Source organism: Nyctibius grandis, chromosome 1 (assembly GCF_013368605.1).
Source record: "Nyctibius grandis isolate bNycGra1 chromosome 1, bNycGra1.pri, whole genome shotgun sequence".
NCBI lineage: Eukaryota > Metazoa > Chordata > Aves > Nyctibiiformes > Nyctibiidae > Nyctibius > Nyctibius grandis.
In genome coordinates this window covers 102278655-102350743 of record NC_090658.1, presented here as the reverse complement: position 1 = coordinate 102350743, position 72089 = coordinate 102278655, and the positions used below count along the sequence as shown (strand labels likewise).

At 39.6% G+C, this 72089-nt stretch overlaps 3 protein-coding genes across 4 annotated transcripts in view; all 3 read left to right on the top strand.

Annotated features, from left to right (window-relative positions):
* Positions 1-27177: 27177 nt before the first annotated feature.
* On the top strand, positions 27178-35516 carry LOC137668568 (uncharacterized). Its single transcript, XM_068410194.1, has 2 exons — positions 27178-27401; positions 35421-35516. Exons 1-2 carry the CDS (start codon positions 27363-27365, stop codon positions 35514-35516), a joined length of 135 nt encoding a protein of 44 aa, XP_068266295.1. The 5' UTR covers positions 27178-27362.
* A 335-nt stretch (positions 35517-35851) lies between these two features.
* Positions 35852-42322, top strand: PTP4A1 (protein tyrosine phosphatase 4A1). The gene is made up of 5 exons (XM_068410182.1): positions 35852-35972; positions 37571-37663; positions 38041-38171; positions 39759-39833; positions 40715-42322. The coding sequence occupies exons 1-5, from the start codon at positions 35868-35870 to the stop codon at positions 40830-40832; spliced, it is 522 nt and encodes a 173-aa protein (XP_068266283.1). The 5' UTR covers positions 35852-35867; the 3' UTR covers positions 40833-42322.
* A 10987-nt stretch (positions 42323-53309) lies between these two features.
* PHF3 (PHD finger protein 3) overlaps positions 53310-72089 on the top strand; it is a 57969-nt gene continuing 39189 nt past the window's right edge. The window contains exons 1-2 of one of the 2 annotated variants that reach the window (XM_068405093.1): positions 53310-53507; positions 62536-62804. In XM_068405093.1, the coding sequence (XP_068261194.1) occupies positions 62561-62804 (244 nt within the window). In that variant the 5' untranslated portion in view covers positions 53310-53507; positions 62536-62560. The remainder of the gene's footprint in view (positions 53508-62535; positions 62805-72089) is intronic. The other variant, XM_068405172.1, reaches the window with a different exon arrangement.

Genomic DNA, 72089 nt, shown 5'->3' with positions numbered 1-72089 from the left:
TACATTTCATAGAAAAATCTGTGAGAAAGGTAATGATTCAGAGAAGGATTTAAATAGTGTGCAGTCAGCTGTAATGAATTAAGCAATATTTTAAATATATGCTTCTATATCATAATACATAAGCATTTGGATGCCAAATTCAGGTTGCAGAGGCATTTTTCATTCTGGCACTTGCAAACTTTTTAGTGCTTGGTTTCTCAACCCTACGCACATTTTTTATGTTGTGCATATGTCTATAGTCTTTAAAATACTGAATTTTGCTGCAGCAGCTCTTTAAGTCTGTAGTTAATGGCAAATTCTACAGCCTCTGAATAGAAAAGGACTTATTTATGACTGCCGCGATTGCTTCTCCTTAAAATTGTTATTAATTACTAGAGACTGTAGTTTGCTTTTACAGGCTGTTTTCTCACTGTATGCCCTGCCCTGCATGGTTGTAACTCTAGTGAGAGCTGAAGAGTCACTTCAGAGACTCTCGCCCTCATTGCTTTGCAACATGCTCACTGCTATGTGGTTGTGCAACCTTAGTACAGAGATATGTTTATAAACATTTCAATCTTTCAGTTGCTGACCATAATGAAAAATAAATTACTGATACAGTAATGGAGAAAGGATTCACTCCCCAATTTTTGCCTACAGGCTATGAAATCATATAAATGAACAGCAGAACAGAGAACAGTTTACCATTTCTTGTCCTGTTTCACCTCTAAGGGACATTTTTACTGACCAGTTTGTTTTAGCATCACTTGACTTTGAGGAAGGTTAGAAATTTCAGTCTGTGCTACATGTCAATACACTTAATTACATTTTTAACAGTTGCCAGATAAAATCAGCCATATAAATAAGTCCTTGATGTTAAACCTAGGGATGTGAAGGGGGTTAGCAGGAATATATTTTCTACTTTGCCTTGTCACTGGCTTACTTCTGCAGGTGTGGGTCTCAATAAAATCATAGATTTACTTGGTAAGAAAGTGCCATATTTACATAAATATTGTCCAAGGAAAGTCACAGCTTGATATTGTAACTAGAATGTGAATAAAGTGGGAATTGTAGTATTCAATAGCTTAGAGTTGATTGATAGAAAAGACAACATGCCTATACGTTCACTCCAATACCATGGTTAAAGCCAGCATGGAAACACACCAGGAGTAACAGATGCTGTGGCAAATTTTGCACATAATCAGAAAGAAGACTTGAACTGTTCCTTTATTTCTGTGCTGTTCAAGCAGGCAGATTTCTAGAAAGAGCCTTTTAAAAAAAGAGTATAGCCAAAAAGACTGAGTCTGGACATTGTGATAGCCAAGTAGGTCACCAAGAAAACAGCAACCCAAATAATGTAAAACAGAAATAATCCTGAAGATGAAACCTAGACCAAAAAAAATCAGGGATCCAGCTGAAACAATCATCTAAATCCTAAGAAAAAAACAGGCTATACAAAACAATTTCTCTAAGAGAGGTCACTACAAATCCAGATCAACAAAGATTAAAATAGCAGCATGAGAAATTCACTGTAGCAAATCAATTTTATAAAGTAAAAGTCCTTTATCTCAGTGATAAACTAGAGACAAACTAAAAGCACGCAGGGCAAAATTATACAAAAGAATAACTACAATCTTTGCTGTAATATATTGAACTTAAGTCTGGAATACCATCCATATTTTAGTAAGTTTAAAGATCATAAATGTAAAGAGAACATAAAACTTCTGATGAATCCTGAAATCAGGATAATTGGGTGTACCAAATATAGTATGTATGTTAGAAGCATCCCAAAACCCTAGTCAGAAACAGAATCCCATGTACAAAAAACATATGAAACAATGATCACCATTCTAAGCAGTGCAGTATGAACAAGATACAGACTGAACTTGTTTTATTCACTGGAGTTTCTACAAGATAAAAATGATGGATTTTTTTTATTACATTTGTTGCACTGCTGCAAGTTTATCGATAATGAAGGTTCTTCAAATTATGGGTGTTAGGATAGCATTCAAATACAAGTGTAGGTGTTAATTAGACACAGCAAGACACTAGGGACCAAATACAACATCACTGTTCCATACACATCACTTAAAAGAACAGCTTTTGAACATTACAGCCTAAACTTAATAAAAGTTAAAATGCACTGCATTGTAGTTCCCATGTTATATCAACAATGGCAATATGTTTTAAGCTTTCCTACAAAATACATAGAGACCAATTTGCATTGCAGTCAGGAGAAAGCTTGCATCTAACATTTCAAGCACCATAACAAAAATGTTATGTCTTGTGTCCTTCTAAATGTTTAATCAGAATTCCTAAAAGATAAAAAATACAGGAGCTTTTAAAAAATAGTGAAAGATAGCAGGACCATACAGTCAGCATTGTTCTCTATAAATTCACTGTAAATGCTAGATGCGCTGTTGCAGGCCTGATTTGATCCCATTTCTAATCTGCCTGTACTTTTCCAAACCTTCTGAACTGTTTCATTTTGTCACAGTATTATCCAAAAACTGTTCCTCCTGTACATTTTTCTATTCAATATCTGAATCAGATAATGATTGTGATTCCTTCAAGTAATTGTAATGTTTGCAACTCCAAACAGCTGCCATCAGTTTTACAAAATACTGAAAAACCCTAAGTAGACAGGATGGACATAAAGAATTCTGAAAGGTCAAGCTCTAAACCCAAGTTTTAGAGAACCTTTGTGTCATCTCTGCAGTTTTCAAAAGACAGTGAGAATGAAATTTGAGTATGCTTTGTCACATGCTTTCTTAACTTCTGATTTACATAATGAAAATACAAAATTTATTATAAATTGATGATGAGTTTCACTGAGATTACTCAAATTGATTGGGACTAAAGGACCTAATGCCAGCTATGTCTGTATATATGCATTAGTATTTATTTATTCTGTTTGTATATATGAAAGCAGGTAGTTCAGACTAAGACTTTTGAAGCATTGACACCATTTCCCTCTCACGACGAGTGACTTAGACTTGAAAAATAGAAAAGAGTTCTCATGACTTCACTAATCCTTTACTAAGAATACTGTATATTTCATTATGGGTTTTTGTTTATGTAAAACATCATTTGAGTTTGTATACATATCCATTTATCTACATAAGTTGTTCCCTATCAAAATTATCCTCAAATCCTGCTGCTTTCAAATCACATGATAAAAATTAATAAATTATCTAGAGATATGGAACAAGTCCATAACAAACAAGAAATTATTATAAGGTTTAGACCTGCTAAGGATTTGACTTCTTAAAATCGGTGATTCAGTCATAAAAGCAAGGATATTCAGAGACCGAAAAAAATGATGGGACAGACTCTTTTTGAACACTTTGAAAATCTGAGGTATGATCATTGAGCAGAGCAGCATTTATTTTTCTGTCATACATTAATTATTTAGCCAATCAGGTTAGAAGACAGAAACAACAGAAAAAAGCAAGAGTTTTAGTAACAACACACATTATCTTATGACTTTGATAATTCTAAGGTACTTAAACATAGTACAGAACTAACAGCAAGGTACATAAGTGAGAATGATTGTAAAGAGCATTGGACCTACTCAGCTCATGGGGTAATGTATACTTGTAGCATGTGCTTCTAAATCACAAACTTCAGAAACAGATTTCCTAAGAGATTCCTGCACCATTCTTCTCTTTTTCTATAATCATTGTCTATTTACATCTTACTGACTCAAATTATAAGGTCCTGTCTCAGTAAGCTCTGACCTCAAGAGAAAATCTTCAATAGATTACCTACACAAACTCTCCTTTGATTCTTCAAAATTAATTCAGGGACCTAACATGCACAGTCTACTCCTTCAGTTACTCAACAGTTTATTAAAATTATGCTGGTCTTAAAATATGTCAGTATTTGCTTTTCTCTCAGTATACAAATGATTCTTCCTCAGCTTTATCCAGAGGTGTGGAGACCTTATGTAGTAATAAGGAAGAGGAATACAACACATGTACAAGCACTGGTAGGTGAAAGCCAACTTTAAGCTAACTTGGGCAACAAGTTCATAAGCTGCCAGTACTTCACTTCAGTGCCCCTAAAGGCCAGTAGGAAGACTTGCATTTGACTATGGGCACTGGGTCCAATGTGCAGGTGGACTCTAGGCTTTTTTTGGATTCTAGGCTTTTTTTCCAGCCACTAACAAAAGTTGAGGAGGTCTTTGCTAGAGATCGCTGACCTACATTATTGTTTAAGCACGTCAACAGCATAAATACATGAAAAAATTGCTGAGCTGTTTAGAATACTTTCTGTATTTGTAGCTTCAGGATGTTAAATAATATACTAGATTACCAAGAAGAAAGATGCAGGTTAGTTTCAACAAGGCATTTTTCCACACATCGTAGACAGCTGTTTCTTTTAGTACAAACATAGGCGATCAAAAAATCATCATAAGAAAGTCAGCTAATTAATCTAGCCTTGTCACCAGTCAGTGACAAAAGGTGATCAGCAATTATTAACTCGAGTTGTCTGTCCTTGTTTTACATTTTAAAAGTGCTGTATAAGTTCCATTATTCTTAAACGTCCTTCTGCAGAAATTGAGAAGCTATCATTTTCTTAACTATATTTTCCTAGTCAAATCCATGGAAGTCTTAAAAACAGTAACAACTCTGGTGTTGACTCATTCCCCATTGCCTCCAAAGACATTTGTCTTGAATGAATATGAATAGTAGGTTTAAAAGGTATTTTATCCATGAAATGAGCAGTAATGCATTGGTTTTAATGCCACTTCCAGAAGGTTGTAAATCAAAACTGCAAACTCCTTTTCCATAATTTTAAGAAGGGAATCAAATATGTCCTACTGTTAATTTTTGATATGTTCAAACAAGAGGCAAGTATCTTGCCAAATTTGAAGAAGAGGTTTAACTGATTTACAAACCTTCTTCTTTAGAAAATCTAAAAATATATATCTTTTAATGTATATTTCTGTAACATCTATTTGTCGAAAGCAGGTGGTGCACTGGGTTGCAGGTTTCTGTTCTAGCAATAGAATCTAATAGTTTGGTGGGGACTCAAATTGACACGAAGTCAATTTGCTTCTAGCTAGTATTTCTACAGCATTTTATCCCAGCACATCCAAAGCAAGTGAAAAAAAGGTTTTATCTTTTTTTTTTCTTCTTAGAAGTCAGCATTTGCCAGGTAATAATTCCAGGCCAAATTCCTCCAAACGAAACACATAGGTCTTCGGGGCAAATGGGCTAGAGAAGAATTTTGTTCTATAAAGTTTTGGAATGATACCTCCTTTGCAAAGAGTAAGTAAGATTGGAAATTTGAGGTTCCCCTCTCCCTTGTACAGTGTCTTCTTTTTACCTAGAACAAAAGAAAGGAGAAAGAGAAAAATAATATCTTAGATGCTCATTTGCAGGCACATGCAGACCAGCTAGAACTGTACTGCATTTTCTACCGTGGCAAGATCTTTGGAAGACATGATTTTTCCCTTAATGCATCTACCTGTCCCACCCACATACCTACTCTCTCCTCAAAATAACTCAGTATTGTAGCAACCACCTTTGGCCTTCTCCAGTAAACTGCTTGCATTTACTGATGAACAGCCTGTCCTATTGACTAATTTCATACAGCTAAAATTAAAGGCCAAAAAGCTTTACTCAGCTTTGCTTTACTCAAAAAAAACAGCTTTTTAACATAACTTGGTTTATTTTTATATGTAAGAAGAGATAAACGACACAAAGCTGGTCCTGTGTCTGGGGGACTTCAGTCCCCAAAATATCAATACTATTACAATCATAAAAATAGGGCTTTGTAGAGGCCATCTCAATTTAGCTAAAGCATTGCTCTCCTGACATTGTCATTATATGAACACAAAGCTCTTCCTATTCTCAGCTCCCACTTGCAGCTTATAAATAGCTGTGGTGCTCTGTGCAAAAACAGGTTGCAAACTGGAAGGAGCCAGTATTGGGAAATAACCTACCTTTTTGTTTGTATTGCTGCAATGACCAGCGTCAAAGCACTTGAGTGCCCTGTGTACTTTAGAAATGAACTATGTCCTTTTCCTCTTCTTTGGGATTTTGTGGAAATTATTCATAAAACAATATTAAAGTGGAGTCCAGTAATGGTACATTGATCAACAGAATAGTTGAGATTAAAAATAATTTTCCTTATTTTTTTTCTGCTCTACCACTCCTTCACATTTCTTCAGGCAACATTTCTGCCTGGCACTGACATGGGAAAAGAAAGCTTGGTGGAATGAGGGCAAAGGAGCACATAATGTCACTACGGCAATTAGCAGGTACCCAATGCACTCAATGGCAGCAGTAGCAGAAAGAGGACCTACCAGTTCCAGCTGCTGGCCCATAGCTCACGTGATCTCGTCTGCCTGAAGAAAGGCGCTGCCAAATTAGACTTTGGCCAAGATCTGTAGGACAAAGAACAATTTGTACAGGAAGCAATGATCTTACAAATCCCAATAAAAAAAATGTTGGACTTCTGCCAAACAGCATATTGGGAGCTTTTGGAGCTTTTAAAGAGATGTTTCCCCCTGCAAGAGAATTGCCCTACACATGTACTCTTTTTCCTCTTTGACTTTTTTTAAGAGAGATGCTATTAACCTTGCAAAAAGGCAGCAAAATCCAGTAAGCCTATAGTCAGACAGTTCTTCCCTCAGAAAGCTCAACATAGTGTCTATCAGGTCTACTCCTAAAACTGAACAGCATCTGTCTTTCCAACACAGTCTGCTACCGGGCCCTCCCTGCCCCTGGTATTTTCAGCTGAAAACCCTTAGCCTTTTAGGATTACAGTTCTGTGAGAAGTTTTCACAGAGGCAGAACCAAGCAAAAACCAGCAAAGCCCCGCTGTCCAGCACCAGCTGTGCACCTCATTGCTATTTGGCGAGGCCCCACTGGTTTGTGGGGCAGACCCTGTCTGGGGCAAACAGCTTTCCTCCTGCACAGGAAGGAAAGGGAATCACCCATCTTCTGAAACACCAGAAATATTTCTTTGCCGTGCGAGCAGCCCAAGCTGACCCAAAGCAGAGACAAGTTAAAAGCAGCACAGCAGACAAACACAGCAGGAAGGTCCAGAGCCCAGGGCAACCCTCCAAGCGAACCGAAGAGCCCCTTGCAGTCCAGAGCAGCTAACACTCCCCCAGCTCAGGCAGGCTCCTTTGCTTTATGCTAGCGGCTTTGGCAAATCCTCCTTTAAGGTGGTGGGGCCAGGGTGGCAGGGAGCCACCCTGCTCAAGGCCACCACAGCCACCCACCCTGGTGGGTGGTGGCAGAGGGGGGAACCCTCCAGAGGGACGGTGGTGGGACCCTGCCGCTGACCCCGCAGTGTTTCAGGCAAGCCTGCTCCCTGCCCACGTCAGAGCAGCATCCTTTGCTGAAGAGAAGGGCAGAGGTGTGCAAGGTGGGCACCGAAATTCAAGGGGCCTTTACCCTTTAACCATGATCCAGGTTAAACACCCACCTCACATCCATCAACCACAAAACCAGTGGTCTTCAACCAACTAATTAACCAGCATATAGATACTGTTTCCTGAACAAAGGGCAGCAACTCACAGCAATCCAGCTCTTCCTAATACTAATACCATCATGTGATTTTCAACCCCATGGTTGTATTTGTGGTTTTAGGCTCTTGAAAATGCTGAGATCTTCCACGACTCGCTGTCAATAGCCAGCACTTAGAACCAGCTACAATCAAGTCAAGTCCATCAGCACTGACTTGACTTCATCCCGTTTAAAGTCTGATCTGTTTCGTTAAACAAACAAATAAAAATTTGGCATCAATTTTTCTGTTTCTGTTTACTCTGATGGATCACAGCCCTCACTTAGCCTAAAATCACATTGCATCCTCTGTTCAAAGAAGATCTGAAAAGAGACCAAATAAAAATACTTAAACACTTGGTCCCAGGAGTAGTTTTCAAAACCGAGGATTTGGCATCCATATGACATATATAGCACATAGCAGTATGTAAGTGACTTAGAATGACAACACAAAAATTTGACACCCTGCTGCCCAGACAATAACAAATCCCGAGGATAGTGACAGTCTGAAATCCATCCTCTCCAGAAATGTTGCATGTAATGCCAGACAACAGTAAGGGATTCCTGTCCACTCGTGATCCACAGTCATAAATTCTTGCTTGACAGTAGGCTGGATCTGGATTTATTCCTTTCCTTCTAGACTGCAATGGAATGGGGTCTGCATAACTGCCTTGAGGTTAACACACTGCTAAGGGAAGGACTGCCTTGGGTTTAAAATTTGTCTTCAACCTCAAACCCATGTTTCCTACTTTTTAGAGAATTTTCAAATTGACATGCTATCTGTAGGAGGTAAATAAGGTTCCAGAAAGAATTATAACACATCTTAAAAGGAGGCAGAGAGGGAATTAGGAACTTACGAACTAATCAGCCAACTGCAATTCTCAGAAAAATACTGCAATAAACAACCAAGCAATTTGAAGGTCTTTAAGGGACAGCCTAAGAGATTTGTAGGGAATCCCCTGCATTAAACCAATTTAATCTCCTTCTAAACCAGGCAATAGGCCTTGTGGACAGGAGAGAAGAAGAAAAGATCATATGTATTAACTTGCCAAAAGTTTTTTGATACTTCCATGAGACTTTATTTCAAGCAATCAGAGAAAAAGATCTCGATGAAACTAAAGTAAGATGGGTGCAAAAGCACTTGGGAAACTATCTATCTTAACTATTTTTTTAAGAAAATTTAAAATTAATAGTTCATTGTCCAAAGGGAGGGATGATTGAGTATAAAACCACAGAAATTTTCCTTACATCTGGTCCTACTTAATAATGTGTAATCAGTAAATTAGATCATCAAATAAAAAAGTAATTTATTACTGTTTTATTTTACATTAGGTTTTGGAGATTACACAAGCAGATTGAATGATAGAATAAGAATTTGGATGCTAGAACAAATTGGAGAAAAGATCAATGCAATAAAAAAAGAAGACAAGTTCAAAGTATTATTCTGTTTAGGACTTACCAAAAGTACAACTGCAAGATAACTAGGCAGAATTTCTTCAATAAAGAATCCAGGAGTCACTGTGGTTCATAAGATGATGTGAATCAACACTGTCTTACTATTGTGAAAAAATAAGCCATACTGGGATGCATAAACAACTGTGCTGCAGACAATGCAATATGAAGTAGTGTTTCTACTCCCACAGACAGAGATAGATGCTTGAATTGAGTACTGCATCCTGTTTTGAGCATCTAACTTCAAGAAAGGAGTTGGACCAACTGGAGCAGGGTAAGGGGCAAAATATGTACTCTAGAGAAAAAGACTGAAGGATCTGGGTTTGCTTAATTTCAGAAGAAACCTAAACCTAGAGAACTCCAGCAATGACTTAGGCAGACAGTCCATTAGTTGCTCTATAAAATGACCAAAGCTGTGTCTGAAGTGCTGCGAAGTATTAGGCTCCTTCCATTGGCCTCCTTCTGAGTGAGAAACCCCAAACTGAAAAGATTTGGTTTTGGCGGGCCATGTCATCCATATCTAAGACTGTAAGAAAATTATTGCTGCTGGATTTCCTCTTTGTTTTCCTACTTACCATGTCTGGCTTACTTTCATAAATAACTCCATTACTAGCAATGTGAAGTTGGCACAAAATGCACAGAACACAGAGCTGAAGCAGACATCCCAGATCTTGAAACAGTAAATGCAAATGAAAACAGGTCTGGAAAAAAAAAAAACTGAGTAAGTTTAAAATGAAATGTAAACTGCAAAAAAAATATTTAAAATATTTAACTATATTTGGAAATGTATTTTTAAAGATCAGTTTTAGCCCTTATAAGTTAGCGGAATATTCATTGAAAACCAAGGCACCTATGTAGCAAGCCTCTGTTTTTAACCAGATGACTAACTACTACCAACAGGAAGGAGGGCATTAGCAAAATCTTCATTATGCTGTTTAGTCCAGCAGAACTTTGACAAAGAGCCATTAAAAACATTACTCTAACCACTAATACTTAATTTAACTTTTAAAAACTATATTTCAAATTTAGAAAGGCCTTAATACAAAAATCAAAAGTTACCATATATTTTGTCCAGTGAGCAGAAAAACTGTTTACTTAAATAAACTTTATTTTGGATTATTGGACCTCCCTCTCAAATTGCAGGGAGATCTCAGACATGACTAATTAACAAACGTCATTTACTACAACCATCAAAATGTGTGGAAAATGGTGCTTCCTAAGGTCTGTATTTCATGTTAAAAGGCACAACAAATGTAAGCTCTTTCTTCAAAATTATACCTGAAATCTTTTATTTCAACACCATGCATGGTTGAAACCATATTTTTAAATGAATATTTAAAGACTGAGCTATTGCACCTTTTAGAGAAGAGGCAGAAGACAACGATTCAATTTGGCTGAATGCCCCCACCACAAGGCAGCAACCAGAATCCAAATTCCTCTTTTTGTGTCACACTAACTAAAGTTATGTTCATGGTTCAGGTCAAGTATATTCACAGCCCAGAGCTTCATTAATGCTACGGTCCATAGATTTGTCCCTTCTAAACTGACATTAATCTCATTGCCAGCCTTTTAGTTTTCAGTCTTGTATTATGTTGAATTGCTTAAAATATGTTTGAAATACACTATACGTCCTTGCTCTTTCAAATCCAGCAATAAGAAATAAATCACTAGTTGTTAATGCACTATCGTGGAATGTTTGAGACTTCCGTTTAAATCATTATCCAGAAACAAACAGACCTAACTTAAAACCCTGTTTCTTTAATCACTGGTCTATCCTGGACCATCCTGGACCCCCAATGATACTGTTCCACTCTGGATATAAAGCGTAAATAATCAGTGAGTCAGAGACCAAAAGAGTAAGTAGGTCAACATTTAACTAATAGGTATGGCACATGTGTTCCAGCAAAGGTTTTTACATCTTGTTAGAGAGTGGAAGAGTAACAGGAGATATCAAAAGGCCCTAGTCCTTCACTATATACTAGAGATGTGTTACAGTCTGAAGATTAAGGGAGTCTTCTGAGAGATGCGGGCTCAAATCCCAGAAGATGGGAGGACAGGATTAAGCTTAAGGTCTTGTAGTTCTCAACAAGTGCCCTGACCCTGCAGTATCAGACCAATAGCACAACATAGTTGTATTTGGAAACCATGTGAGACTCTTATTTTGTTTTTCTCAAAAGTGCATAAATCACTTCAGGTCAAATGTACCTTTTAATGCTGTAAATATGAAATTATGATGGTTTCTGTTCCTAATGGTTTCTAAATGCTTTCAAGCTATGGGTAACAAAGAACTAAAACAGATGTCTAAGAGGTTGTAGTATGCCAAATATTGGACCACAGTTGGGATAGTTTAGAAAAGCATCTGTCAGGATTGGCATGCACTGATCCATAACTCTTTGGGACAGGAAAATGGACTGGGTGACTTCCTGAGGTTCTTAGCTAGCTCTGTTTTTCTCTGATCCACTGCCCTTCAGAAGAGATCAGACTGGTTTTAACCTTAGCAAAAGCAGAAATTTCTCCCAGAGTCTTAAAGATTACAAGTTCATTTGAAATATAAGAAATTTAGATTCAACTGCATAATCTGAATTACAGACATATGTTCTTAGGGCTTGCAAGTACTCTACCTGTAACTTGATACACTAAACACAGTATCACTGTTTAACCTCAGGATGATGAGTTAAGAGAATGAATTGAAATCTTGCAGAAGAAAGATAGAAAATAATGTCCTGTGGAACAGTAGATGCATTGTGTCAACTGACTGATTATATTTATCTAAGTCATATTTGTTTGTGCTGCAAATCTATCAGTTCTCACATGCTAATTGGATTAAGGTCTATTTGGTATGTAGCACAACTCAAAGTAAAACATCAGACAAAGATGGGAACAGATACTGATGACTCAGAAGATATGCCTTCCTCTGACTCAGAACTAAGCCAGACACCTAGCATGGTTTTAGATATTGATGGGGTAATTTTTTCAGATGAGTGATATGCTAAAGCCATTGGTAAGGAGAGTCCATGTTACTCTAGATTGGCAAGAACTGGAGTATCACTTTTGGTATGACACCCAGCTGCACATAAATTCTACAGTTTCAACAGAACACAAAGGTGGTTTATTTTCTTCATATCATAAGTTGTTGGGGAGACTTATAATGCAAAGAAGCAGCTTCACATCAATACTGTTATTGTTTGCATATCACTATATTAAATGCTACAGGAGGGTAAGCATTAGATGCATTCAGGGTATTACAATGTAATTTTAGAATTTTCCCTTTACTTTTAGATTTATTTTTGCATGAGACATTATCTACTATTACAGTTAAAAGGGAAAAATCTTTTAATATTTATGGACACTAATTTAAAATGTTACACACAGTTTGACTCACTGAATGTGTACGCTTTAGCACGAATAAATACTAACACAAATCTAAGGAGTACTAAAAATAGGATTATAATTAGACAGATGTAGAAATACCAGAATTTAATATCAGAAGCTGTGTGCTGTTGAATAGTCTTGTATTTCTTGCCAATCCTGTAATTTCACCAATTTAAAAAATTAGGCATTTGAATACTAAGGCAGCATATGGAATGGAGGGAGACCAGCTCTTTAGGAAGGACAGGCTAGGAAGACAAGAGGGAGGAACTGCCCTTTACATGAGAGAGCAGCTGGAGTGCATGGAGCTCTGCCTGAGGATGGATGAGGAACTAACTGAGAGTTTAGGGATTAGAGCATCTCTTGTATGAGGACAGGCTGAGAGAGCTGAGGCTGTTCAGTCTGGAGAAGAGAAGGCTCAAGGGGATCTCATCAATATATATAAATACCTGAAGGGAGGGTGTAAAGAAAACATAGCCAGGCTCTTTTAAGTGCTGCCCAGTGACAGATCCAGAGGCAATGGGCACAAACTGAAACACAAGAGGTTCTGTCTGAACATCAGGAAACACTTTTTTACTGTGAGGGTGACTGAGCACTGCCACAGGTTGGCCAGGGAGGTTGTTGAGTTTGCATCCTTGGAGATATTTAAAGGCAGTCTGGACATGGATCTGGGCAACCAGCTCTAGGTGACTCTGCTTGAGCAAGATGACCTCCAGGGGTCCATTCTAACATCAACCACTCTGTGATTCTGTGATATACTGTGGGAGAGTTTATATAACCATCCACCTTAAGTTGCTCCCGGGGGACAGGATTCATGTTACCTCATGTGACCAGTTTGAAATATAGGTGCTTACTCTAATTGTTCATTCTTTCTCTACAGCAAGAGAAATACTGCTGAAAAGCAATTTGTGCCATCTTAAACACTCATTTCAGAACAGGATTAATTACCCTCCAGAAGGGCTTTTGTCTCTCTCTATGAGTTATAGAGGAAGCCTAGACCACTAAGTCACGTTTGACACCTAACTCATGGAGGTAAAGTTAAGTGAGACGTATCCTGCTCCAGCAGGTTTCAAAATTAAGTGCATCTTAAAGTTAGGTGTCTGTTTTTCCACTTGAAGGGAAATGATTCTGATTTAGCTTCAGTTAAACATCTGAATTTGTGTGAATACCAATTCATAAATATGCTGCATTACAAGTCAGTTCTCTGATTAGGGTTTTCTGTATTTATCATTTTGTTTCCTGTTTTGCATTACATCTTATATAATGTTACACCAGATTAATGAAATTTCTTGTAATTCTCTTAAAGCAATGACAGTTACATCAAAGACAACATTTTACACGATTTTTGCCATATAATAACATGGCAGAAGACAGAACATAAGGAAAGCATACAAATATGAAGGCAGAAATGGACAGCTCAGGTCAGGGGAACTTGATAAAGACAGTAGAGGAGAAATATAGAGCGTAAGGCAGAGGAAAACCAGCTGATCCCTAAGACTAAATATAAAACTACTCCTGACGATTCAGCAGAGGGAAATAAAGTAATAAATTTTCACCTCTGCTTCTGAGGTTGAAAACTGCAGTCCTTGAGAATGTTCTAAACAAGATTGAGGTAGCCTGGTGCACAAGATACAGGACTGAGATCACAGGAATAAAGAAAAAATAAATACATAGTCTTGTGGCAAATAAGATAAAGAAAACAATATTGTTTGTATTCATTGGTCCCTATAATGCCAGCAGAGAAAAAGCAGAAGGAAGGGTTGTCAAACACAGGTAAGTGAAAATCCTTAAAAATAAAGAACTTGTACCGCAAGTAGAGAAAGCAGTACACAAAAGCAGTTAAGATGTTACATAATTGTAATAATGAAGAACGCATGCTGCTTTAGTTTCTAGAGAATTAATAGATTTGAGTGAGGCAGTGCAAACCTTTTTTTTTTTAATATGTTCATGACTATGATGGATAAGGAGACAAATGAAAACATTAATTTCTTTCAAGCAGTATTATCCCAATGGTGCTGCACAGGCTGAAAAGTATTTACAAATTGACTGCAGCAGCCATTTACTTTGCTGATAATTTTCTTCACCTGCAGGTTGTACTGATACCTCTTTCTTTTTCTTAACTAATCAACACTTTCAGTAAGTTTTCTTAGAAGACATAGTATATTTTTTAAATGTTTTACTTTTTAAAATACTAGATTCATTACTATGTTCAAGAACTTTTACCCCCATGTTTGCCTACTTTCTTCCTTTGTTCTGAGTGCAGCCTGACTAAAGAAAGTTACCCTCATCCCCCAAGAGCTGGCCAAATTATTTAAGTTTTATTCCTCTCCTCTATATTTTTTGTCTGATGTATCTCCCAGTGAGCTGTGCTGACTCCTACTGATTCTGTTCTTAATCTCCTAGTTCTTCTCATGTTTTGAACAGGAATCTGTAACATCTAATTAAGGGTGTGAATTCCCTTATGCTGGAACCATCTAAAGCTGGGCATCCCCAAGTGACTATTGCCTCCGGAAACGTGACTTATGCTCTGAGACAATTCAGATGTTTTTGAAAAGTAATCTTTTAAACTAAAGGCCAACTTCCAAAGGCAAAACTTACCTTTTGCTCAGCTCTTAATCAGAGATGAAGTCATATTTATTTGTTTCCAAAATTAGTTTCATATGTGAGAATGTGCCTGAATATAGCAGAGTAAAACCTGAATAAAGGCTTCAGGCTATTTTCTGAAAGAAGACTAAAAAGGACAGTGAAAGTAAATAAAAATGGGAAATAGCATAGCAAAAAAGCCCCAAAATATGAGCAGTAGAAAAGTATTTATGGCCAGTTGTATTCACAATGGTACCTTCAAAAAAAGGTCATGATTCCTGCATTACCTTTCATTGTATTTTAGTCAAATCAGAGCGAGTTTGGTAGCTTTTATCTTGTACAAACAGTGCTTGGTTCTGAAAGCTTCTGTTCAAGTCAACTTACTGAATCACTAACAGGTTGAGAGGCTTTAGAAAATGTGTGGTTCACAGAGCTGCCTTATGAGCCTAACAATATAGACAGCAGAGGTTTACAGGCTTTTATTTGCATCCACTGAGTAGCATAATGTGCTCATTTTCAGAGGTTCTCTCCAAAGATTCTAGCATTAGTTCTTACGAACAGTGTCTGCAGAGTTCTGATATCACATTGCCGAGACTTTGGAAAATGTCTCCAGACTGTTTTTTGCTTGCTTACAAATGATTAAAAAAATTAAATCTTGAAATGTATCTTGATGCTTAGATATTAGAAGTTTTGGAATTTTATGATGTTTTCTACAATGGACTTTATTTAATAGCTGGAATTCCTAATGAAATGTCAAGCTACAAGAAAGATGTCAGTAAATTTTAGAATCTCTTTTTTTTTTAAAAGTACACTGAGTCTGCTTCTAAGCACTTATTCTGAAGTACTGCAGAGAATTTTTTATTATCAATTTTACACTAATCTTGTTTGTACCCTAAGAACTTTCTTCTTCTACTAACTAGGAGGACTTTGCATTGAGTTTCTTTTGGGGTACTGAAATCTTTCAAAAGTATCTGAGAGAGACTCTGCAGGAAATATTGGCTCTATTGGCATCTCAAAGAGCTGCTTCACCTTTTCCTAATACTGTTAGATTTTCTGAATTACTTGTGACCTATTTAGTAAGACTTAGCACTTCACTCCATACCTTTCCCCTCCTTTTCCCTCCCTTCCAAAGGCCAGCTTCAAGGACTTGAGTTTCACTATATATGATTATCCACAGTGGGCATGTCCACAAAACAAGAGCAGTTTCACATCTACTAAGGCAACCTTAAACCAAACTGCCTCTGATTATCCACAATTCCATAAACCAACTATATCCTGAATACTCACTGGTGCACTTACTTACTCCAATGGTTATGAAGGTATATTCCAGTTTACCTAGTGCCCTTCTGAGTGGTGTGTCTCTAGGGACAAAGCAAATGGATTATTTTTCCTTTACGGCTCTAAGAACAGAAGTTATTTTAGCTTGCCGTCACACGCACATTGGGTATTTCTGCCCCTATACTTCTTACTATTCTCCATTTGCATCACAGACACATAAAATGTGCTGCCCCCAATTCTAAGCATTTATGTTATGATGGAGACATCCATGTGATGCTTGATGTCTTTTGGACAATACTAGAATGCAAGAAGATGCTGAAAAATAAAAGAAATGACTACCATAATATTTTCATGACAAACTGGATGGCCATGGAAACTGCTTCAATTTTTACTCTATTCCCAGGTATACACTAGTTTTTCAGGCAGGAATTGTGCACTTCTACAATGGGAACATTTAAACACAGATAGGGAATAGTTGCAGTGGCTCCGTATTTTTGCATCTAAACAGATGTAGAAACAAATGCATCCCACTCTTCTCGGTGTGGAGATGCTAACTCTTATTATTAAAAAAAGTTACCCATGTGTCGTCAGAAATGTCTTGAAGTAACAGCTAGTTTCTGAAAACAGGATTATTGCTAAGATGTATATGCCTGCAGCTTGCATTGCTGAGAACACATATGAACATGTCAACTGCAACAATATTACACTCCCTGGTTTTGGGCTTGATGGCAGGTTCAGAACTACTAGTTTGAAAAATTTAAAAAGGTGCATGGCAGTAGGGGTACAAAGGAGGCCTTTCTGTGTAAAGAAACTTGCACAAGCAAACTACAATGTATTCTGTCATCGTATTCTCAATGGGGCATGGGTCCCTACTATTAGTTTGGTATGCATTATTTTGGCCAACGGTTTTACATGACTGCTGGCTAAAGTAATATTCTGACTGTGCAAGCCCTGGGAAAAGACAATTTAATTACACACATAGCAAAGGCTGGTGCAGAGTTCATCTGGCAGATTGAAAGCAAAACAACGTAAAGGCCTACAACACTGTCTGAATGTCAGTGCTGCAAAAAGTGCATGTTTATCAATAGCCTGATACTCTCTGCCCACTGCAAGACCAAACAAAAGTCCTTTTTTATAACAAAGACTTAACATATTTTTGATTTGCTGAACCAGTTTTCTCAAGCAAAAGGCAAAGGAAATTAGGGATCCAAAATAATCTCAACGCCAGATCATATGGAGGCTGATAGTTCGCAGATGCTTTCTTGCTTAAAACTGAATGGAAAAGCTGCTATATTTTTTTAGGAAGTACAGAAAATGACTGATCTTTTCCTTGTATTTGCTTACAGCTTCCATCTTGATTTTTAAATATACGTTATTTTCTCCATTTAAAGTAATGCTAGTTTATCTATCTGCGTTTGTGAGCTCTGGGTCATAAGATTACACATATTTTGGTTTCCAGCTGATTTGTCTTTCCTGTTAAATTCAAAATTTCAGAAGTATGAACACAGGTATATCTTTTCTAATACACTGACAATTATGGTACTATTCCAAAGAGAAATGTTCATTAAGCAAAGAAACTACAAAGGACATGTATGCCTAACAAGAAAATATCATAATTTATATTTTCTATGACGTGTTCTAAATCTCGTTCTGTATAATAATTTTGTCATTTAATGGTATAAGCTTGTATTTGAGCATGGAATAGAACTGCAACAGAGCTTCTGTCACCAGCTTTGGCTTCTATCTTTCAATTTTTAATTCAAATCTCAGAATTAAAATCAAAGGTAACAATTTTTAACAATAATGAAATTCCAACAGTAAATGACAAGACAAACTTTGAGTCTAGTGACAGTACAGCTATCAGTTGACAGAAGAATATAGTGAGTTATACAACTGGACCTGTAAAGTTTTCCTGTCACGATAATTTGTTGATATCTTGCTGCACAAAAAAAAAAGAAAAATCAATGAACATTCCTCCCTAGCAATGGAGGGGGAAAAAATCAGAAGTGTAGAGAGGATGCTGAACAGGCAATGAGTGACTGATAGCTGCAGTAAGGAATAAGGTGAAGTCCGAGAACTTTTCTACAGATGTTTTCATGAAGTCCTTTAATCCATACAGACCTGGAATACCGAAATCTAATGATGCTTTTTCAAAAAACTCCACATTCCTACAATCTGAACAGACTGAGCAAAGATATCGCCATTTAGTTCTAGCTGCCGCACTAACAGCACAAGGCAATAAAAATCAGTGGTTAACATTTCAGATCAAAAACATAAATGAATTTTCACACTCATCCAAAAAAACTTTTCAAAAGGGAACAGTTATGAGTCCTTGTAATTGCCGTATGCTCCTGTAATTACCATTAAAACGTCAAAGATACTATCATAAAAGTGCTAGTTTAGCAGTCTTCATGGGTGGCGTTGAAAGACTAACAAAAAAATCAGAATCAGATTGCCGTTTTCTAACAGCAGCTGTATAGGATCTTTACACCACAACTTCCTACATACACAGTCATAGCAAATATGGAAAGTACTATTAGCACCAAAGGCTCTGTTCGTCATCCCTATGGCTAGGCTCCGATTCTCCCCTTAACAAGTCCTGAGAAAATATTCCCAGGCTGCCAGCTCAAACAGCTTGCTGAGGTAAACACCATGATATATCCAGAATGTCAGACCATTGGACTGTTCCAAAAAGAGTATTTGGAGAAAATCTAACTTAAATGAAATCAAAAAGGCCCAGCTTTCCTAACGTATAGACTTAATCTACTTCAATAGGAACAAATAAGTAGACATATTGTAAAAGTGCATAACAACAGAAAACGTACCTGTGAGCAATACTGTGCAAATTTTAAACTATTCATCTTTAAGATCACTCCTGTAATACTGAAATCACCATCTACTTGGATTATATGTTGCCCAAGTGCCAATTATGAATGTTAAACCTGCTGAGTGACAATTACAACATGTGCCTATAAAAGATCATGACTTCTTCAGTCATGAAAAATCCTTCTTTAGCAGATCTCCAAAGTTTTAACACATATTAGGCATAAAGTCCATTACAGAGACAATTCTTTTATTGAACAGGCAGAAGAAACATAAGGAATTCAGTGAATTTTCACAATAAACAACTGAAAAAGGGCTTCACAATGTTTGGTTGTATTTGTGAAGTATCAGTAGTAGTTCTCTACTCCCTCTAGCCAGTCCACGGCCAATGCATACTACCAGAGTTCCAGAAGAAACTGAAATGACCTTCTCTTCCAAAATCAGAAGCAGTTTTAGGAGCTGAAATTGGAAAACAACTATCATATCATCACTAAAGCATATACACAAGATCTAGCCCAAGATTGTGACGCTATACCAGAAACCTTTACATACCATACCTTGTATATGAAGTGCCTACTTACATTAATGGGCAAAAGGTCTGTGCTAAATCCTCATAATGAATGAAGAGTATTTTTTATAAATATATATATATGGACAAAGAAATCAAACAAATATGAAGAATCCACTGTAAAGTATTCCAGTTTTTACAGTGTGCTAGAGCAACACATGTAAATTTCCTACAATAAGTTTAATTCTGTATCACTCTTCAACCACTTCACGCCACTCAAAACCACAAATACATCAAATATATCTCCAGCACATCAGCACAGAAATTTCCATAGCAGAAAGGTATGGAAATAGAGCTCTATGCTAGCATAGAGCACAGGTCTCTCCCATCAATCTTCTGCTAGAACTGCGTTCCTCAGGCGCTATATGTCAGCAGTAGAGGGCTTGAACGTATGCTGTGACCATACAGACCCAGGCCATAGAAATATAACAGGCTTCCTCACTGTCCTATTGAGTGAAACTTAGACATGGGAGAGAAATGAACTAATGTTTAACAAGCAATCATGAGACTTTTTAAAAGGACTGAACAAAAGGATGCAGTTTGAAACACATTTAGCCCTCTTAGAACTAAAACTGGCAAAGGAAGTAAAAGAGAACAAAAAGGGCTTCTTCAAATATATCAGTAGCAAAAGGAAGAACAGGGAAAGTGTGGGCCCTCTGCTGAATGAGGCAGCAGCCCTGATAACCAAGGATGCAGAGAAGGCAGAGTTGCTGAATACCTTCTTTGCTTTGGTCTTTAATCCTAAGACCAGCCCTTGTGATCTTCAGACCCTGGATGTAGGAGAGGAAGACTGGAGGAGGGAAGACACTCCACTAGTCAGTGAAGACTGGGTTAGTGATTAGTTACGGAAATTGAATACACACAAGTCCATGGGCCCCGATGAGATGCACCCAAGAGTGTTGAGAGAACTGGCTGATGTTGTTGCTCTACCGCTCTCCATCATTTTCACAAGATCGTGGCAAACAGGAGAGGTGCCTGAGGACTGGAGGAAAGCCAATGTCACTCCAGTCTTCAAAAAAGGCAAAAAGGAAGATCCAGCAAACTACAGACCAGTCAGCCTCACCTCCATCCCTGGAAAAATGATGGAACAGCTCATTCTGGAGGTCATCTCTAAGCACATGGAAGAGAAGAAGGTTATCAGAAGTAGTCAGCATGGATTTACCAAGGGGAAATCATGCTTGACTAACCTGATAGCATTCTATGATGTCGTGACTGAATGGGTAGATGCAGGGAGACCAGTGGATGTAGTCTACCTTGACCTTAGCAAGGCGTTTGACACAGTTTCCCACAACATCCTCATGAGCAAGATCAGGAAGTGTGAGGTAGAAGAACAGACAGTGAGATGGATTAAGAACTGGCTACACAACAGAGCCCAAAGAGTGGTAATCAATGGTGCCAAGTCCAGCTGGAGACCTGTAACTAGTGGATTCCCCCAGGGATCAGTGCTGGGTCCAGTCCTGTTCAACATCTTCATCAATGACCTTGATGAAGGGACAGAGTGTCTTCTCAGCAAGTTTGTTGATGATACGAAGCTGGGAGATTTGGCTGATCCACCTGAAGGCTGTGTGGCCATTCAGCGTGATTTGGACAGACTGGAGAGCTGGGCAAAGAGGAACCTAATGAGGTTCAACAAGAATAAGTGCAGAGTCCTGCACCTGGGAAGGAGTAATAAAATGCACCAGTACAGGTTAGGAGGTGATCTGCTACAGAGCAGCTCCGTGGATAAGGACCTTGGAGTCCTGGTGGACAACAAGTTATCCATGGGACAGCAATGTGCCCTTGTGGCCAAGAAGGCCAATAGTATCCTGGGGTGCATTAAGAAGAGTGTGTCCAGCAGATTGAGGAAGGTCCTCCTCCCCCTCTACTCTACCCTGGTGAGACCTCACCTGGAGTATTGTGTTCAGTTCTGGGCTCCCCAGTTCAAAAGGGACAGAGATCTACCGGACAGAGTCCAACAGAGGGCTACGAGGATGATTAAGGGACTGGAACACCTGCCTTATGAGGAAAGGTTGAGAGACCTGGGGCTTTTTAGGCTGGAGAAGAGAAGACTGAGAGGGGATTTGATTAATGTGTATAAATATATGAGGGCTGGGAGTCAAGAGGAAAGGTGCAACCTCTTTTCACTTGTGCCCTGTGATAGGACAAGGGGCAATGGATGCAAACTAGAGCACAGGAAGTTCAACCTCAACATGAGGAAGAACTTCTTTCCTGTAAGGGTTACAGAGCACTGGAACAAGGTCCCCAGGGAGGTTGTGGAGTCTCCTTCTCTGGAGACTTTCAAGACCCATCGGGTTGCATTCCTGTGTAACCTGCCCTAGATTGGTCCTGCTCTGGCAGGGGGATTGGACTCAATGATCTCCAGAGGTCCTTTCCAACCCCTAACATTCTATGATGCTATGATTCTACGATTTTGACCGAAGACATCTATCAAACAATAAAGAGGAAAATATGCTAGAAAGTGGAATTAAAGAGACCAAGCCACAGAAACGAAGCTGACAGTAAAAATTGACAAGAGCAAGAAACTAAGTAATTTAGAAGAATTTCATACAAAGAAATGAGCATCAGTGAGAACACATAAAGAAGTGTTCAGTTAAACTGTAAGTATTAATGACCTTTAGAAATATTAAAAGCAGAATTTCCAGGTAAGACAAAATCTAATAAATTACACACCACCTTTGTGTTATAAATACCATAAGGAGTTTGGACTAGCTAAATAAACTCAAATAAAGGATCTTCTATTAAAAGTCTTCTTTTCCCATTAAATTTTTACCCCAAGATGTGAAAACCTTTATTTTGTAGTTTATGATCTCTTTGCATCACATTGTATGAAATTTCACCCAGTGATTCCTGTACTGAACCCAGTAACTTATATTTGTGAGAGCATGTAAACTTGTCAGACTTTTATCATCCATCCCACCTTACTCTTCAAATTAAGAAACCTTTAGAATCCTGTATTTTCTCCTTGTGAGATACCGCTGAATCTACTTTTTGAGTTAAATAGGCAGAGTCCTTTACATGTCTCACTAACTTTTTCTGGTCTTTGAGTATTTTTTGCATCTTTGCATTCTCACCAATACATCACTATCTCTTCTAAGACATGGCTGCGGATCTATCGCATCTCAAACACAAATTTTACAGAAACAGTTGATACTGTCCTGCAGTCTCTTCTACTCCATTACCCTGTTCACCAGAAAACCAGAAGATCACGGAATCTGAGAGACACCATGGCACTGAATCAAATCTGAAGAGGAAGGGGGAAAAGGGCTAAGAGTAGGAGCAATAAGTGTAAATGAAGGAGCGGGGAATAGGGCATGTGAAAAATGCCACAACAGGTGCCAGACACATTGAGCGGTTTTGTATATCAGAAAATAAGGTAACTTAAGAGGTCTATGGTCAACAGAACTGCCCATGGTCTTTCAATAGTTAGTATTGATGCTATTTAAAAATAAAAATCTCTCTACCCTCTTCTCACAATTTCATTTTATATATCTAAGCATCACATAAGGATCAATTTTACTGTTACCACAGCACTGCCTTGGGAGGTCGTAATAACTTACTTGTCCATTATAATCCCTGGACTCTTTTTAGAGTAATAGAAGCATTCTTAAAAACTGAGAAATATTGCTTGGATTCCTGGTTCTAGCTGTATGACTTTGTATGTATCTGTACTAAACCACATTTTTGACTGAACACATTACTAAACAGTCTATATTACTCTGCATAACTACACCTACATCATTGTTACTTGCTATTCATCAGTCTTTGCATCAGTCACGCTTGTGTTTTTCAGTGATCTTTGATTACACTCCTTTGATAAAACTGTTCGAAAACATGAAGATTTAGTGTTACAGCTATGCAGTTACATTTATGCCAATCTTGTAATCTTATCAAAGCATTAAGTCAGCTTTCTTTACAATAGCTGTTTTCCCTAGAACTACATTGATTTGCATTAATTATAGTCTTATCCTTTAATTCTTTTTTGTTTTAATCAGCTTAGTCATGTATGAGCTCTCTATTAGATAACAGTCTAACCTGGTCATAGTCAACTCGCTTCACCTTTTTAAACATTGGCATGACATGGGCATAAATACGGCCTTCAGAAATTTCAGCACAAAAAGCTACAGTTAATATCAGCAGATCAAAGATCTAACCAGCAAACCCTTAAGTGTGTAAAAGTTAATTCCATACAAATAGACTAGCAGCAGACACGACATCAGTATCTACGTAAAATCCCCGATTCCATTCAAATTTAAAATAGGATTAGTCCACACAAATACATCCAACCGATACATAAACAAATTCAGATTCTGATATTTCTTTCCAGTATTACAATTACAATTGTGAGGGTTTTTTTGCCTTCGTGTTATGATACGGAAGACCCACATAAAAGTCAGGGACAACTGACTTCTGTCTAGAGGGACTAAGGAAATTAAGTGTCTGCAAAAGACAAACACATTAAGAATCAGTATTTTTATTTAGTCTTTGAGTAATATTTGTATTAGTTAATACACAAAGATACATATTTAAAACATAACTAATATTTTAAAGTTTAACTTTCACGAATCCCATAGAAGCAGCATTCTCAAAACAGAACACATGTACTAGCAAGAAATTAATACAAACCACTTCAAAGTGATGCAGGGACACTCTCTGAATGCATGTTGAAGACTACTTCCTGTTCTGGTCCCTCGGGTTAAAAAAATAATATAATGGATTTTTTGTAAGTACAGGAAAGTTGACAAAGATGATCAGAAGTAAAAGTTGCTTCCTAATTATATCAGGATTCCCCTTCTGGACAAAAATGGTTAACAAAGTATATAAAGTATATACGCTTTTACATAAATAGAGTGAATAGGGAATTTTTTTCACTATTGTACTTAAGAGAATAAGGCAACATCAAATTATCAGATTACAAAACAGCAGGGTTTCATAAAACAAAAGAAAGTAATCATAAGGTACAGCTTACCATTTTGATTTTTCAAACTTCGTTATTCTTTAAATTGACTGGTTTAACGCATAACTTCCTACTAAAACTTTCAAAAATATTTATAATAGTCAACTAGGTAAGGGCTGGACATTCAGGCTATGTTCAAATTTTATTTTTGACTCACACTGCTTCAAAAACATATTCAAACTTTGTCCTATTATAGCCTCTTATCATAAAAGTTGTATTAATCTTCCTAATACAACAATGGTGATTACAACTTTGCTTCTCAAACTGATAATATCAGTCTCTTCTGAATTTTCCTTACAGATCTCTCTTTACAAGCATTTTTTTTATTTTCTATCCTTAAAGTTCTTCAGGAGCCTTGTCTCTCTTTTTCTGCCTCCTCAACCCACTTTGTTTCATCACCTCCCTAGCTGGCACCTTGTAACTATTGACTTGTCTATTTCTGCTTTAAATATATTTGACTCTGTCCTATGTTATATGAAATAGTTGACTATTTTATTGTAGTCTACTTCTCTCTAACACTTCAGGCATCTCTTGTCATCTCAGAGCATAAAACACAGGGACTACATCTTAAGTGCCAACTAGTATGTCATAATTAATCACAACTAGGGGGACCAAATATGGATTATCATAATAAAAATTAATATTAAATAGTTAAAATGACACAGGCATTCTTTAAAAAAACAACACGTTTTTAGACTATAAGCTTTCTGAGCTAAATTCTTTGTTCTTGGGGAATACAATTTCAAAGAAACTGCTGGTAACTCTAAAATCCTAATCAGTTCAATGTGCAATGAAACAGCAAACAAAAGCTTGCATTGTTGTAGAAAAAACAACAGCAGCATTGATTAAAGCAGGTAAAGAGCTGTTTAATCAGTCTCAGAACTCTATCCAGAGCAAATTCTTCAAGCTTTATTGACAAGAGAAGCCGTGTTGACTTTTTCTCTTTTTTTCCCCAAAACCTTTCTAACATTGTAACCACCAACAAATAAACAATATTCCAAGGAGCCATTAACCCTGGGATCATCTTCTTATTTTATAGGATTCTGAGCACATTTTCAAGAATTTTTACATAGGGAAGTGGAAACAGCTGCAAGTTCACCAGACACATGCCCTGAGTCAGTCAGTAAACATAAAATGCAAATGTAAATAAGTACAGCCCAGATGTATTTATAGCCCAGAAAAGCTGAGTATATTATTCTAGCAGACATGTCTCCAGGTCAGAAATTAGCTTATGCCCACCTGAAGCCAGGTGAAGTGAAAGGTAATACAGACATGTTCTGAATAACATGTCTCACATGTTGGTTACCGCGAAAACCTTCTCTGTACAAACCATGGTTTCTGGAGGTTATACAAAAACAGAAAATTTGGGCAAAAGTACAAACCAGCTATGCCTTTGTACAAGCCAATACAAACTGCTAAGAGTCAGAATCGAGTTGTTTATTTTTTAATTCAAAAACAACTTCTGCAGACTCTTGTAATCTATATAGCAAGAGTAACATAACATACAGGAGAAAAGCTTAACTAGTTAAATATAACTAGAACAGGATCAGAGTAACTGAAGCTAAAAATAGCCTGTTATTTCACAAAGCTAGTGCTGACCCACATTAAGGTGTTTTCCAGGCTGATGGTGTCCAGATGGGGACTGACTCCCACGCCGCTATCAGTCACACATGGTAGCGATACCACAGGTGTTTCCCACCACAGAGATGTCTGCCTTCCAGTAACGCCTGGGTCTTGGGAGACGGTGTTTCCTAGGAGCAAAAGAGAGCCCATGCTGTTTTCCACATCACTTCTGGCCTACTGGGCTGATCTCCCATCTGTAAAACCAGAAATCATTATTTTATCTCGACTTAAAAGCACAGAATAATCCGCGGACAAAACGCGCTAAGAGCTTCCTATTAGCATTAAACTTGCCAAAGAGGTTTTGCAGCCCAAGCGCGAAGGGGTTTAGGGATTAAGTCACACACCGAGCCGCGACTACTCCACGGCCGTTCAACTTCGCACTCGGGTGCTGATGCCGGAGGGCCACAGTACGCCACCCCACCTCCCACTGCCCGCATAGGGGACGGCTCCCCCGCCTCACCCCACCACCCCGCACGACGTCCCCCTCCCGCAACCCCCTTGCCCTCAGCTCCGCCGGGCGCCCTGCCCTCGGCCACCCTCCGTCCGCCGGGGAGAGACCAGCCGCAGCCGGCGGGCGTCAGCGGGGCGCCAGCCGGCCACTCCGTCCCGGGGCCGCGGGGAAGAGTCTAGAACTCGCCGCCCCGGGGGAGCCGCAGGCCGCGCCAGGCACTTCCCGGCGAAGCCGCCGGCAACGGCCAGCGGAGGATGGGGCTGTCGCGCACGGTGGCCCCGGCCCAGCCCCTGGAGGCGATCCCCGCCCGCCCATCCCGCTCTGCCTCCGCCGCGCCCCTCGCGGCCCCGCCGCTACCCACTCCATTCACTAACCGGTTCCCGCCGGCTGCCTCCGCCTCTCGGATCCCCCCCGCCTCCACCCCCGCCCAGCCTGCCAGCACCACGCCCCCGCGGCGGCCTCGCTCCCGCCCCGGACGCTCTGGCGACGCTTCTAATTGGGCGACCGCGACGCTTGTCGCTGACGTACAAAAAAGAGGGGTGGGGCCCGGGGCAGTTGCGTGGGGGGTGGTGCCGAGTGTTCCTCCTGGTGCAGCCGCGTCCGCGACGCGCCAGCCCGCAGAGCCGCCCGCAGCTGCAGCTGTATGGTCCATCCCGCCTCCGCCGCCGAACCCCCTCCGGCAGCTCCGCGGCCTCCAGCGCCTCTGCCTCCTCCTGGTTCTGCTCCTTCTGCCCCCGGCGGTGGCGCCCGCACCCCGGCTGTATGATCAGGCTACAGTCTTCAATGAGTAACCATATTCCTGTGAGTGCCACCCACGTCCCCCACCCCAGCCCGCCTGCCTCGGCCCCTCGCCCTGCGCGCCCCGCCGGCTGCCCGCCTGTGCGCGGCTCCCGCGCCTTTCCTCCTCCCCTTCCTCCCCTCCGTCTCCTCCATGTTGTCTCTTTGTTCTGTTGCCCGGGCCACGTCGGCTCCGGGCGGCTTTTCGCAGCTCCGGGCTGCGGCTCCTCTCGGGAGGGCCGCAGGAGAGCCGAGCCAGCCTGGCTGCGGCGCGGCTCGGCCTTCTTCCCGCCCCCGGCGCCCCTGTCCTCCTGCTCCCGCCTGCCGATGCCCCTTTCCCGTCCTCTGCTGGGAGAGAAGGAGGGGGCGATCTGTCCGCGGCTCTCGAGTGGCCCTGCCTGGGCACAAAGCCGCTTTGTGAGCCTGGCTGCCGCCGGCCCCGCCCGCCGGCCCGGCGTACTCCCGCCGGTGTCTGTCTGGCGGCGTCTGTCGGGCCAGGCCAGGGCGGGCGGCCCTGCAGCCGGAGCTCCCGCACCCCTGGGCCGTGTTAGGCCGGCAGCGTGGAGGCGGCGGGGGCCGGGAGCCCTCTGCCGGGGGAAGGCCGGGGCCGGGCGGTGCCTCCGGGGGACAAGATGGCTCCACGTCGGGAGCCTGATCGAAGCGTGATGCGAACCCGTGACCGGCGCGGCTAGGGCGACGGCCCGGCCCGCGGAGCGCGGCCGGGGCAGCGTCCCGTCGCCGGGGAGAGATAGGCGCGCCGGGAGCCCGGCGCCGCGGGGCTGAGGGCGGCCGGAGCCCGGGGCTTGCCCGACAAGCCGGGGCTTGCCCGTGGGCGCCCGCCAGCCAGGTGGCGCGGCGGGGAGCGCGGGGGCTGAGGGCGGGGAGTGCGGCCGGGCCGCGGCGCTGGCGGCTGGCTGCCTGGCTGGGGCGGCCGGCGCTCGGCCCCCGCCGCGGCCCCACGTGCGCGGCCGCCGCCGGGGCGAGGGCGAAGGCGGCCGAGCGGCTGCTTTGTCTGCGGCGTCCTGGGGTGGAGTGAGAACCGGCTGCGACCGAGGATGTGAATCCTTTCCAAAATGAGCTGTGTGTAGCAGAGGTTGGGGTATGGCCGAACTCACGTAAGCAGGCGAACTTACGAACGCCTTGTTCGGCCTGGGCTTTTAGATGGCTCCCCAGAGAGAGGAAGAGTCCGCAGAGGAGTCATTTCAGTACACGTTGAGGTGAATGTTACTGTAACAGTCTTCTGGTGATGCTCACGAATGCAGTCAAATTGTCTTCATTTTGACCGAACCTGCTTTCAAGACCTTGCCATCTGGCTTTTCAAGGAAGGCATTTCCTTCTGGAGGTGGATCCTAATTCAGCGTCAGAGGTTTTCGCTTTCCTCATATGCTTGCCTTTTTTTTTTTTTTATACTCTCCTAGTAATCTCGGTGTCTGTGCTGCCTAACATCTGTGACCACAGAGCACAGTGTGTGTTAAAGCACAAACAACGCAAGGCTTGCTGGTGGTAGTACGCCCTCCAAAAGTAGTGAAGCAAGAAAGACAAAACACTGTCAAAATCAAGTAACTATCATATGATAATAGTAGAAACAGGATTAGTGGTGGTGATGCGCAGGTCTTGGTTGCTGTCTGGTAGCCAGCTACGCACATAGGAGCTGACAAACGCACAGTCTTTGTGGCACGAGCGTCCTGTGATTCTGGTGTTTCTTATTGCTGCTGGAGTCAACTTCCAGTATGTCTACCTGCATCTGCAGTCTCCAAAGCAGTGACTCAGAAGTCTGAACAGTGTCTCCTTGTAATCTCATAAAACTGTCAAATCAAAAAAACCTGAAGATGGCACTTAAACGTCAACTCTTATTATTCCACTGATGGAACAGCAAAGGGTTTTGAAATTGTCTTACAGGATCAATCATTTCAAGGGGAAAATGTGGAAGAGGCAATGGAGAAATTGCACAGCCACGGGAGGAAATGTGAGACTGAGAAAGAAAAATGAGTGACAGGCGTAGCAGAAGCCAAGGGAGAAGGATGTCATTGTCTTGCCGAAAGTAAATGTGTCAGTAAGGCAGTAAATAAATAGAATTTAGCCTTATCTACTAAGTTCTATCTTGTGAAACCTTCCTGTTCTGACAGAACACATGCCACGTAGGAATGCTGGATCTGTCCCAATGTGTAGGCTGACAGTAAGTCATCACTTCTTCTCTTAAAGATTAACCAGAATGCCCAGATCAGGGCATTACTGAATTCTAAACTAGTAACACATTGTCACCTTATATTTAAAAAATTAAAACTCACACTGTTGGATCAATACAAGAGGTACCTCTGTGTTAAAAGTAAGTCCATAACTCCTTACAGCTTTCTTCACAGGCGCAGCTTCTTATTTGGCACTCATACGTTTATTAGACTCGATAAAATACAGCAATAACTGTCTTAACATGAGAAGTTTAGCATATACATGCAATTGCTTAAAATGTAATGGAATCATTTTTGAGGACAACAAGATTTATGTAGTTTGCTATTGAAGGGACAGTGTTAAGTCATTTTGAGACTATTTGCTTTCAGAAACTAAAAAAGAGGATGCATTAGACAAGGGGGTCGAATGGTTTCTGTGATGTCTTATTTTCCCCAATATCTTTTTTGCATGTTTTTTTTTTTCATGGTCCAAGCAGAAGAGCCAGGAAGACAGTCACATGGCCTCAGTTTCATCATCTCTGAAAGCTGCATTGACTTGTTATACAGGAAGTTTTGAGATAATTTTTTCTTCCCCCTGAAGTGAATACTTGAACCACAAGAAACATCCTTCCTGCACAGAGCATGTCGTAACAAATTTATGATAAACCTTTGGCATCTTCTGTCTGTGATGCATGAGTATTTTCTTAGGTCATGGGTCACTTTCTCATGTCCAAAATGGGTAGCGTTATCACTGTGGATATCATAATAGATAGGATAGGAGGTGCGTCATAGGTAGGAGGTGGGTCTTGTCAACAATACCTGATGAAGGTGTGCCTCTGCCTGGTGTAATGGCTCTGCAGTTTGTACCGCTTACCCTCACACTCCTCCTTGTCTGCTTTAGCAGTTGCTACTTAAGCCTTGAGTAGTAAGAGAAAGTCAGGGGTATTTGTCCGTCTGTCCTTCAGTAACTTTTTGTCAGGTAACGGGTTAGAACAATGAAATTACTTGCAGGTGTTCTTAAATTGTAATGAAATGTAGTTTATTTTAGTTTGCTAGTTTTGATCTGTGGTTTCAGTAAGTGAGAGTGTGTCAGGTCTTGACTTCAGTGAATGTGATCCCACATAGTTGATTCTAGGTATAAATGTTCCTGGTCTGTGAGCAGGTGGATTGAGCAACTGAACAGTCTTGGGCGTCTTCTGAAGGTAGAGTGAAGTATCATGTAACTCTGTAAACAAGTGCTTTTGTTTGCGTGCTTCTCAAGGTGCTACCGAGTTGTGAACAAGAATGTCAACAATATGGGATAACCTTACACCTCTCTGCTTTCCACATATCGGTAACAGTCTAATAGATTACTTTCATAAGCAGCTTTTGCCAGACAAGTGTTTGTTTCAAAAGCAGAATTAACATACATGTGAATCTGCTTGTCAGTGAAGACAGATACTTTAGCTTTCTGTCCCAAAGAAGGGCATGAATTAAAACTTTGATTTTCAAGATGTCTTCCTCTTGCTTGAATAAACTATTCTCTAAATTCTCCTAGTATAAATGATAGTACATGGTGCAATCATAATTAACATAACTTTATCCCATATTGGACAGATAGATGTCCTGTCTTTAATAGATGAATAGGATAGATGTCCTGTCCTTAATAGATGGTCCTGGCATATTAACCTTAGTTTTGTTTTCCAAGTTTATTTTGATGGATCAAACAGTCTAAATGTTTGGCTTTCTGTTACTAATAGAAACTGCTGCTTCTGTTTCCAAAGCCCTTCAGTGTTAATTTTCTTCAAGGAAAACTCACATGTAAACTGAAAAGAATATGCTGGAGTACTCAACTTAATGGTATAAACAATGAGTTAAAAAAACTTCTACATGCAGTACTAAGCGTTCGAGTTTCACTTACCAAGCCTTATGCTTTTGTGCACTGTCTTGACTTTTTTGATGGCTTACCTACCAAGTAGTTAAGTGGCTGAGACAATGCAGTAATTTTAAAGCTGTATTTCCAAGCTTCTTGAAAATTGCTCACATCATTTAAGTTTCCCCTAAGCCCAAGGTGATTGTAATTTTTACAATGCTATTTTTATAGCTGTTTTCTTATCTTCCAGGTCTTTTTGCTGAAGATGGGTGAAGCCTTGTACTCTGGCTTAGTGCCATAACACAAACAGCATGCCAATGTACTAGTCTTTAATTTTCATTTGGCTCCAGGAACAGAACTAAACTAGGTTGGCAAAGCTGCCTTAGGACAGTACAGCATGTTGCTGCCTTAAGGAGTTGGTCTGCATGTGGAGCTTTCTGGCTAGCAATGGTGAGAAGTGATGGCATTCACATCAAAGGGAAATATAAGCTTTGCTCCTTTATAATGTGGCAGCAGCAGTTGCCAAGGCAAACAGTGAGACTCAAATACATGCTTGGTTAGGTCCTTAGTTGTGTGAGTTAGTAAGGTGCTGATGTGTCTAATTGCTAACTGTTAAGTCAGTATTAACAAAATGAATTCATTTGTAGGGGTTAATTACACATAGAACTCAAACTTAACGTTGCGTAATGTAGTTGCTTCAACTTTGCATAAGAACTTGAACTATGCACCCAGTTTCTAGATGTGATTAACAATCTGCCTTTAAAAAGTAGGATTTATTACTTAACTAATGTTTTGCTGCCTGCCCTCCTCGTTACCCTCATGATGAGTTTGTCTGGTATTATTAGGACTTCTAGTTTCACACTAAGGGCAGCCTGCCTACCAGGCTGGATGAATCCTCATTACTGCTTACTTCCCACCTGCCCTGGGTATGGGGTCATGTTAATTGTTTCCAATTACTCTACGTTCTTCCCCCCTCCCCCCCCCCCCAAGACTGAAAGGTCTTGTCTTTACCCTAGTGACCCCATTCTGTCTCCTCACTTGCTCACTTGCATGCTTTTCTGTTTCTGGCAGCCTTCACTCCCTCATCCTCTACCAGGGAAAAGGACCGGCTGTGATTCCTCTTTGCCCTCTTAAGAATAGATAAACATGAGATCTGCCAGTGCATGCAAAAAGCAGTACAAGACCTTGTGCAGCTGTATCTGCTTAAAGCTGTCCTGTCCATTTTTGCTGTTCTGCTTCTTAAACTAATTTAAAGTGACTTTAAATGAGCTGTCTTCGGTTCTTTTTTTCAGTTGCTATTTTAGGTGTTCCCTAGGTCTGGTCCTAGGAGTCTTTTTAATGCACACCTACCTTCTTCTGCTAGGGCTTGGCTGGTGTGTCAGATGACAGTTCTTGGAGTTCTTCCGAGTCTGAATTCTCCTGGTTCCTGTTACTCCGTTGGCCTTTGACTTCAGAGGATCCTTCTTACTTCTTTTTCATGCCTATTATATTTAGAGTTCTTGCTGTCCCTCAAGTTATCACAAATAAAAACTGAAATAGTTTTTTGCAAGTAACTGGCAAAACTTAATCCTACAGTCTTTACACAAATGGTGATGGTGGTGTCTCTGGAGTGGCAGCAAAGTGCATGTGACATTGTCCTATTAGTTTTTTCTGCTAAGTTCTTTCTCGTATTTGTTAGCAGGTTTGGTTTTGTTTGTTTTTTGTTTTTTTTTTTTTCAACCCGTGCCTGTTTTTAAGGTGCATCTTTAAAACTTCTTGCCAAGAAGCTGTCTGAAAAGGATGCCTGGAGGTGTTTGGTCTGCTTTTGCTAAAGGTTCTTTGTAAGGTTGTGTGATGCAGCTCTACCTATCTGCTACAGTCCAATCTCTTCATGATTTTTATCTACTCTGTTAGTACTGCTCTGTTACTGAACTTCCTCTTCTCCGTGCTTATGAATGGAGCAAAGCCATGGTTCTAGCACATAAAACATTGTTCAAATTCTTTAAATTGTAGTTCACTTTAAGAATTCCTGTACTGCTAAGATACGTATATGACCTTTAAAGGTCCCATCCAACGCAAACTATTCTATGATTCTATACCTCTTAGAAAACTCAACAATTATTAGGCTATTGATCTGTTGTGACTTCTGCTTAATACTAATCGTTGTTAAAATAGAGTCACCGTAGTCTTATGATACATGGTTTAGTGCCTGCAGTGGAGCCTTGGTCTGACTCCAAATCCTAGATGGCAGTTAGCAACCATGACTTATTTGCACATAGATTTTTCTTCCTGCACTTTGGTAAAGTATATTAAGGCATTGGCTATTATCAGAACTTATTGTACAGCTGTCTTTAGGACCTAATCTTTTAAATTTACTTTCTCGTAGTTGGGAAGCTTTTCAGCACAGGCTGCTTCTTTCACAGTCCTTTGAATGGAAAGGTTTGCGTGTAGAGCACTGAAATACTGTCTCTTCTCCTTATTTTCTCATGTACAGTTGCCCTGATTGTATCCGTGGATGAGCTGGTTTGTAGTTTAAAAAAAAACCTGAACATGGGTGCAATGAAGTTACATCTTCTGTTTGCTAGAAACTAGATCTATGAAGGCAAAGAACTGATACTACTGTGTCCCAGCCAGCAAAAAGAAAAAAATTTAAAAATGACATTTTTAAGAAAGTAAGTCTGGGATAGCAATTCTGTAACACTGCATGCTAAGCTAATCTATTTCCAAAGTGTCTTGGGCAGTATTTTGTTTGGGCATAGAAATACATAGATGCCTTCCAATGCTTGGAGTTGACTGGCTAACATAAGTCATTTTTTTCTGCTAAATAGTTGTAGGATCAGTGATGTTTCTCTCTAGTACCTGAGTGTATTTAGTGGGCATTTGGTTCAGCTTGTACCTTTTGGGAAACAAAACTTCTCTCTTCTTCCTTTCTGTTCCCTAGGCAGGTATCGTCAGCAGCACTGGTACTGGGGCTGGGCACAAAAGTAATTCCTCTGCTGTAAGGTTCCACAGTGCATAAATGCATATATTCTTGGTTTATTTGCATAGCAATATCTGCAAATGAGTACACAACTCAGAGCAGTTCATCAGCTATCTACTTCCTGGTTGTGCATGTTGCAGTAATTTTATAAGTAAACATAACCGTAGCAAAATAGCACACCACTGGGCAGGAATGAACTTGCCTATGTATGTTTTTAGCTAGACTGTTACTTGGTATATTAATAAAGTCATGGTGTAAAAAGGCAGTTAAAGGCAGATGAAGGTTGCTGTGTGTCTTCAGCCTTTATTATGTGAAATGTTCCTTAGTTTAGAAATCTGTGTGCCTTGAAAGTCTCAAAGTATGTTCAAAAGCTCGCGTTGTTTCATTAGGCCACAAAGACTGCGTTTGCTTTCAAGGCCTCCTGTTTGAGACAGGTGGATTTAGATGCCTTTTTTTTTTTTTTTTTTACTGGCTGCTCTGTATGTGAATTAATGATGCTTACATGCAAAATAAGTATTTAGCCTTTAAGACAAGTGATTCTGCGTCTATGTAGAAGCTGGTAGTTTTGTTTAAACACTAGAAATTGCTTGATGCTCAGCTTGAATATTCAAGGAATCTCATCCTTGCCTTCATGGGACTACTTAAGGTCAGTGTACCTTTAGCAGGTGTTGTGGTGTCTCTCAATTCAGAATGGAACATACAGTTGTATGGGTATCCTGGAAAAACTATGCTTCATATAAATACCGGGATTCTTAAAACTTGGTTTCTTGTTGCTATGTTTAGCATATTTGAATTGTTATTTTAATACATTTCAATTTTTGGTAGTGAAACAACTCTATACGGAAACTTTGTATTAAGTAAATGTGGGGTTTTTTTTAAGTAATCCTTGCTAAGAAAGGTAACAGGATTCTTATGGAGACCTAAATCTTGGATTAAAAAATAAACCTTGTGAAACTGCTTAGTTGCTTTGGTTTTGGTTTTTTCATTTTATAATGCTTGGTGTCTTCAAAATAACCTTGCTTCGCCTATGCTCATTATGCTTTTTTTTCCCCCCTCTCTCTTTACAGCAGTTCTGTGGTGTTCTTGGTCACACATTTATGGAGTTTCTGAAGGGCAGTGGAGACTACTGCCAGGCACAGCACGACCTCTATGCAGACAAGTGAACTGTAGAAATCCATTACTACTCCACCAAGAAGCCCCCTAAGAGTGGTTGACCAGGATAAGAAGTATTGAATTGAAATTGGCAGAGCATTTAACAACAGAATTCAGACCTGGATGGGGTAAACCTCAGTGCACTGCCTTTCTTTTGCCTCAGTATTACTGGATTGAAGAATTGCTGCTTCTTGTTAGGAGGTTCATTTCATTTCCCATTGCTCCCAACTTCATACTTCCAAGCACTGAGAATTTCACGTGGAATATAGTGAAGTAGACTTCAGTTTCTCTACATCACTTCTGTATTAGAATTTTTTTTTTTAATCCTTTCATAATCTTGTTGCATGTTTAACTAAATCAATATGGCCCGAATGAACCGCCCAGCTCCTGTGGAAATCACCTACAAGAACATGAGATTCCTAATCACACACAATCCAACCAATGCAACCTTAAACAAATTTATAGAGGTAAGGCCTCTTACTGCTGTGTTTTTTTAATGCCTGAACAGCATGCTGTGTTAACAATTTCCTTCTTTACTAGCTCATGGCAGCTGTGGAAGCCACATGAAGAGGTACTGAGACTGTTCGTATATTGACTTTTTTCAAATACTCATGCCATGCTTCAAAGACTTATAGACAAATCTATTCAGATATACTTTGGCCTACACAAAAACATCCTTCGAAAAGTGAAGCAAAGAAATAATTATACTGTCTAGTACACTGTACATTAAGTAGATTGTTTAGATCTGAAAACAGGAATTAATCTGGCAGAGTTATGCATAGAACAATAGAAAGATCTGCTAGTGGTAGGAACTCAGATTTGGATTCATCTAAAGCGGTGTAACATTTCCTTGCACCTATTGCATAGTGAATAAAAAGAGAATAATTCACTATACATTGTGAATCAGAACCTCAGGAACAAATAACAGGATTGCAATATGCTTTCACTGCCTATCTCCCTTCAGTATTAGCAGATCATGGCTCTAGTGTAGCTTAAGAGAATCCTCTGAGTGTCATAATGTCTACTTGAGTGAAATTTGTGGCGGTAGGCTTGCTCTGCATCCAGGGCTGCTGAAGCTACTTTAAGTGTTTTGGTACATGCTGAAATTGTTTACTGACTAAAGCCAGGTGGCTTGGCCTATATTGCTAGTATCTGAATTTATCATCTAATCGTCTAGCATGTTGGAGCTATAAAGTGCACGGTTAAGTGTGTGCATGTATGCTAACAATAGGTTCCTCTGACATTACCTCCTGGTAAGGTCTGAGTTTGTAATGCAGTCCCTCACTAGCAAGATTTTAGGTGTATTATACCTCTATTTTGCGTTCAGTGTGGGATAATTTACAAAAAACATAGTGAGATAACATTTGCTTGCCTTCATACTCTCACAACTAGGTAAAGTATGCTTAGGCTATGCTTCAGTCATTACCATGACATATACAGTGTGAATGATGGGTTGTTGCAAGGAGAATTAAGAGTGGGTGTTTTTTGGGTTTTTTTTGTTTTGTTTTAAATAAATGGAGGTTAATAGCAAAATGGAAAGTTAATTTTTGTTATCCTCTAGTTATGATAACTCAGGAACTGGAACAAGTTATTGTCCTGTGCTCATAATTCTTATCAGTAAGAGGTGATACAAACGTGTTTTAAGTAGAGGGAGAGAAGGGGAGGATCTAAACCTCACTTGGAATCCTTTTAGTGAAGTATGTAGCTTTGCAAACCGCGAAACTTCCTGTTCCTTTAAAAGGGATAATCTCTTTGAGATGGAGTACTTACTTCATCAGTGTTTATCTGGATTTGATTTTTAAAAGAAAAAAGTCTGATCCAACACAAGAAAACTTAATCTTCAGAAATGTTCACAGAAGATCTCAAAGGCATCTGGCATTAGCACACACAAGTTTTCAGTTATTTCGGCTTTCTGTGTTCTTTACAAGGTGACAAGCATTTGTGCAAGTTTACTTACTAAAACTTTTGGAATGAGTTAATACGCTAACTTATTGAGAAAATTAAATGGTAAGTGAAATCAGTTTACTCCTAAAGCAGGCGGCTTTTTTTTTTCCTCACTCCCTAGGAACTTAAGAAATACGGTGTTACCACAGTGGTAAGAGTGTGTGAAGCTACTTACGACACTGCTCCGGTGGAAAAAGAAGGCATTCAGGTTTTGGTAAGTAGTGTAGAAACAGAGTTTAAGACCAGCCCACTCACCCCCCTTCTCCCCCCAAAAAAATTTTCTTTTGACACCACCTTACTAACTCTGCACGTGTATTCCATCAGCTGATGGGGGAAAAGCTGTACAGACATCTTCTCTTGTCAGGAAAAAAAATCCAGTTTAGAGCAAAATCATTTGCTCAATGAAAATGGATCGAATGGAATATATTCCTAATATTGCTATAGTTGTACTGTTAGAAAACCATAAGTTTGAGTGGTTCCCTTAGCTGTCAGCTCTTTTGTCCATTGTGTACCCTACTTTTTTTTGTATGCACACAGGATACAAGCATAGTTCTATCTTTATGTATTTATGTACATCATGCTATATTCTAGGATTGGCCCTTTGATGACGGTGCTCCACCATCCAACCAGATTGTTGATGATTGGCTAAACCTCCTTAAAGTTAAATTTCGTGAAGAACCTGGTTGTTGTATTGCTGTACACTGTGTTGCTGGTCTTGGAAGGTAGGTAAAGTTGTAAAGATCTGTTGAGTTGCCATCCCCGGTCAGACTTGCTACAATTTTATGTTTGAGGCAAATGTAAAATAGTCACGTATCCAGTATTGGAATGACCTCACACTTAAAAGTAGCTCAGATGACAGGAAACTGTTGTATGTATATATTAGACATAAATGCCTTTTAGTCAACAGATTATGCTATTATCACAGTTCTTGCACAGAAACTACTGAATGAAGTAAACTAATATATTCTTGTACCAAGCATATTGATGAGTGTCCCATTGATATTTTTTGTCTTGCTAAGTCTTCATCCCTATTTCAGCAGTATTGCCAGTCTCCTTGTACCAAGGGTATTGTAACCATTAGCCACAAACAAGTGGGGTGTTCTGGCACATCAAGACCAACCTTAGTCCCTGTTGGAGGATGAAAAGTGTGCTCTGAAGTCCCAAAGCTCTGTTTCTGTCGTAATTTCTAACACTAAGCCTCAAAATCTTTATGGATAATGCTAACTGTTCTTCTCTTGGCCCTGTTCCCTCTGTCTGCTGCCACTATCTTAAATACAATTCTAACAGTTGTGAGAACATAATGGTTTTGCTGCTGTTCTAGACTACCTGGGAATAGATCTGTTCAAAAAAACAGTTGCCATATTCTAGCCATGTGTTTCAGCATTTCCAATATAAAATGGAGGTTTCTGGTCTTGCTGTCCATAAGCCTCACATATCTACTGTTTGCATTATGGCTTCACACGTAACAAAGTTGACTGTAGTGGTGAATGCTACAAAAACAAGTCCTCGTCAACTGCTTACAGTGATACCTGTTGGGTTTTTTCCTCAAAATTGGGCAGTTAGCTAGTTGAAAAGATCCTAGCTTTTTATCATGTAAAGGTTTTTTAAATCCCTGAACATACAAAACCACTTAAGCTTGCTACTAGATGCGCAAGTCTGTTGCTAGTGTGTGGCATGGGGTTTTGTCTTGTTGGTGTGGGGTGTTTTTTTTTGAGCCATAAATTGCTAATGTATTTGAGTTTGATTTGTGTCAAGCTTTCCTAACTGAAAACTGTATTCTGTCAGATGAAGAATACTGTGGCAAGCAAGGAAATCCTCGGGGGTGGGCAGCAGCCTGTGGATTGCATCTGTTCCTAAAACTCGTGATACTAGTTCTAGGACTTGTCAGTTCTTACTGGACCTAACCTCTCCTGATTTCTGCTTTGGGCTCCTGACTGCTTCTAAGGATGCTTGTTTGTGGGAATAGAAACCCACGTGCAACTCTTCCCCAGAATTAACTGGCTTTGAAACAAATGGGTAGAGATACTTGCATTTTATTCCTGCTGTCCTCTCCTATACCTAAAGTGAAATAAAGCTAAGGTTGACCACAGTTAATTTAAACCTATTTCTTAATGAGGAGGGGTTGCTCGAAAACAGATGGTATAATGACTCAGTTAAAGTAGAAATGCCTTCTGCCTGTCTTTTTTGCTTCCCTGAGGAAGAAACATCAGATAGACACAGAAGGACAGAAAAGAGGACTGGGGAAAGTAAACTTTCTTCAAAGTATGCATTGGCAAATGCTAAACTAAGTATATATTTTTTTCTACCAGAGCTCCAGTCTTAGTTGCTCTTGCACTGATAGAATGTGGAATGAAGTATGAAGATGCAGTGCAGTTCATAAGACAGTAAGTATGAAGCTAATATCCAGCTGTTTCCAAGATTTAACACATTGATAGATCCTTAGGCATTAAAGGAAATTCTGAATGCTGTTCTTGTCTTTTACTCTTTTTTTGTAAGATATTTAGTACATCTGAATTTTTTTAACACACATGCTGCATACAGTCAGTTTTGTAGGACTTGGCCTGTGGGATGGGTATTTTCTGTTTCTGTGGAAACCAGAATCAGTAATTATTTGAGCAAATTTAAAAACAAAACCCAAAAACTCTAACTTTCAGTTAGATCTGCAGGTTTGTCTTTATTATTTGTACATATGAGAGGCAGAATACCTTTGAAATTTAGGTTCTGTCTGGTAGCTAGAGCTCTTAACACTCATTCATGTTTGTCAATCCTTTCTTCTGTGTTAGACCAAAGTGTGCTAAACAGTTCCTCCTAGTCTTTTCTGGTAGTCTGCTGAAGAAAAATATTTCCTTGGATTTATTTTTTTTATAAAAAATGTAAGTTGGATGAGAACAATTTTAGTCTCAATGCCTTAACTTTGCAGGTTTCAATTATATTTAAAAGAAGATGCAGCTCATATGAAAAAAAAAAAAGAAAATACTTCTTGCATAATTGCCAAGCCTTTAAAGAATTAAATTCGGCTTGTAAAGATTAAGATCTTTGCTTGTGTATATCAGAGGCTAAAACACTGCCTAAAATGCTATGTACTCCTTTGAGCATGTGGTCTGATGAGGTATTTGTGAAAGGAAGCTACCACCCTCTTTCCTGGCACTTAACTTTTAATTACCCTTATTTTAAGTGACCTAAAAATATTTTTCTCTGGCTGGTGATATTATTTCACTGGGCAGTAGATTAATGTTCTGTTTAAAATATTTCTTCCTCCATCTAGGAAGCGGCGTGGAGCTTTTAACAGCAAGCAACTTCTGTACTTGGAGAAATACCGCCCCAAGATGCGTCTGCGTTTTAAAGACTCCAATGGTCACAGAAATAATTGTTGTATTCAGTAAAGCTCAACAGCCTATAGTACTTCTTTGGAGTTAGAGGATGGAAACTAGAATTAAGCAGACTACATGCTAAAGACATGGGTCTGATATTTTTTAGTAGTAAACGAAGCTTCCTTAGGAGTATTTAATAGGCTAAAGGCTTAATAGAAATGCAACTTGTATGTTTAGATAAATATCCATCTGTTTGGAGACCCAGTAAATGTTTTTGCTGTACCCTGTTTGAGCTGTCTCCTCGTTCATTAATGACCAGTTCAGATATCCTTTAATCATGCCATTGAGTCTTACCCACCTAGTTTAAACTACTAAAAATTGGGGTACTAAAATAAATCAATCTGTAGAGAGATTAGGTGCCAAAATACCCAGCATATCAGCTATATGTTTTTCCTTATAAATGGGCATAGTTCTGATGACGTGGGAACTACCAGCTTGTCTGGACCTTACTATCTTTTTTTCTACAGTCATTTCAATATTGAAGAATATGGCCTCTAAGATAGTCTTGCCTGCTCACTGTGTGTTTTGTCTCCCACAATCGCACTAGAATTATCAGGATTTGCACAGTCTGTCTTTTTAATACTATGAATTACAGCAACTTTTTACCCCAGTGTCTGTACTTTTCTGTTATCCTCTCCATTTTACAAATCATTACTTTCTGGTTACTCATGTAGAAAATGTTTTAAATTGTACAGAAGCACACAAGTCTTTAATGTCTCCAGACAAAAAGCCTTACAGTAAAATTAATGTTGGCACTTCATGTGCGACTTAACAGAGGGCCTGAAAAGGTTGGGAGGGGCTATTTAATATTTCTAGTAAAATGTTGCCTTTGTCTTGTGCAGGAAGTATAGAATATGCCCTTTACTTCAGTAAGTATTTTTTTAAAATGTAGAAATGCTTTGTTATTGTAGCTAAAAAATTCTTAATCAGAAAATTTCTGAAAAATCTTGTAGTTTCTTTTACTGTACCTATTGAAAGTTGTTTACCAACTATTGCTTTGTTGAAAGTGTGATTTTTTTTTTCTTTTGTTTTTCCTCCTTGAGTTTCTGCTATGACTTGGGCAGACCTCTGTAATATTTTGTATGCCTCTCAAGCTGTGTAACTTAATATTTGGATACTTGATAATTTGTTTTATTATGTAATTGATAAAATGGTGATGTGTATTAATGTTAGTTTAACCATATATTTATACTGTCTTGGGAATGCGTGGTTATAGTTCTGTGGGAGAAATAATTTTGCCAGTGTTCACCAGCTTGTAAAATCTAGTGCGAGAGCTTAAACATTTAAATAAATACTGAAATGCACTTACGAAGTTTGCTGAAACGCTCATGACTTTTACTTATTTTTGTGTATTTTGTCAGCAAACTTGAGGTGCCTAAATTCAGAATCTATCCAGGCATCTGTTTTCTTTTTTTAAATCTGGGCCTGAATGTCCCCTTTGCTGTAATGTTTGCTGTTTGTTTTACTCATTAATAAATGTGGACAAAAATTAATAGCAGAAAGTACGGTATTTCTTCAGCTTACTTGTGACTTCCCCACTACTAAAATAGGTTACTAGCTTAGTGTTCTTGAAACTGTCTTTGCAGTAAATACAGAAGAGTATACACACATATATGTAAAACTTGGAGAACACTTGTATCAGTAGCATTAGAATTTAATTACAAAATATTATGATACAATGCTTCATTGTCAAGACTGAAGCTATGTCCAAACAGAAGCTATCTCAAAAGTTATGTGAGCTAAGACCTGTGCAAATTTGATTTTTCAGAGAGTGGTGACCAAACTTCCTGAGGAGAAGTTTGAAGATGCTGTTAGTAGCCAGCTGAGGTGGTGGTTCTTACTGGTGATCATAAGCTGAAGCCCATGTCTGCTTAAAATTAAGCTATGGTTAAACATATCTTGCCTTTCTAAACGGTGAGGTGGGATGCTATGTACAACATAAGCTTCAATGAGACTTCTGGAGAATTGCTTTTGGAAAGGTATAGCCTCATTATAAGAGCACTTTGAAATTCTATATGATGTAAAAATGCCTGAAACTGAATATAATTTAGCTTAGTCGGTAAAGTAGTAAAATAAACTCTTAACTAGTTCTGCTTTCCTTTGGAAGTTAAATTTGGTTTAAAGGGTATTTTGTTTAAAGGAATACAGCTGCTTTTGGCTGCGGAAATAAGGCCTCTTCTTTGGACGTAATTCCAAAAGTCATCAATGTTTCTATTGTCCAGATAGAGACTAGACTTTAGGAACAATTGCAAAGACAAAACCTACAAAAATTCTGTAACTTGGCAGTTCAGCGAGCTGATATAAACCATAGCATCGTTTAGCTTGGAAAGGACTTTTAAATTGAGTCCAACAGTTAACCTAATGCTGCCAAGTCCATCACTAAACCATGTCCCTAAGCACCACATCTGTAGGTCTTAAATACTTCCAGGGATGGTGACTCCACCACTTCACTGGGCAGCCTGTTCCACTGCTTGACAACCCTTTTGTGAAGAAATTTTTCCTGATACCCAATCTAAAACTCCACAGGTGCAACTTGAGGCTGTTTCCTCTGGTCCTATCACTTGCTACTTGGGAGAAGAGACTGATGCCCACCTCCCTACAACCTCCTTTCAGATAGTTGTTTAACAGAGATTAGTATCCCAACAGAGTAAAAAATATTAATTTGTTCACTCATGGAACTAAGAGGAATCTGTAAAATAGCTACCAGTAAAAAGCGTGTGAAATTTTTACTTATTTAAAATCATTAGTGCAATTTCTGTACATACGTTGGATTTTGCTGTGTCTCCGCAGGATTCACACAGGTAGGGAGGGCTGTGGTTAGGTTAAGAACTCTAACATGTTAGTGATGGGAGTTTGGTCCTTTGAACTCGTTAAACTTGAGGCTGGGCTTTGGTTGATTTCAGTAAACTGAGATTTCTAAAGAGGAAAAACTTTTGCCTAATGCGTGTGTGTCTGTTTAAAGCAAAGGTCAAGTCAACTTCTGAACTGTTTCTACATTTAGACATAAATACCTAAGGAACAGAAAATGTCTCTTCCTCTTTTGTCTAACAACTCTGGTAGGTTTTAGGGACTAAAATGTTGACCATATTTGAAATGTGAAGATAAGATAGCAGATGGAAGTACATAAAGCAAGTTAAATAAAGTTCTATGTAATTTATATGAATTTACAAATAAAAGGGAAGAAAAACTTAAATGGAATTACTGTTATCTTCACTTAAGGCTAAAGCCCTGCATGGAAGACAGTCTATACTGTTAAATCTAATTTTAGATGCTTATGTATATAACTGCATTGTCCTTACTTCAGGAGTTACATTGTGGCAGTACTAAATTACATGATAGCACATTTTTGTCTACTAGACTCTGTCTTGTGCTGTGGACCTAATCGCTTGGGTGAGTATGGTTTGTAAATGGTGCTAGTATTTATAGGATTCCTTAGCATGTAGCAGAAGTTAAATATGGGAAATAGGGGGAGAAGGAGAGCATGATCTTGCAATTATTGCAGCAGCAAACTGATGGGTTCTCTATATTGTTCTGTCACGTAATCCCTAAATAATGCTGAGGAAAGATAGTCAAACAAGATGTTCTATAACTGGATATCCAAAATCAAGTATAAAGTTAAATGTGATTCTCTTGAATGTGACTCTCGGAAGTGCTAAGCAGTCTTTTTTCAACTGAATTCTGTAAAAACTGTACTTATATATATATATGAAATTATGTAGTACTACATATTTCTGAACAGTCTTGAAGCATTTCAGACTTGCGTACTCAAAACCAGTTAATACTTCTGATTGTTAATCTCCCTGGTCTTCAGTTCTCCATGTATAAAAATCCAATCATTCTAGACCTCACATAAGGAGAGCAGCTGTGGAGGTAAGCAGTAATTTCTCAAGTAATCAGACCCATCTGTAATATTCCATAAGAACCAGCAGGAAAATGTGGAATTCTGAATTGAGTACAAATTCTAGGTTAGACTTAAGTTCTTCTTTGGCCATAAGAAAAGTAGTAAAGTGCTGCTCATTCATCTGAGCATTGTTCATCCTTGCAAGTGACATGGGGGGAAAAGCTTGTGTAATTAGGTATTTGTATTTGAGAGGGCCAGACTAAGGTTTCATAGATGACCTTACCTGTATGATTTTTAAGCTTCTGAATGCTTGACGGTGCAGCATTAATAATACTGTGCAACACAATTTAAATAGTTACTGAGAGGTAGTATTCAAAATAATATTTTAGATTTGGGATTTTGCTGTATCATTAAGCAAGTATTTTCTGTAACTATGGGGGAGGTTGTCAAACTGGAGATCAGTAATCTATTTGGAACAATGTTATCATCTTATTTATGTAATCCCTACTGAGGTTATCATCACTGTAATAAAAAGTAATTCTAATTTGCCAGTTGAATTCAAATCTTAAAATCAGGCTGAAATTTGTTGTGTTTTTTTAATAGCTGGGAGGGACTCATCTAAACAAATACGGACTTCTATATGTGAGTAGAGGCTTCTCTTATACTCAGTGTAAGGGATTTTGCACTTGTCAGGCAACTAACCATATGCTAAAAGAGATAGCTAAAATAGGTTAGATAAAAAGCTCTCTAAAGGTGAGAGCACAGTCTGTAAAGGGAGCATGGGACAACAAATTCAGTTTGCATGTTGATACCTACAGGTAGTTGTAATAAATGTCACTTAACTCGTCTAAGTGCAATAGTTCAAACTATCAGCTAGTATTAGGTATTTCTCTCAATATACCCTGCTCTTAATGTGTAATAAACATTGACAATTATAACCTGATTTGATTTTTATTGATATGGATTCATGCTACAGGTAACCACAGCAAGCCTTATTAGGTATTATTTTCCTCTTGATGATCACCTGCATGAACGCTGTTAATTTGGACAGATATTGTTCTAACGCATTCTGTCCTCAGTACATTGATAATTCATTATCTCAATAACACCACTAGTTACTTATCGGTGGAAAACATCTTTGTGAGGTAATAGTGGTTAAATAGTGATCTGACAAGAAATGATAAGGACAGTGCCAGAAGATCAAGTTGCCTGCTTCAATTTCTGATTCAAATGAGAACTCTTTCAAAGCGTAGCTGAAGAAAACCAGGAACCACAGTGTTTAGATAAATGGGAATGCTCAACATAGAAATACTCAAGTAGTAGAAGGCATTCAGTCTCAACGCTACACGTAACCTGTGTCAGTGTAACAAAACCTAAATAAGTATGTGGAAAGGGTATTTTCTAGTGGGCTGCAGTCTTAATTCCACTTTATTGGTGGAATAACAGCAGTAGCAGATCCTTACTTACCCTTCATATAAAACTGCACATGACAATACTTTGTCAGCAAGTTTCACAGATGCTTGTTCTGAAGAAGACAGAACTTGAATTACATTTGGGCTTTGGAGGAGAAATAATTGAAGGCAATAAACTCTTTTTCCCAATCCACAAGACCATAGTTATGATACTGATCTGAACAGGACAGTGATGCTTCAGCATTGTCACACACTTCATTCGCTGGCACTAATAGGAGGCTGCACACTACTTAGTTTGCCTTCTTCAATTCCCCAGTAAATCTGTGCATCACAAGGTAGGGCATGCAACCCCTGAACTTTAACATTTCAATTCAACTCTACAACAACTGTCAATTCATCCTAATAAAAGCACATAAAGGCAATGAGGGCATAGCAGATCTGCAAAACCGTGAAGGGGTTCCCTTATACTGCAGGTACAATCATCCCTTTAAGATTGATATACAAGGTTTTCTACATTAACACATACACCCCTGTCCCAGGGATGGGCTACCCTACTCTCCTCTCCACCATTTGTATGGCAGGATTCTCACTTCTCCCTTCCTTTTAACAGGCAGTTCCTTGTAGGATGCTACAGAGGATGGATACCTGGCAGGAGCCACGGAGCCTTGATGCTCTCAGGCACTGCCTTGGGTCTCCCCACATGGAGTGTCTCTGCATCATGTCTTTAGCCAGTTGGGATTAATTTGGCTAATGGGCAGGCTTTTATTTTTCTAGGCAGACACTTGGTGGCCATTTCCCATTTTAATCTAATCAGTCAGACAATTTTATAATAATCCGATCACTTTGTGTTGTTAAGGAGGCTATCCTTCTGCTGCAGAGCGTGCAAACTTCCCCACATTTGTGTTTAATCACAAACCTGACTTGAGCTTTTCTACTTCTCTCATTCTCAGGCTTCATTCAGATGTCTGATCTCAGTTAGCTCTTTGCTGTATAAGGCTTGTTTCATGCCTTGAGAGTGTTGACCTCACAAGTTCTTGACTTCCTTATTTTGTTCCTGTTTTCCCTGTCCAGAAATGCTTGGTAATTTCTATTTCACTTGTCTCACACCAACTTCAGCCAGCTCCAACGGTACCTTTTCATGCACCCCATCTGGTCCAGCTGGCTTAATTGCTCCTAAAATCCATCTTTCTCTATTGTGTCTCAGTGTTGAATAAGAAGACAAAGGCTACAAAGTTTATGGAAATAAGGATGTAGAATGAGAATATCTCACATGGAAGCAATCCCAGAGAGCTTCATATTTTCTAGTTGTAGAGACTGGAAAATGCCAATGTCCAAAATTGGAAATCACATTTCAAGTTCAGAGGCAAGAGGTGCTGATCTCTTCTCCCTGGTATTCAGTGACAGGATGTGTGGGAATGTTTCAAAGCTGTGCCAAGGGGAGCTTTAGACTGGACGGAAGCATTTCTTTACCAAGAGGACGGTCAAACACTGGAACAGGCTTCCTAGAGAGGTGGTCAATGTTCCAAGCCTGTCAGTGTTTAAGACGCATCTGGACAATGCTTTAACTTTTTGGCCAGCCCTGCAGTGGTCAGGCAGTTGGACTAGATGATCGTTGTAGGTCCCTTCCAACTGAAATATTCTATTCTATTCTATTCTATTCTATTCTATTCTATTCTATTCTATTCTATTCTATTCTATATTATTCCATTTGTTTACTGTGCCAAAGTCAAAGTCAGGCACCCAGGGGCACAGTTTTTTGTGTCTATTGTAGCTAAGGGTGGGATTGAACCATGCAACTGCAGTTGTCTCCCTACATACCCAACCTCCCTCCCTGAGGAATGCTGGGAACAGAGGCCTGTCTGTGTCGGCAGGACACCAAGGCAAGGCACGGATTTACTGCAGAGCTGAGTGGTTCACAGCCAGCATCCCCATGAGCACTCCACATCATATAATGTTTGTGATGCACAGCTATGGAGGTTCCTCCTCATTCAGACTGCAAATATATTACTGTATAGCCGGAGGTTAGCAAGTTCAGTATCTATATATAAGACTGGGGAACAACATGAGTAGGGCAGCTTTGGGCCTGTGATAATAACAAATTCTGAGGGGAAAAAAATAGGTGGAATAAAATGCAGAATGGATTTTCCAGAGGTTCTGATGCCACACTAGGAATTTGTTAGTTAAACTGGAGAAGGAGATTTAGTAGAACAGTTTTAAGGTAGAAAAAGCGGGAGACAGTAACAGATAATAACGGAAGGCTGAAGAGAGGGCGAGTGGAATTTCTCAACAATTGATTTTGGAACTGCTCTTTCAGATATGTGTATACATGATTATAATAAATATAAATAAAGAATATATTATCATACATAAACCCACAAAATATATATCTATATAGATATAATTATTCAATTGCATTTTCATGAAACCTAGAATATGGTCAAGAATTGTGCAGAGGAAGATCAGAATGGCATGCATAGTCCTTATTACATTTGTCCAAGACAGATGAATTCAAACTAAAGCATGTGTGCTTAATAAGATTTCTTCGCCAACAGGCTGGAGGATTTTTAGCAATATCAAATTCAAACTTTGAATCTTTTAAGGTCTTTCATTTGATTTTTGCTTTCCAGAGTGGTGTATCATATATACTTCATTCATAAACTAATTTATTTTATTATATTTTTCTTTAGTCTTTATTTACATTTTTTTAAATTTAGAATCGTGATTAAGAAACAATTTGCTTATTTCTGTACAGTGGTCATATTAAGGTCTCTTGTTTCTGTGCTCTGATATTCAACAGAAGAGCCCCACAATCCAGCAATCCCATCAAAAACGCATACTGCCAGTCTCTACTTCTAGCACTGTGCCCGCGCCCCTGCCACTTCATGCAGTATCACACTCCTTGGCAGGAAGAACACTTAAGACAACTGGCTATTGAACATGCATAGAGTCTAGAGATGAATGGGGAACGTGTATGCCAAGGAAATACAATGCTCAACCTTACTGGAAAAGCAGAGAAGAAATCTCACAAGTCAGAAAACTTGTACAGATTTTTAATGCAAGATATATCATGTACACACTGCAATGCATATGAATAAAGCTATAGGAATACATATAGGCAATTACTTATATGAATACAATTTTCTTAAAATAATAATTGATGCTCTCTCAGACCTCTCCTTACAGATATATAGAAAAAAAAAGCCCTGATAAATATCAAATGAGTATTTATTCAAAATAAAATGATTTTTTACTATCATTTACTACCATATGATTGTCTCCACAGAAAATAAAAATGAAGGTAAACAGTACTAGAGTGAAATCTCAGGTATTCAGAGGATTAGTAACTCTAGCAGCAGTTCCACAGGCAACTGCCCAAACTCGTTTGGGAGATAAGTCTCAAAGGCCTGTTTTGTGCTAGCTATCGTAGTTTGTTTTCCTCTAGTGCTCCAAAACATCATTCAAGGATTTTTTTCTTCCTGGTTTACACAAATCTCTGCAAATAATTGCAACTTCGTCTTGTCTTCTGGGATAAAATGTCTTTTTTCAGTCTTGATTCTGTGCATTCCATTGGATAATTCTTAATAAATAGCTTGTAGCTTCTGTATGTTTCATCTCTCTGCTAAAATCTACCCTTAGTCATACAACCAATGGCTAAACATCCTTTGTCTTCACAACCTCACCTTTGTTCACCAAGCCGTCGTGTTAATTTTAAAAGCCACAGTCCCTTTCACCTGTGGAACTGAATGGTTTTCTGCTGCTTTCTAGATTATGACATGCAACTGCTGTTTGATCCAATGACTGGCAGCCGCTAACGAGTCTTCATGTGGGGAAAGAGAATGATCTTATATTAATCTTCCTGCAAAGTGGGTAAAGTGGAACATGTTACAGTTCCTGTACTAACTAAAGCAAGGAAAGGTGGGCAATGAAAAGAAAAATAGTGTCAAAATCAGGTATTGTTAATAAAAAGATGTGCATTTTCACTATGGGACTAGAAAATTTTAGATTAGTAGCTGTTATTGTTGTGCATTTGAAAAAGTCAAGGAATTCTTATTACAATAAGAAATAGAAAAGTCCTGAAGAACTAACAGTTTTAAATTTTGCTGAGGATACTAGTTCACAACAATTTACATCCAACAGGCTTCAAATGAGCTAACTATGGAGCTTCCTGAACTATTGATACTGGCAAATCCTGGATACTGTGAACAGGCAGTCTGCTGTTCACCCTGGGAAAAATCATGGCAAATGTGGTATGAAAGACAGTTATCTAATTATTAAGAGGTGCAAATGTAATATTTATGACCTTTCAGAAAACAGACAGCAGCAAAAAATAAGCTTGTTCAGTGTTGTAAATTCAGCAGATAAATGCAACTGCTGCTGTAGTATATATACTATAATTTCTTTCAGAGGTCTAATTCTGCTTTGTATGACATTCTGAGAAGTTATGTAATTTACAAAATAAATGCAATGCTTGGGTTTTAAATCATTTAAATCAAGTATCTTGAGAAAATTCAAATAGACATACCCAGCCAAAAAAAGATGTTCCTGTGAGACTTTGCTCGAATAGTTATTGGCCTACTGCTGTAACATACCTCAGCTTTTGACAGTAGCAAACACTACCCTGCAGCATAGGAGAAAACCCATTAGTCTGCTACCATACCCAGTGAGTTCTTTATCCAGTTAAGTGTATGGAGCAATCTAACTCCTTCCTACATTTTGACAACTGCAGAACTAGTAATTAACACTCAAAAGTGAGCCATGTTTAAGACCAGTATGGTACCTGACTGTGTATAGCATATTTGCAAAAATACTATTTAGAAAAAAACATGGAAGGGCAGGGGAGGGCTGTAAGGAAAATAATTCAGGAACCTCTTGGAAAGAGTTGTGGCTGAAAAGAGACTTGGAACTATAAGCAAAGAAACTGCCTTCTGCTGCTGCTGCTTTCTCTTGTGTTCAGGGCACTAGCAGACTGCTTCCTGAAAATAAATAATAGGTTACTTTCCAATGGAAACAACTTGCAAGATCTGGACTATTACCAAGTAGCTCATGTGTAATGGGATGACACGATAAAAACATTGCTAGGAAAGATAGCAGATGGTGCAATTGTAATTGTGTATAGCTGATCTGTCATAGTATACAAAGACCCCTGTAATACCTATTAAATTGTCCATTGTGGTGTTTTTTCTTTTTTTAAAAAAATGTTTAATTAAACCACAACATAGGTGCTACAGGTGGGCAAGTTCACTATGGATGGGACAGGCAGTTGTGACTATAAAGGGACAGGCACAGCATGGGTCATGGCTAAAGAGAAGTATACAAACTCTATTAATGGGTGACTGGAGTTACATGACTTTTGAAAGTGTAAAGAATGAACTGAATAGGGCAACGAACAATGACCAGATTACTAGCAGTGCTTTGCCTGCTGCTTGTGTCAAAAGTAATGAGATCAAAAGGGTTGAATGCCGGAAAATTTGTGATGCAAATGTGTTTAACTGAATTTCACTTCAGACAGTGATTTCATTTCTTAGTATAATCTCGACAATGCATCAGAGGTTTAGCACCTTGTTGACTGTGCCTAAAAAGCCAGCCCAGTAGCTCAGTTCTGTGCCATTGTAAGAAGGCAGTATTTTTTAAAAGATGCTTGCCCTGGGAAGAAGAATTTCTAAAACTGTGAAAGCACAGAAAGAAAACTGGAAAAAAAAAAAACTTGTGGTGATTTGCAAAAAAGTGATTTAAGAAGGAGAGAGAAAAAATTTTGAGTGGGTTAAAAACTGTGCTCTGCTTCAAAGGTGTTACCTATCTTGTGGCAACTACCCTGTGTAGTGGCTGAAAATGTCAGTACGTTACCATGCCTTCCATTTAAAGCCTCCTCTCTTACTGTGATGGTAGCAAGAGAATTATTTAATGTATTTCAGCCTCTACGGCACCACAGAAGGCCCTAGAAAATGCGCATCTCAAAGACTCAAAACAAAACCTAAAAAAGAAACAAAAGGCAAAACAATCCATTTTAACTTCCTTATCTTTTTGTTATTCTATTTGTCCTGATATCATAAAATGTTTGCTTTTCATTACAGAGTATGAGAAATATGTAAAGGCGGCGTTAACATACAGTCATTCAGAAGATAATTCTAAGTTTGACTTTTAGAAATAATGTTCAAAATCTGTTTCTCTTTTGGGAGTGTATTGAATTTGAAACTTGGTGTATGCAATAAACCCCCAGTACTGCACTTCATGCTAGCCACCAGGCTGAAAGCAGCATGACAATACGTTGCATTTAACTAATACTACAATGCAAATTAGAGAGTCCTTTTCTTAGATAACATTATGTAGAGACTACATTACTTCAGGTGCTGATGATGTGACAAACTCACATCATAAAAGCCCCTTCAGCAGGGATTCCTGTGAATGTGTGACACAGGTACCGATAGTGCATATGGAGAAATTGTTACCCAAGAGGCCAAGGAGAAAACGCACGTGCTGAGAGGCAGCATAAGACATTTCTCCCAGGGACTGCGCCTTTGGAGACTGTTCCTGTTCAACCTGTAGTAACTGATGAACGTGTCACACTGAGTTGAAGGGAACTGCCCAAGGCCGCCGGCGCGCAGGAAGGAATCAGCAATCAGGTTGTGTAACACGGACTGCTCCCAGGAGGGTGGCAGCTGCTATACGCAGACAAAGGCCGCCCAATTACACACGCACCAGTCGGAGCGGCGCCGGGCCGGCCATCCTCCGCCGGGGCAGCGGCCTGCGCCCTGCTGTCTACTGCGCCACGGGGTTAAAGGGAAAACCCGCAGGCCCTCCCGTCCACCCTCCACCGGCCCGCAGGCCGAGGCCTGTCAGGCGCACGGCCCGGCCCGCGCAGCTGTGGCCGTGGGGCCGCCACCCAGGCGCTTCCCACTGTTTCGGCCCCCGAGCCCCGCGAGGGTGCCCGCAACACCCCCGGGCGAGCCATGGAGGCCGGCTCAGGTAACAGGCCCTTCGCGGGGCCTTGCGCGGCGGGCGGCCGTGAGCGCAGTTATGTCACGGGGCGGCAGGTCTCGCCGCGAAGAGGCAGCAGCCGGCACGAAACACACCAAAAGGCCGGCCCGGCCCGGCGCCCCGCGGCGCTGGAGACCCGCTCCCCGCCACCCCCGGCCCACCGCGGCCCAGCGCCTGCGCAGCTACCCGCCCCCCCGTAAACAGCGCCGTCACGTGAGCGGCCGGGCCCGGCGCGGCGCCACTCGCCTGACGCCGCGGGGGCGCGCCTACGGGGCAGCGGGCACGCGGCCGGCACCGCGAGCCGAGTGGGACCACCTGGGCCGGGGGAGGGGGGAAGCTCGCGCGCACCCCCGCTCCGACAGGCCTCGGGGCTGCGCGCGCCGCCGCCCTCTCTCCCTTTGGCGCGGCCGCCGCGTCCTTCCTCTGCGGCTCCGGGGCAGCGCTGGGCGGCGGCGAAGGGTGAGTTACCGCCGCCGGGCCACGGCAGGTAGAGGGGGAAAGGGGAGGGCGAAGGGGCCCGCCGCGCTGCGCGGCCTCGCCCTGCTTTCGCCGAGGCGCGGCGGGTGGCCGGGCTGGACAGGGTTGGGCTGGGCTGGGCCTGCCGCGACGGTGGTGGGGCCGCGGCCTGGCCTGGCCTGGTGGCGGGGCCCAGCGCGGCGGGTCGGCCCGGGCGCGACGCGGCCTGCTTCCGCCGCGGCGCCGCCGGCACGGGCTGGGCGCGGAGGGGTAGCCGCCGGCGGCCCTTGTGCAGAGGTGGCCCGCGGTCTGGCTGTGGGCCCGAGGGGCGCTCCCCGGCCGAGCCCCGGCTGCTCCGTTCTGTCCGGACGCGGCCCCGCGGCGCCGGCGCTGACCTTGCGGAGGCTGCGCCCCGTGGGCCCCGGGCCGGCCGGGTCCCGGGCTCCTCGCCTTGCCACCTGACATGGCGCTCTGGCCCCGGCCTCGCTGCTTGCGGCGGCCTCTCTTTCCCCGCCCGCCCCGGCGTCTGTGCTGGACCCTGCCGCAGGCTCTCTGCCCGGAGCCGCGCTGCTGCTGGCTCTGCGGCACCGCCTTTCCTGCCCGTTTTACTAGGTCTTGCCCCTTCTTGGCAGTGCTTGTTCCTTCCCACTTCTTGAGCCGCTGATGCCTTCTTGCCCCATACAAACCTGAGGAACAAGCACCAATTTAGACCCTGCTGTTCTTCCTGCTATTAGTCTGATCTGTGCCGGGCTCCTCCTCCTGTCTCTCAAACTTAGCATCATCAACAATTTCTGTGTTTAACTCTTCTGTATAGTGCCCAGTGTTGGAAGTGCTGGAGAAAACGTGGTCACCAGCAGTACCCGAGGGATTCAGTGGCCTGGTGGTATTTCCAGATTCTGTTCTCGGATTAAGTGCTCTTTCTGAGGCAATGGGTCCACCCTTCTTGTTTGCTGCTGGAATGCAAATAATTAATATTTATAAGGTTTTAGAAGAGCAATTGGTCATGTGATTGCGAGTGTGCTTTCTGTATGGTCTGCACAATGGAAACCTGTTATAGCCATGAGGTGAGGGTTTGGAGAAAGAGCATTCTGTGCAGTGTAGGTTGAGTTAGTAGTAGTAGCCTTCAGAATGAAGCATAAGGTGAGGAAGGGAACACAGGAACATGGGATGACAACAGCTGTACCATACAAATTGTAGTTGTGGTGTTGTCTTTTATGTGGCTGTTAATCCATTACCTAATTTCTCTACATTTACTTCTGTAAAAATGGATGCTAACGTTGCTAAGCAGTGGAAATATGGTAGGATTAAATGTAAGGGTAGTAAACATCTGGCATTTCTTTAACACCACTAGTTCATGGTTTGTTTTGCTTAATAAATTAATCTGTAAGGGAGTTCTTGAAAACCTGGATTTTCTGTTTCTTGGAATAATTTAACTTTGAATGGTCTTTCCCCTTGGTATGTAGCCCACAATGAAACTGCTGCTCAGCTCTCTTTGCTTTACCAAGTAGCTTCTGCTTTTAATTTCTGTAGTTAACTTTAATGACTGTACATATAAATACGGAGTTCTGAACACCTAGATTTTTTCAGCTGTCATTGCTTGTTAGTCATTCAGTTTTTTTTCTGTATTTTACATTTGCAAACCTTCATGAATTTCAAGCAGCTGAAAGGGCACGTAACTACAAACCATGCTGGCTAGATCTAATTCAGTATAGTTAACTGAAGTAATTCAACACAGTGGTAAGGTGTTTCTGAGAAAGCAAAAGCTCTAAAAAGTCTGTAATTATCTGCCATACTTCTGTGACTTGCTCTTTTCAGAAGGCTTAGCTCTACCTCATGGAGTAAATACTACTCATTTTGAGCTGATGTATGCTGTATGAAATTTTTTTAGCTGTTATTTTAATGGAAGTTTGCATTAAAAAAAAAATTTCCCTGCTCCACTTAAATATTGTTAAATCCAAGTCTTAAAAATACTAAGGGGAGATAAATTATTTGTAGCAATTAAACTTTCATTGTTTTATTATATTATTCTGGCATATAATGTCAGAAACTTTTTTTCTAATGGGAAAGGAATATTTTTGAAAGGTGATATTATGAAGTATCGGTGACAAAGTCCATTAAATTGGGAAATGAATGTTCACAATATAGCAGCAAAAAGTGAAAAATACGGACAACTTGTGACATCTGCCTGAGTGGTATCTGTATAGCTACATGATGGATGGTATATTTCTGGGGAAAACTACATGTGGCTTAACCATTAAGCTTCTAACTCTTTCTGAAAAAAAAACTAATTCTAATGTGTGTTTCCAAATGAATCTTTATCAGAGAGAGACTGACAAATTCAAAAGGTGTTACAAATGAAATTATTCTATCTGGGGTGACTGATAATCAGGGTAACCTGTTACACAGCTTAACATTTATACTATGTTCAAGCTGAAAATACTTGAAAAAATTCTTGAGGAACTTGAGGGTGGAAAATAGTTGAAGAGTATATTAGTAGTGATGGGAAAATAATCTGTTCTTGTGTTTTTCTTTTCAGGGAAATGTCTCTTGGTAGTGAGCTTACAAATTCTAGGGGTATATGCTGTGATGGAGAGATGAATAAAATGATGTATAATCTTCCATTATGCTTAATTTTTGTAAAATTAAATAATATTGATGCAAAGGAAAACAGTCTACAAAGTACGCTTGAAAAATTTCACAATGTAAAGACATTTTTGGGATAGAACACAACTTCTAGTGCAGCACTTTGTGCCTCTTCTAGCTGCAAGGTGAGGGTGAGGAATGTATTATTTTTGAGGAGAGGTTAACTGCTCAAAAGAGAACTGTTAAGTTGATTTTCTGTGATACAATAATGTGATCTTGTATGATTAAGAAAAGGTTTCTCTATACTTTTTCTGCATTTCTTTGTCTTCTACTTAAATCCTTTGTTTGAAATTTACTTTTTCTTCCTATTCACTGAAATGAGGTACAGTTCTGGCTGGTAAATGTAATTCTTTTTGATAGTGAAGGTTTAATAAAGAAAATTTCTTGAACTGTCTGCCCTGCTTTCAAATAGTGTGATAACAAGTAGTAAGGGATCTGCTGTGTCAGTGAGTGGAGCAGCATATACCTTCTGATTGTAGATAGATTTTGGGATGTGGTTATTATTTGATGTGTCAGACTATGGAGATTTCAGTAACTGGGTGATAAGATTTGGGTCAGGTGGTGTCTGAAGACTTTAGGGTGAGTGGAACTCAAAAATGGTATAGAAGAACTGGTTAAGAATGAATGAAATGCTCAGATGTACGCTTGTCCTTTGATCTGTGGCAGGGCTTTGGTTTTGGTGTCACTAAAAGCTAATTTTAAATGAGGGATTAAAATAATAATAAATAGGTGTTTTAAATAAGGGAACAAGTGGCATATGGGTACTTACAGGTTGATGTTTCTGGTGCACAGCTTTTTCAGTGAACCTGGGCCTCCTTTACAGCAATATTGATGTTTCAAATAAACCTGTTGAGGACATGTTGCTGTTAGGCAGGTCTTTGACAGTGTCCTGTTTGATAGGAGATGGGTGAACAAGAAAAATCAAATTTGATTATGCTTAAAGGCCAAAGCTTAGCAAACCATGTTCCATCCAAACATTGTATCCTTTTTTTGAGAACGGACACTGAACTTTTCTTTAACAATTCCAAACACATTTTTGTGGTTATATTGCAATTCATATGCTCATAAATCAAATTCCTTGTCCTGTCAAAAATGTTTTGTCAGTTAATTTAGTTCTTGAAGACTGCCCTAGATGATGGAATTTGAGCCAATGTGAACCAGAGTAGAAAGCGCATTGGCGTGAGAGTTGTAAAGTTGAGGTTTTCTTACCAACTGTGCCGCTAATACACTGTCTGGTATTGGTTTCCTTTTTTATCCCATGATGTGTTTAGACTCTGAGCTTTTGTTGGCCAAAATCTGTTACTACAGAGGACCCGAGTCTCAGTTGTGGCTTTTGGTGCTGTAATATCCATAAATGCTGTGAGAATGAATACAACTTCTAGTGCTTAAAACACGGATATCTGGTAACTTAGAGTTAATTTTCAGTTAGGTGCTTGTGACCTTAAACTGTAAGGTTTTGTATACAAGGAAAGAGGAAGATGATAGTAAAACTTGCCTGTGCTGAGCATCAGCACTTTGAAGCTACATTGGTTGGTGGGTGGGTTGTAAGTGTCAAGGTATCAGTGAGCACATGGAGTGTGGTCTGACATCACAGCTGCAGTGAACAAAGACATTTGATACTTTGAATGCTCTTTTTAGGTGCAGTAATTACCAGAAGACTCAGGCGAGGGATTTTTTTTTTTTTTAACTGTCTGTGGTGTTGGCTAATTTCATGTCAATTAAGGTGCGATTTCCCTCTTTTGCTGAAAAGTTTTTGTCAGTTATTGTTACTTATTATTTGAGTCCTCTGTGACAGTGCTGAGTCAGCCTTTCACATTTGTTTTGACCTATAAGATGCTATTCATCCAAATAGCTCTTTTGTATACCTTTCTATCCAGCATTTACTACTACTACTTGAAGAAATAAATATAGTATGGACTGTTGTTATGACTAGTCCTTGCTCTCAGTCATTTGGTCTGCTTAAGCAGAAGGAAGGTGTTTACAGGACAACAAACCAAGTCTTGTATTTTGAGTGGTGCAATGTTTCCAACATTAGTCCAGTCAATAACTAGATTTACAAAAGCTTTTAAAAGCACTAGCCAGATTCAGTAACTTGGAAGCAACAGCCACTATTCAGAAAGGTAAATAAATGAAATGGAAGGAATTGTAATGTTACTACGCTATCTTCAGCAGCTCCAGACTCTCTGATTCAGGTAGGTCAATAAAGTAGATAGGATTTTCAATGTCTAGGATTTTGAGTACCCTAAATAAGCAGTGTGAGCTTTTTTCATTTCTTTGGTTAGGTTCCTTCAGATTTTTTTTCCCCCCTTGTTCCAAATTTAGAACTTTTTTTTTGTTAAATTTCTTTGTAGAAATATTTTATTTTTCTGAAGTCCAACTTCTTAGGACTTTCATAAACCAGATTTCTTTTTCAATTGACAATCATTAAAAACACAGGAACTTCCGTTTTATATTCTTAAGTTTAAAAAATAATCTAATATATGAAAGTCAAGTTTAAAATTTAAACTAATATACGAAAGTCACCCCCTGGGCAGAGAGGGGAGGAGAGAAAGTAATTACAGTGAATGCTATTTAAAAGTGTGAAACCTAACTTTTGCTCAGTGAAATTAATGATGTAGGAATACCATTAAAACTGAATAAAACATACATAAAGGAAAATAATAAAATATCAAGACAAATATATCTGATAAAAATCCAGATATGTAGTTGGAAAATTACACACTTGCACATACCTAGCGTTTAAGGGAGACTTAATTTAAAATGCAAAGACAGAGTATGCTTGGCCTGTACATCAGCTAAGAAACACAATTTCTAGTGGTGTATACAATTTGTGATTGCCTCTGCTTGAAGTGGATTTTAGATAAGATGGTAGAGACATGCTGATGCAGTTGGATGTCTCTGCTAAACTATTTTGTTCTGTTCCAATGAGAAAATAATACAACAGGAACTGGAGTAATTTTTTACTTCTTTCACAGACAAACTAAACAATGAGAAGCCTTAAAGATGTACAGTATCTGTTGTCCAGATATTAGTCTTCCTTCCCCTCAAAGGTTAGTTGGAAAGGATACGCTTGTTTGAGATCTCAGTTTCTTTCCTTGGCAAGTGATCGTTCTGGCTATTTATCTTTTAATTTTGGAAAGTCACGTAGAGCTGCTAGAGATGTAATGAAAAAGTAGTAAATGGGAACAAGATAAAAATCTACCATAACAGATCCTACAGCATGTTTATTTCATACCAGTATTTGTTGGGATTTTAGGCAATATTATGATATGCCTAACTTAATTAAAGTAACTCAACAACTGAAGAAGTGAGTGTTATAAGCTGGAAGACTCAGACTGGGAAAGAAAATTGTTAGAGCATGAAGAGATTTTATGGTAAACATAATGTGGGAGAAATTCTGGAAGTCATGTTTAACTGACATGTTTTCTTTCTTTAACAAGGTTGGTTTTAATGATAGATCACTTAATAATGAAAGATTTTAGTTGATGGGTTACTTCTATGAGTACTATTGTTGTAGTGGGGGGCTGATTGAAACAAATCAGTCTCAAAAGTGTAAGAGAAATGTACTTTATTTAAGGAATTGAGGAGAATACGCTCTATACCTTTAGCTTTTCTTCATGGTCAGATCTCAGTTCACCCACACTGCTGTATCTTGCTGTGTTGTGTGCTGTAGCAGTCTCATCAGTACATGGCCTGATGCTCCAGGAGCCAGTGGGTGGGAGAACTTTCACAACTGTCCAGATTGAATCTGGCTGGGATTTCCTCCTCTGTCATTTGCTCCTTTGCCTCATTTGTGAACGCTCCTCTTCTCACTGGTTCTCCATACATGAGACTCTTCATATTCTGTTGCTTCTGATTAACTACCCAGTGGGAAAACGCTTTTGAATTATTGTGCAATGGGAGTAAGCTTGGTATGTGCAATTTTGCTGTGAGTGATGCCAAGCTGCTGGCCTTTAGGGTTCAAGTGGAGGACACAGCTGTGTTGCAGGGGAACAATACATTCCTCTTCTGAGCGGTTAGAGTTATCTTTGGAAATAAGTGACCATGAAAAACTTAACTGTGTTTTTACCTATACCTCTGGCTATTTTATTCTGGTGTTCAAAGTGTTTAACACTGCTCTTAATGCAGTGGTCAGCACTGCTTTGCTAACAGCCATGTTAGTAACAATTATATAAATTGGCCCCTCTTATCCAGAAAGAAACCTGAGATATACTGTTGTAAATGTGTTCAAAGCCCCTGCCACTCTTTAATATTAGGTACAAAAGATTTTTTACAGTAATTCATGGGTGTTCTATTGCACTGTCATGGGCACTTGTTAGTGTCGGGGTTCACCATCATTTTATCCTGTGTCTGTTACTCTTGTGCTCGTGTGATGCTAATATGAAAAAAACCTGGAAACAGAAAGGTGTTTTAAAGTACTGGGTTGGGGCATTTGTAATTATTTTCTTTCTTTGAGCCACTGCAACTCTTGTAGTTTATCCTGTATTGTATCGTATTGTTGTAACTACGTGGCATAATAAAAATAGATTTTACAGTGCAGCATAGCACTTCCTCCATTAGTTTGCTACTTTATTTGTTGCCAAATTTGGAAATTATTTTGACAACTGTGAAAAGAATGTGGACTGCTATAGGTGCTAGTTGGCATGGTGTATATGTAGATGCACTGCATTGCTTGATAGAACTAGTCATTTTTTGGTGTAAAGAGCTTTCAAATTATAACATACTTGCTGCTGTAAGATTGTTACCTACTTACTTAATGCTCCCGATTTGGCCTGACTTTCCTTCTTGCTGGCTGTTTGGTCAGTAGGATGTTGTGTATTAGACTGTTTTGTCATGGTTAGTGTGCAGATACTGTAAAGACGCCATGCTCTGCAAAGGCATAGTGCCATACCTGACCATTGTTTTCCTCTGAGCCTGCCCTATGGGAGAAGGAAGAAAGTTTTTCATGTTTTTAAAACAAAACATTTTTCGTGCTCACATGTCGTTTTTGTAAACTTGTCAAATTAAATAAATTACATAAATAGGGTTGAAACTGTACCAAAGGTCTTATATGTGCAAGGCTAGGATTTTCCATGTTGATCATTAAAACAGGAATGTCTCATTAACGTGTATAAGGAAGCATACTTAACTGTGCTAGTCAGCATGAGTAAGTACTGGAATTATTTAGTGGCAGGTTGCTGGAACAGGGATCTAGAGAGTAATTCAAGCACTACAAACTCTAAATATCACTTCTTTAATTAATGCGCTTATTCAAAAAAAAAAAAAATCGTATCTAGTGTGTGGGAGGAGGATGATGAAGGAAGCGGGAGAGAATGTATGTCCTTTTTCTGTTTCCAAAATCTTGAACAGCCTTGTGTGGGCCAAAACAGGTGTCTCAGACTTTCCTGGATGCCAGATTAATCCAGGCACTACTCCATTTTCCTTGCCTCCATGACCATATTTATTATAATTATCTCTCTCCACTCTTAAGTATATGCTTATGCTAAACTTCTGAAGAAACATTTTGCTGACTTTTTTTTTTCCGTTCTGTTGTGTAGTTCTACATTATTAGTTGGATCCCTGCGGCAATCGCAAAGAAATGATGTAGAAATAGGGAATCCCTTCTTGTAAAATGTAGGTGCCATCTTTCACTACAGTTCATTAAGTTTTGCCTAAACAACTTCAAAACTGAAGTTTCTGAAAAGCTCCTGGCCCTTTTGAAGCCAGCTCAGAATTCTCGTATACTTGATTGAGGTCAGATTTTCATATAAAATTTCTGTAATTTTATTGAATATAATGATAGGTGAAAAATAATTGAAATAAGACCTTACTGCTTAAAAATAGTTACTTGCTACGAAGTGTACTTGGTAGTTCCTCTATGAACAGAAATATAGTCCTTCTCATTTTTGGGCCTAGTATGGCAAGCTCCTGAACCTTCTCAGCTCCATTGATGTTAATGGACGCCGACCTCACCTTTTTACATTTAAAGGTAAAGAAAGATGTGCACTCACAGTGCTGCTAACCAGGTCACTTGTTCTTGATTTCCCCCTCCCTCTGGTGTTCCACCCACTTGGATTGGTTAAGGTTTAAACAAATTCCGGAAAGGAGGTGTTTCAGTTAACCTTTGTTATACACACTCTGTGGAAGTGGCAGCACTCTGATGCTGGTAGCGGAGTTTATATTAACTTAGCATGGGTTTTCCTTTAAAGATAATCAGTTAGAGAATTGATTTTTAGATACGCAGTGAGCCAGACTAAGCTATAAGCAGATTTTTTTTTTTTTGGTTACAATTCTAAAATACCTTAAGCATTCTTTATAAAACAGAACAGCCAAAACAATTTGCTGGTTTCTTAGGTGTTTTACAATTTGTAGCTTATTTTCTTATGATATTTTTCTTGTCTTTCTATAGGGCTGAAAGACACACAGGAGTCTTCATGGATATAGTTGATACATTTAACCATTTAATTCCTACTGAACACTTAGATGATGCCCTATTTCTAGGATCCAACCTGGAGAATGAAGTCTGTGAGGATTTTAGTACAAGTCAAAATGTCTTAGAGGATTCGCTGAAGAACATGCTCAGCAATAAGGATCCTATGCTAGGATCTGCAAGTGCACAGTTCTGTTTGCCCGTTTTGGATAGCAATGATCCCAATTTCCAGATGCCTTGTTCAACAGGTAAATCTTACAATTTTTTAAGATTACAATTTAAAATACAGTTATACTCTACCATCCCTTTTTTGTAATGTAGAAATAATAATTTGGGATTTCTGTCTCCTTCCTGCCCTTTTTGTTGCGCTGCTTACATGCCTGGCATGTAAACTATGTGCAGTTCCTTCTGACTTTGTCACCTAACAATAGGGGAAGGCTCCTAATCTGGATCAGAAGTAATTTAGGCTTTCTCTTGACTATATGTAAATTATTTCCAATTAAAGTCGTTGTTTAGTGTAAGTACTGTGCCTGATCAGTGAAGCTGCTAGTTGTCTTCAAAAAATGTAATAATTCCGGATTAGCAGTAGGAGTATATGAGTTGTACAAATTACTGGTCTGACTTCAGGGTTATTCTGTTAGTGCTAGGTGGTCTAGAACTGAGCTGACACTGGATTCTGGGTGTTTTGCTTTGGTTGGCTTCAAACAGAACTCTGGAATGATGATACAATTCTTTTTTACTGTTTGGAAACACCTGATTTGGAACTAATTTAGAGCAAAGGTTTAAATAAAAATAATCTTAGGAGTTGTGGAGTAGTTTTGGAAGATCAAACAAAAAAAAGGGTGATCCAGTCTCTGAAATTGTTGCTATTGATGAACAGTTGGAAAAATTACACTGAATTTGGTGGAAGAGACAAAAATGTACCCTGTGCTTAATAGTGTTTATTTGACTGGAAGTTAAAAAAAAAAAAAAATTTTTTAGGTTCGTTTCTCAAAACTGTTGTTAATCAAAGATAACTTTGATTATATCAACATTTTCTTTTCTAGTAACTTTTATGAGCTGTTTCTGAAACTCTTGATAGTTTCCTGATATAATATGCATTTTGTTTATACTAACAGACTAAATTCTCACCTTCACTAAATTAAGTGGTATTACAACATGGAAAACCATAAATCAAAGATGATTATTGACTGAGGCAATGAAAAAGTGAACTTACAAAGCCAAAACAAGATATTTGATCTTTTTACTACCTTAGTAGAATGTTATTTGAGGCCATCCTTAATGTTTTTGTTTATTCTTGCTGTAGTCTGTATCCTTACACTTCTTCTGTAACTCACCAAACAAAATTGTATCACTCTTAATGTGCATAAGACTGTACAATATACACAACTAAACCATAGTCCTCCTCTCTAAATCTTTTATTTCCTTACGATAAACCAGTGGTGTAGATTCTTGTTTCACACTGCATCCTGTGTATCCTCCAGTAAGCCTATACTGCATTTAAAATTTTGAATTAACTCATAGAGGACAGCTGGATAATTTGGAAGTTGTGGGGAGACTTTGGGGGGCTTTTTGGCACACTAGTTGGGTATTTCTCCTACAAGTGATCAGCAGGGCAATAATTAGTACTGTTAATACTTACATAATTACAACTAATTTTTAAGGTTACTGTCCATTAAAATAAGTGAGCGAACTTATTTACTTGGGAGCTACTACTTCAGGCTCTCTGAAGACTCAGGGATTCAAAACAGATTTGATTTATCATAGAATCATAGAATGGTTTGGGTTGGAAGGGACCTTAAAGATCATCTAGTTCCAACCCCCCTGCCACAGGCAGGGACACCTTTCTTCTAAACCAGGTTGCTCAAAGCCTCATCCAGCCTGGCCTTAAACACTGCCAGGGAGGGGGCAGCCACAGCTTCTCTGGGCAACCTGTTCCAGTGTCTCACCACCCTCACAGTAAAGAATTTCTTCCTAAGATCTAATCTAAATCTGCCCTCTTCCAGTTTAAACCCATTCCCCCTTGTCCTGTCACTACTTGTCCTTTTAAAAAGCCCCTTTCCCGCTTTTCTGTAGGCCTCCTTCATTTATGCTGACTTCATGAATTTCATGTTTTTCTAAATTTGAAAGCAAGAGCAAAGCCACATGTTAGTAAGTAAATTAAAGCATGCAATTTAGAATTAATGTAGTAGATATCCAAAAGGACATTAATTATTCTGGCTGTTGCTTGTTCTTTGTAGGTCTTGGTAAGAGCTGCCCTTATTCTGAGATGGTAGGACCACAGTATGTATTCATGTTTTTTTTTAAGTTGGGAATAACAATTATCAGTTTGCAGCAAAGATTTTTACTTGTCTGTCTTCCTTGAGTATTCATATAGCTCATGATTTATTTAATTTGTCTGAGTCTTTTGGTGATATAACACAGCTTATGTAGTCTCCTGGTAAGAATGCAGTTGTGCATGTTAGTATGTTAGGACCCTTGGTAAGAATTACCCATACAAAGGCTTTTTTTTTCCAGACAGTATGCATGGAAGCTCATCTATACACCAACATCAATTTGCCTAAAAAAGAAAAAAGCATAACTCTCCCTACAGAACTTACCTTACTTACATCCTTAGAGCTACACCACCATTGGTGTGTTATACAGAATGCTAGTGTGCTGTATTCTGATCCTTCTGGTTCTTCCCCCCCCCCACCCTATCCCCCCTGTGTAGGATCTCACTATGAATTCTGTAGTGCATTAAGCAGTATGGTAACAGAATGGTTGGTTGTTGGCTCTTCTCTTAACGTTTCACTAGGGTTAGAAGTATAGCTAGAAAAATGTATTTTCAGTAAGGTATTACTATGTTTAGGTACGTTTGTTGTTACCGATTTATGTTAAGCAGGGCAAGATGTAGGAAATACTGAAATGGTAGATGATGGTGCTTCTTACACTCTTGATTTCATTCCTGAAGAAGAGAGTTCATTTTTTCCAAAGGCACAAATTATTTACCACAATTTATTTTAGACCTTCAAAAAGTATTTTGTATAACCCATGCCTAGACCATGGAACAGTTTGAGAAAAGGAGTAAAATGCTCATGGAAATTAGTTCAGAGGGCCAGCAAAGGACAGATTTATCATGCTTCCTGCTCCGTGAATGACTGGAATGTACTCTGTTCTATCCAGTTTTTAAAGTGGTGAAGATTTTATGCTACAGCTTATTTGTTTGCTGTGAGCAAGCTGAAGAGATAAAAATACTTGGACTGAGGATGTGATTTGGCTAAAATGGTATTAGGCCTCATAGATGAAATGGAGGAGCAGAAGGCATGGCTCACTAATACTTCTTTGAAAGCCTGGTTTGAGCAAAGTTCAAGAGTGTTTGTAAACCTATGTGCAAAACAAGATACTATCTTTATATGCCTTCAACCTGAAGAACTTGTACCATGTTCTAAATACTAAGTTTCTTATGTGAACATGAGTACGTGTGAGTGACTGAAGCTTTGAGAAAGACTTGTTTCATGCCTGCTTACCCACATACCAAATTTCTCAGGATCGTGACAATGTTTTTCCCTGCTATACTTTGGAGATCAAGTCTTTTTGTCAAAGAACCCCTTCTCTCTTGCTCTTAAGTTGATTTTGAGTATGGGTTTGTTTTCTGCTCTTTTTCTTACTGCTGCATTGACATTAGTTCTTCTTGGGTGTTATTTACAGGCATAATCCAAAGTTATTACTCATAAACATTTCATCTGTCTTGCTTAGCTTTAGGGTTTATATTGCACATAATTCACCATGAACTAAGCTTTTTGTTAATACTAAGCGTTTTTTATGGTGAGTTACCAGTTATTTGACTGTATGTGATGGGTATTGGTAGCAATTGGCTGTATATCCTTTAAACAGTTAAAGTACTTGTCTGTAAGACAGAAACACATAGGTTTTTATGAGTTGAAGTTGACTTCCAGTCACTGCTTGTTAGAGGCATGTACCCAGAAAATGTAAGTTTGTAAGCTGAATTATAAATGCTTCTCTTGGAGAGGATGGTAGCATAGAATCGTAGAGTGGTTTGAGTTGGAAGGGACCTTTAAAGGTCATCTAGTCCAGCCCCCGCTGCAGTGAGGGGGGATATCTTCAATTAGGTTGAGTTCTTCAGAGCCCCATCCAACCTGACCTTGAATGTTTCCAGGGATGGGGCATCTACCACCTCTCTGGACAACCTGTTCCAGTGTTTCACCATTTTCATTGTAAAAAATTTCCTTACATCTAGTCTCAATGTACCATCTTTTAGTTTAAAACCATTATCCCTTGTCCTGTTGCTACAGGCCCTTCTAAAAAGTTTGTTCCCATCTTTCTTATAAGCCCCCTTTAAATATTGAAAGGCTGCAATAAGGTCTACCCAGAGCCTTCTCCAGACTGAACAACCCCAGCTGTCTCAGCCTGTCCTCATAGGAGAGGTGTTCCATCCCTCTGATCACTTTTCTGGCCCTCCTCTGGACTCGCTCCAACAGGTCCATGTCTTGTACTAAGCATCTCATCATCAGCAGTACTGATGTATGACAACTAGCAAGGAGCATGAGAATGAATGTCTGTTGCCTGTCTATTGGTAGTAAGAACTATATCAGTACCAGTAAAGCAGTCTCATGTTCATGTCTTGGCCTGCACCCAGTTTGTGCTGGATCTGAATGGTTTCTTCAGTTACATGGCATTGTTGGTCTTTGTCTACTCAGTGAGCTTGCTCTGTGATTGCCACTGTGTAATAGAATAGGGTTGTCTTGTTCAGCTTTGATTGAGCAGTTACATGTTTGGAGAAGACAAGAAGATTCTTTCCAGGTGATCCTGGTAATGGCTTTGAGCAGAGGTAGAAGTAACTCTTTATGACTCTCACAAGCTGGAAAGGATATGAGTCAAATTAACAGATGTTACACTGAAATCCTTTTAGGATGTGTTTGTGGAGTGACTGCTAAACCGTAAAGATGTAGTTGGGTTTGCTGGTTTGGGGGGTTAGACTGAGCAGATTCCTGGCCTTACAGCACAGTTAAGAAGTTTTCTGTTACTTCAGTGAATCAAGGTACAAGCTGTTCACAGATCTTATTCAGTGCAGCTCATAGGAGCTTAGCAGTAATGGAGGCCAGTTGCTGTCCTGAAGTACGCATTAGCAGAAAGACCTAGTGTTGATAGTGGAAGTTCATACAACTGCTCTCTTTGCCAGTTAAAGGCCAGTTAAAGTGGTGGTCAATGGGACAGAGTCCAGTTGGAGGCCTGTGTCTAGCGGAGTCCCTCAAGGGTCGGTACTGGGACCAGTTCTATTCAATATATTCATTAATGACTTAGATGAGGGAATAGAGTGCACTGTCAGCAAGTTCGCTGATGACACAAAACTGGGAGGAGTGGCTGACACACCAGAAGGCTGCGCAGCCATTCAGAGGGACCTAGACAGGCTGGAGAGTTGGGCGGGGAGAAACTTAATGAAATATAACAAGGGCAAGTGTAGAGTCCTGCATCTGGGCAAGAACAACCCCATGTACCAGTACAAGTTGGGGACAGAGCTGTTGGAGAGCAGTGTAGGGGAAAGGGACCTGGGGGTCCTAGTGGACAACAGGATGACCATGAGCCAGCAGTGTGCCCTTGTGGCCAAGAAGGCCAATGGCATCCTGGGGTGTATTAGAAGGGGTGTGGTTAGCAGGTCAAGAGAGGTTCTCCTCCCCCTCTACTCTGCCCTGGTGAGGCCACATCTGGAATATTGTGTCCAGTTCTGGGCCCCTCAGTTCAAGAAGGACAAGAAACTGCTAGAGAGAGTCCAGCGCAGAGCCACAAAGATGATTAAGGGGGTTGAACATCTCCCTTATGAGGAGAGGCTGAGGAGGGAGCTGGGTCTCTTTAGCTTAGAGAAGAGGAGACTGAGGGGTGACCTCATTAATGTTTATAAATATGTAAAGGGCAAGTGTCACGAGGATGGAGCCAGGCTCTTCTCAGTGACATCCCTTGACAGGACAAGGGGCAATGGGTGCAAGCTGGAACACAGGAGGTTCCACATAAATATGAGGAAAAACTTCTTTACAGTGAGGGTGACCGAACACTGGAACAGGCTGCCCAGAGAGGTTGTGGAGTCTCCTTCTCTGGAGACATTCAAAACCCGCCTGGACGCGTTCCTGTGTGATATGGTCTAGGTAATCCTGCTCTGGCAGGGGGATTGGACTAGATGATCTTTCGAGGTCCCTTCCAATCCCTAACATTCTGTGATTCTGTGACAGAATTTGACAAAAGGAAGCTTGTGAGAATTAAATGAAACCCAAGTTCTTGAAACAATCAGAAGTATCACACACCGTGTTTTAGATGTCTCTATGCTTCTCAGTGTGGTCAGGTGGCTGTTCTTCCAAGAACTGAATGACCAGCACAAGAGGGTAGATTGTGTAGAAGAGCTCTTGGGCATCTTTAGTGTTTGGGTGGTGTGGGTGGGTGTGGATGTGTGGTTTTGGGGTTGCTTCTTGCCCCCCCTTCCCCCTTGCCTTTTTGAGCAATTCCTTGATCAGAAGTGGAAACTATGAAGTTTAGGGTATGACGTAACTCTTGAGAGCGACATCTTTTTTCAACTTTGGATGGATGGTACCTTAGTGATAGGTTTTCTGTTTTGATCTGTTATTTCTTGCTGGAAGACATGCTGGAAGCTTATCCACTAATTTTATAAGCTTGCAAGTATAACAGGTTAGACTGGTCACATGGCAGTGAACTAAGTAACCAGCATTCATGCTAAATTGGTATTTCTCAGCTATCATGAATTCTGTAGCTTTTCAGGATGTCATTTGCTGGGGCAGTTTGATTTATTATATATGTAATAGAGGGAATGGAATTTGAATTGCATATCATCTAGAGACATTTCTGGATTTTATAATAAAATAAAACTTTTCACCAATTTAGTTTATGGGTATTTTTATTAAATCAGGTATTTCTAATAAATTATGAGGAAGACTGACTCTATAAGAGTGTACAAAGACTGTTGGGAACATCTTTTTAATTGCCCTTTTTTTCCTGTCCCCTGGATTGCTGCTGGGAAAGTGTTTCCCCAAGCGAAGTCTGTTCTTTCTAGTTTTAGCCTGTGTTTTCATGAGTACTGTTGAAAGCAGCATTACCTCTGCTAAAATGGTGATCACCTGCTGAATCTTTGGAGCCAAACCAATTGTTCTGGCTACAGATCTTTTCCTTAGCTAGTGTCCTGTCTGGCTGTGTTAGCCATTTCAGGCTCTTTTCACTGAAGCCAAATGTATGTGTATTTTTCCACCTGCATATGAAGTAATTTTGAATGTAACCTTCAGATCGCAACCCAAAATTGGGTCTGCAGGTGTTTCTCTCAGGTTTTTTGCCTTTGTGCCTTCCTTCCTCCAAGCTGTCCATGTGAACAGTTGTACAGTGTCTTGTGACTAAGGTAGTAACTTTTCTGTATAAAATGTAAATTTACTATATTGGTATTATATTGATAACCTGGAGAATTTTTATTTTGTATGCTTTTCTGTTTGTAGGTAACAAACTACCAGTTTATGTATTTCATGGAGCTCATCTAAAGGCTCTCAATAAAATAACTTAATTTGATTTAGTTTGATGCTGTGTTTTTACTTTGTTGGAATTTGTGCTTCACTACTCTTTATTTTCAAAGTAACAGGTTCCTGTGGCTAAAGAACCATAAATCAGTAGCCGTGTGATGTAACTCCATCTTTTTTTAAAATAGGTATTCAGTCCTCTGTCAAGATACATGCTCTATTAAGTTTATTAATCATAATGATTTTCATATGTTTTTATTCTAAACATATTCTTTACAATTTAGAGATTAATGGAGAATGGGAGTAAATGTTTAGTTAGTATTTCACATGGTACTGTGATTCTTTTCTTGCACTGGGCAGTCAGTACAAGGCACTTCCAGGCAAATTCTCAGTTAAACAGGTTACAGGCTTACAGCAAAACTTTTGTAAAACAGTTGGTATTTGGTGTTTTCTTACCTAAGTTATATCATCACTGACCTTGTTTCTCTTGAAAATATACTTTTTTTCTAATGAAGAGCATTTTTAATTCTGTTTCTTGAACATATGCCTCGCAAGAGTCAATAGGAAAATTTTCGTGTAAAATACACCATCTTCGTTTACAGTCTTGAGACTTAGTGATATTTTTTCAGTATCAATATATGTGTTTCATTGCTTTACTAGAGTTTATTAGCTTTTCTTCAGGCTTACCTGGACATGTGTTAGTTACTGCTTTAGACTGTTACTGATCTTTTCATTGAAGTGTAATGTTAGATTCTTACGTTATCATCCACATATAATGTAGTAGAAATTTTAAAACGTTCAACCATTTCTATACGATTTTTGATTCTTGTAGAATTAAAATACAGAATCCACCATGGACTTCTCAGTCCTACTGTTAGCATGATTCAGGTGGACGTAGCATTTACAGCAATGCAAAGCAGCAACAACAGTGGAGTTCTGTTCTGTGTGATTAGCTAAGCAAAAGAAAATCAGGGCTAACATCTACAGAAACTAAATTTATTTCTACACTTGAGATTTACCTTGACCAGTGTGTCAAAAACCTGAATATTTCTGTCTAATTTTGGCTGAAGATAATCAAGGGAAGACTTGTGTTAATAAAGATAATGATTTATAGATTTCAAAGATTTTGATGATGTTTTTAGGGGTATTTTCTTCTCCTTCCCTCTTCTTCCCCCAGCAAGTAAGGCTTGTTTTCCTCAGTTTTGCATTGTTGAAGAACTAAAAAACGGTCATGCTTTTGTTATAATTCATGGAAAATTTTACTTTAAATTTGCAAGTAAACTATTTTTACTCTGTGTTATTCTGTTATTGCATAACTTAAATAAAAATGAGTCAGTAGCGCACAGTAGTTTGGAAATTTAAATACTTTACAAGTAATGGAGAGACTCACAATACTGAGTTGAAGGCCAGTGATGCTTCTTCTGATATGAATATGTTGAACGTGATTCATACTTTCTTTATTTGCAGCTTGTTCAGTTGTACAGTGGTGTACAACTTTTCTATTCAGATACATGTTTTCTTTATTTTTTCCTTTCTTCTATATTTTATCCTTCTGTCTTAACTTCTGTATTTGTTAATGAGATAATCTTTAGATAGTTGTTACTAAGATCATCTCTATCTCTTTTTAGTTCTGTCTGGTTTTGCTTTTGTTGGTTTACTTTTCCCAGTGCTGTTTCTCTACCTCCACTTCCCTTTCATGATCTAATTTCCTAGTCTCCTCTGTATCTATTACTGTTCTCTGTCACTTTTTGTCTTCCCAGCAGGGTCTGTGTTGAATGCTCCTCATCTGGGGGGCCTTATGGGGCTGTACTAGCTGAGTTATAGCTCAGGTGGTTTGAAATTAGCAAGATTCTGTGCTTCAAATTCCTCTGTAAAATTAAAGCTACAGCACAGAGTCTTGTAAGTATGAAAATACTTTCATTCTAATATTTCAAACTGACTGTCAATAGTAGACTGAACGTGTCCCTTTTGTTATTAATAAAGGAGGGTGTGTAAATTCAGTAACTTGAGCAATAACATTGTGAAACC

What these genes read in the sequence shown, in the direction of transcription:
- LOC137668568 (XM_068410194.1), top strand. Translation starts at nt 27,363, where the DNA reads ATGATCAGGCTACAGTCTTCAATGAGTAACCATATTCCT. An exon ending in CAATGAGTAACCATATTCCT is followed by an intron (nt 27,402 to 35,420) that starts GTGAGTGCCACC and finishes CTCTCTTTACAG; the next exon opens with CAGTTCTGTGGTGTTCTTGG.
- PTP4A1 (XM_068410182.1), top strand. Translation starts at nt 35,868, where the DNA reads ATGGCCCGAATGAACCGCCCAGCTCCTGTGGAAATCACCTACAAGAAC. An exon ending in AAGAAGGCATTCAGGTTTTG is followed by an intron (nt 37,664 to 38,040) that starts GTAAGTAGTGTA and finishes GCTATATTCTAG; the next exon opens with GATTGGCCCTTTGATGACGG. An exon ending in GCAGTGCAGTTCATAAGACA is followed by an intron (nt 39,834 to 40,714) that starts GTAAGTATGAAG and finishes TCCTCCATCTAG; the next exon opens with GAAGCGGCGTGGAGCTTTTA.